Raw genomic sequence first — 66,581 nt, 5'->3', positions numbered from 1 at the left:
CTAGTTTCTCCAGTACAGAAGACTGACTTCTTGAGTACTGATTGATGTTTTTATTTTTTATTTTGTGGTATATCATCAGTGCAGCGTAGTATATTATGAGTATCAGTCAACCCATGTTTGAAGTATTATTTGAATTGACATTTTAATCCGCAGGGAAGTAGATTATTGACATATGCCTTTGTCTTTGGCACATGTTTATTGTGTGTGCGTTGGCTGCATTTGGTCAAGTCACTTTATTGGCATTTAGTCCTTTATTTCTTGCTCTGAGTCTTATTATAGATCATTTCATTTCCTTGGATGCATTTGGCATGCAAAAGCCAGGTATATCATGTGCATGTTATTAGTCAAACCACATTTGATATACTATTGAGCTGATATTTTAATCCTTGGTGAGAATCACTGTCAACTCCGTAAAACATTGATTTATGTAAAGTGTGTACGTGGAGTTGCTATATTATATGGAGTTGAATGCTAGGTTATGACTCGAACACATGAGGTGAAGATCAGAGTCGAAGATATGAGGATGTTAAGGTGGATGTGCGGATAAAAGAGAATGGACAAGATAAGAAATGAGAATATTAGAGAAAAAGTCGGATTGAACCTATTAAGAGAAAATTCCAAAAGACACATTTTGGATGATATTGACATGTATTTAGACAACCAATAAATACTTCAGTTAGGCAGTGTAAAATTATGACAAATAGATACATCAAACGAGGAAGAGAAATAACCTTGATTAGCAACAATAAAACAAGATAAAATTTATGTAAATATAGATGATGGTATAGTAAGAGATAGAGCCCAACAGTATAGAAGGATCCATGTAGCCGACCTCACATAGTGGAATAAGACTTGGTTGTTATTGTATAGTGTCTACATTTAGTTGCATTTGATGTTTCTAAGTCACTATCCCTTAGTATCATATATCATCAACACTTCTTTGCATGGAAAAAGGCACTCTGTAGTCCTGTTTTGAATGCTAGGTTGCAAATTCTTGCACAAATGTATTTTTTTTAAAAAAAAAAAAATCACTGCTAGTATATAGACAAAATCGCTCAATGAGTTCTATTGGTTGTTCAAACTTCTTTGTGCTCTCTTTCTTGTGCACGTAATTTGTCAGTCTTCAAAAGGTGAAATTGACCATCTTTATCCCAAAGTAAAGTTAACACTTGGGTATGATCTTCACAACAAACACAAGTACCACAATATCAGTTCCATCCCAAATTGTTTATCCGAGGGTGTTCCCACTGATTTTTTGCTAGATCAAAACCAGTTCAAGATCTCAAAACTCAACCTAATCAAATTATGAGCATCAATAACTTAGGGTATTTTCGTTTAGCTTAGCTTGGGATATATCATGTTTATTATCTCTTTGACCTGTTAGTTTAATGAGCTTTTACTGTCAACTAATTCAATTGATTTCAATGCCAAAATTAATCTTTCACTAGGAATTGAATGGCTGCTATGTTCTTTAAATCATACTTCATTCTCTTTTGAACTCACTTATTGCCTCACTTAAGGGGACCATACAATAAAACCGCAACCAAATTCAGAAACAGGTTTTAAAAAAATCCATCAACAACTAGAAAACATGTAATTTAATATAAAACTCTGCGTCATCATCCCTTGTAAACTTTTGCCTCTCTTGACAAGAATCCAACGATGTCAGAATGACCTTTTCCCCATCAACAGTAAAATTCAAGAATTGGGCACTCCATCATCAAGTTCATATGCATAGATGAAGGATGAAGTTGAACAGTTTTTAAACTGAGTCACTGGTGGTAAAAACGCATATAAGCATGTAACTGAGGTAACATGAATACACTGATAAACATGTGTAAGCATGCAACCATGATAACATGCATAGACTGATAAACATGTGTAAGCATGCATAAATGCTTCATTAAAAAATTACAAGTGATGTGGTTTTTTAACATAACATGGTTTTTCCTGTACTTCGGTTTAGCTCTGTTTTATATTTATGTATTGATTGTCACATGATTTTTTACAGTCACTTATAATAAAAAAAAAAACAATTTCTTATAATAAATTAATTATGATGATTTTTGTGTATAGTCATGAGAGCTGGAGGATGCTAAATACTTTGCTGTGTGTAGTCATGTGATTTTAAACCATGCTTTATTATTGTTTTTAAAGTACTTTGTTGCACAAGAACTTGCATTTTCTATTCTTGTTTAATATAATTGTTTATGCTGACTGTCTACCTGATTGTTCACAAACTTGTAGGCATCTCCAATCATGATTGGTGGTCGTCATGTCATCATTGAGGAGAAGAGAACAACAACACGAGGCAAGAATTGCACTTGATTTTTCTTGTTGATTAACCTATGATATTCTAATTCTTGTTTTATAATCAACTTTTGGCTTTGCATCTGAGTGTGATTGCTTGTACTGTTATCTTTCTCAAAACTCATTCCTGCAAATTCTCTTGTTTCCCCTAGTGTTTTGAGTTGAATTGAAATGCGCTTTTCAATTGTTTTATATTTTTGCTTAAAATAACACCTGTTTTATGATCTTTATACAAGATGTTCTAGGAATGATGAAGGCCATTCCTTTAGGCTCTTTACAATACAATTCCAGAGTTTACCATTCTAGCCACCACAAATCTTTGTTCGCATTATCACATATGTTTGAGACTAACCCGATGTACTAGGTCCATCGAAATGCTACAACTGATAAACTACTCTTGAAGTTATGCAAAATCATACTTAGCATGTACACGTTTTTATTTTATACAAGATTTCTAAAATAATTCTTTATGAAACCATTTAAGAGTTATGTAGACACCAGAACTTCCTGTGTCTGTGAACATGATGCACAATAAATGGCTGCATTATTATGTCATTCCTTAGGCTTATTTCTGCTGTCATACAATTTGTTGCAGAAACTTTAAAGACAGTATGTAAATCATCATCCTATGTGTTTAATGAATGCATTTAAGGTTTAGTTGTGTCTTCTGCCTGCAAATTAATCTGGTGATGTTGCATTTATTTGATGCTTGCATTATGAAATCACTCACATGTTATATTTTTCAAAATTTTCAACTTTATTATTTATTTTATCAGGCTAAATCTTTGTGTAAAGACCACATGGTCAAATAATATCTTTTGAAATACCAAATATATGCATCCTTAGCGTTATTAACACATTGATGAAAATAGCCTTGTTGTATCACTGTAACAAAGCCATCAGCCATATTTGATTCAGTGGTATACTATATTCAGGGGCCTATCATATGCAACTGTATCCAATATATGTTTTATGATCAGAATGCAGAAATATTTCATATGGGGACATGCTATTTTCATAGGGCAGGTGACCTGACAATGCCAATCTTGTTGTGGAATATTTAAACAATACTTCCATTTTCCAGAAAATATCATATCAAAGCATATTTAAAAGAAACAATCTAACTTTATCCTCTTTGATCAAAACAATGTTGCTTAAAAATCATATACAACATTGTCTTGTCTTAAATAATCATATATGATTATTTCTTAATGAAATGTGAATAAGTACCCTTAGTCTAGTCTGGCAATTGGCATTTTTCAGGTCATACTTCATAGTGCATTTTGTAATGACAAGGATTCAATCGTTTTATCCAACTGCAATAAAGCAATTATATGTTTTTCATAATTTTCTTCAAAAGATAAGTTTTTGGCTGAAATTGGAATAATACCAATCAAAACATATTTTCAAGCCCTGTTTGCTACTGGTGGCCTGGAGTAGGAATGTTGTATTAACTCCTAACCAATATAAACCTCGTAATCGGACAACCTTTTTCAAATTACTTCTTCTATAAGTAATTATAAAGAATTTATTAGATAATCAACAGTAAAGATGTGGTAAATATGTTTTTGATATTTGAAACCTTTTTGCCAATGACAATCTTCCTCATGGTGTTCCATCTTGTTTGATTTACCTTCTTTGTTGGATGGGTTGCTTCACTTCTATAAGTTGATACTGATTTATATCATTTTTCCTTTTTCTGTATCTTTGTTGCTCAATAACTTGCTTCAGTTTTTTTCTTATTTGTTCTCCAGCTGGCTTAAGCTTTTAAAAACATTGATTATGATGCTAAATGCTATTATTATTATTTTTGTTTAGTTGTTAATGGCGTGGTCACCAATATCGGTAATGGCAATAGTGGAAGAGGACGCTTCCAGCCGGGAAGAGGGGCTTTCAGAAATGACAACTTCCGAGGGCGTGGCGCAGGAGGCTTCGGCCCCAATCTGGGCTACAGGAGGAATGACTTTAGAAACCGGGTTGAGTATTCTGGTCGCGGTCGGGGGCCATCTCGCCGGACTGAAGACTATCAGCAGCGTGCTTTTTACAACAATGGAAATGGCACGATGGGAGGCGTCAAAAGCCCCAAGCCATCTGCTGTCATGGCATAGAGTTTCATGTTTCTTCTTTTTCTATCTGAGTAGGCATTCTCATCTATTATGATTAGGCAAACCTTACTGAAGATATCCATTTCTTTTCTTTTTTTTTTTTTTTTTTGTCTTGGCAAACCTGTTTTTTGCTCGACAAAATGCCACCATTTTTTTAGCTCAGAAACTAGGTCAGTCTGTTATGGTCAGGGAAACGTCAAACATCTGTTAATTTCCAAATCATTATCCATCCATCCATCCATCGAAATGCTGATGCTGTGCTTGACTTGGGTTTGAATTGAACTGAACTGAACTGGACTGTTATGGATCAACCCAACTGTGTTTTTTCTTTTTCATCTTTAGATTGATGAATATAAACTGGATAGAGATGGGTGATGGAAAGTGTACGATAGCCATGCCAGTGTTCCACCTTAGTCTCTTCAGACAGACGGTTACGCGAGTCAACGCCAAGGTCGACGCCCATGGCATGGCTTGAGGCTGGCTGGCTAGGTGGGTGGCACCCACCACATATAATTGCAATGGCAGCGAGTGATGGGATGTGTGAGAAACGCACGTTGTGGCAGCATGGGACAGTGTCCATGTGAGGCACGGCACGGTGCCGCGGCAGTGGGATCTGATCTCGTGCCGTGATGGCCAGGGCCAGCCAACAAGAGAGCACCTGAGGGCGGCGAGCGACTGTCCCGGTGGAGCCGAGACCGTCAGGCGTGGCGTGTTTGCGCAAGGAAGCTCTACCGACCGCATTCATGAAGGCAAATGGAAGCTCCAGTCCTCGTCAGTTCCAGACATTCAGGTACCAAACTTCCGATTCCCAACCTCCTCCTTTTATTAATTTTTTTTTAATTTTAATTTTATTTCTATTAAAATTATTTTTAGGCTCCTCGAAGTCGAGGAGGATCCGAAGAGAATCGCCTTCCCATGTCAGCCCAACATGAACGCCATCAATGATGGGGCCACAACAAGGTAGGTAGGTGTAAATCTATATATTTGTAACACAATGAAATATTTTTAACTAAATTAATCTATTCGAACTCAAAAATTACATGAACAATCCACATGAATCTTTTAAAAAAATTTAATTTCTTCAGTGACAAGGTAATTTTTCTGGTCGCCCCCACCGACGGCAATTAATGTGCTCGCTTCGATGTCGCTCCCGTTCACTCGGAGCAACGCGTGGATCAGACACGCTCATGTTGTCGAAGATTTTCGGTTGGTCTAGAAGAAGACCGACTTAGTATTTATTTATTAAATTTTAATTTCTACTAAAAGAATTGTGGAAATAAATAAAGCAAAGATTCTCGACCAACGAATTTGTACCGAAAAGGAAAACACGTTAAATTAAATCACGGACGGCCGGTCGGAGGTTAATCAGCCGACAACTAAATCTTGCCAGAGTCAACGCGATTTCGTCAACGGCGAACCCGGCGGCGGAAAGACATAGATTTCGCAGGCGCCGACCAATCTTACCGCTTCGTAAACTTAAATCTAAACAATATATATGAAAAAAAATGGTCGATCGTGATCGAATCTCGATGATTGAGATATGAAACGCAGCCATTTTCATTAATGAGGCATGGATGCTCATGATGGGCCGGTTCCAGGCAGTTATTTCCAATCATGTGATGGGCCCATTTACTTGTAACTGCACGCTCCATTGAAGATTATATGAACGTTTAGTTTAGTGACAATTATATAGTGATTAATAAATATAGATAGATGAAATCTATTTTGGTTCCTAGAGAATAAATTCGAGTAGTTATAATATTATGTTTTGAACTTGAAGGTAAATGCACATTTCGATTCAATTTAAAGTATTTGTGGATATCTTAATAAGAACACAATTAATGTTTACGTCTCAATGATTTGTTGATCTTGGACCACCAATATGATTTTTTTTCTTCTTCTTCTCTTTATTTAGATTGAATAATTGTAGAGAGTGTCCTCATAGCAATTAATGTGTCACTAACCCCATCCATCAAGTTTGACTAGTAACTATTCTTTTGTCAAAAGTCAAAGAGAGATTAGAAAAGGAAACTATGTCACAAAGTCAATTTTTTCTTCATTTTCAAGTATATAGAAACCATCTTTTAGTTGGAAACAAAAATTACAAATTGGGGGAAAAAAATGCATTGTGATCTTACAATATCCAGCAATGCTAAAGTTTAGATTTGCTATAATTTTTTGAAAGATTTGAGTTCCTATACAATTAAGAGTATCCATCTTGATGTTAATGTATGAGTATTAATATGGATGAGCATTATAGCACTCACACAATGATATTCAATTCGTTGAACGCAGTTGATGTGAATAACACTCTATTTGGATGGGGTGAGAGAAGGTTCACTAACGAAAGGGGAAAGGAGGAGAAGGGAGGGAAAGGAAGGGAAGGAAAATATTTATGCTCTCCTTGTTTGGGAGGAAGGGAAGGTTTATTAACGTAATATGTATTACCTTGTTTAGGAGGAAAAGAAAGGAAATGAAAGTTAAATATATAAAATATAAAAATACCCTTACTTTTTATAATAAATCTACATGTGAAAAAAATATGTATAGCTCATTAAACCTATGGATGTAAGATTTTTCTTGTCAAAATCACTTTGTGAGACCAACTAAAATTAATATTTATGACTTAAATAAATAAAAATTTAAAAAATAATGAGTAGACATACAATAAGCATACGAAATATAAAATCTGTATACTTTGGTATAACAAAGGATAAATCATTATTTTTACATGTATTTCTATAAAAATTTAATGATATAAGAAAGGAGCAAAAATATCATGCTCAGTGAGAAAAATTAAAAAAATTTAGATTAAATAAGTTAATAATTAATATTTTAAAATACAGATAAAATTGGAACAAACAATATTTAGAGTTTCTTTCCTTTCCTTACACCTCAAATTGGAGTGTAAGAAAATCTTCCTTTTCATGGGTATAGAAGGTTAAAACTTACCCTTCCCTCCTCTTCCCTCACTCCTTTCTAGACAAGGTTCTAAATTACCTTCCACTTATTTACCTTTCCTTCTCCTTCCCTCACCTGCTCCCAAATAAAGCATATATAAGTGTATTAATAATAAGTGTTAATATTAAAATGAATATAAATGTGTATTAATAAAAGGAAAGTGCTGATATAATTAATGATATGTGAGAGGTGGATTTACACTTTTTGAAGAGCAAACTAATAAGGATGCCCTAAGAGATAATTATTATGCATGCATCTCTAAGAAAGATCAACTATTTTATTATGATTTGATTTTTTTTTAGAAAAAAATTAGGACATATATAAATTAAGCAAATAGTTATAAAGATGTTTAATTGTTTATATCAATAGTGATCTACATAAATTAGATAACGAAGTCAAATACATGAAATTAAATAACTCTCCATTTGAAAGACAACAAGCTTCTTCTCTCCATACTCAACAAACAAAGATACTCAAAACCAAGTCCTCACATGAAAGTGAAACCTTGGGCACTTCCAAATCAATAATGCTCCAAGGAAAAAAAAGAAAAGAAAAGAAAAGAAATTCTAAAATAAATTAAAAAAGAAGAAGTGTTCTATATCTTTTGTGGAGAAGAAACAGGGAACAAAAGATAATGGACATATTTATAATCACATGCGCATTCCCACTACTGCGATAATTAACTAATTAATATCCTCTCTCGCATCTGCGATCGCAGGACGACGATAGCCCAATCATCCACCTTGCGAGGCGAATCGGCCCCCTCGGTCGGCCGTCGGTTGCGGAGTGGACGCCGCCGCCTCGGCCGGAGGAGGAGACGAAGTCCTCGAGGCGGCGGAGAGCGACGTCGAGGGTCTCGGCAGTCATGTTGGCGAAGCAGACGCGGAACCAGCCCGGCTCGCCGCAGTGGCAGGAGGAGCCCGGCGAGATGTTGAGCCCCACCTCGTAGACCACCTTCCGCCACAGATCCATCTCCGCCTCGAAGGTGTCGGCGAGCAGCAGGTGGCGCATGTCCACCCAGCAGAAGAGGCCCGCGTCGCTCTCCAGGCACTCCACGCCGGCGCGGCGGAGCCCCTCCACGAGCCGGCCGTGCCGCTCGGCGATCCTCTTCTTGTTCTCCGCCACGTAGCGCGCGGTGAAGTCCCGGTCGGAGAGCAGAGCCGCCAGGAGGTACTGCGTCTGCGAGGAGACGAGGCCGAAGCTGGACATCTTGGTGGCGGCGGCCACCACCGCCGGGTTGGAGGAGTAGAGCGCGCCGACGCGGAAGCCCGGGAGGCCGAGGTCCTTGGACAGGCTGTAGACTACGTGGACGCGGTCGGCGAGGTCGGAGTGCAGGGGATGCCCCTGCATGACCTCGAGGACGCTGACGAAGCCGCTGGGGGATCCGGCGAAGGCGGTGCCGGCGTAGATCTCGTCGCTGATGAGGTGGATGTCCTTAGCGAGGGCGAAGTCGAGCAGCGTGCGGAGCTCGGCGCGGGTGAGGGAGGTGCCGAGTGGGTTGGAAGGGTTGGTGACCAGAACTCCCTTCACGCGCAGGCTCTGCTTTCGAGCTTGTCGGTAGGCCTTCTCCACGGCGCGCTTGGTGATGCGGAAGCCATTGGAGCTCGAGCAATGGATGGGGACGATCTCGGCGCCGGTCCGCCATTTCAGATCCCTGTCAAACCTGTCCAAATGCACGCACGTAGGTCGAATGCTTAGTCAGCGATTAGGCTAATGACCGATAATTAATTATGCTCCATAAAAGTGATTAAACTACGATTAATCAAATCGATTAACTTACCCCGGGTAGTAAGGAGTAGGGAGGAGGAATGCTTCGCCGGGCTCAGCGAGACAGAAGATGAGAGTCTCGTTGGCGGAGGTGGAGCCGGCGGTGAGGACGAGGTTGCGCCACTCCAGCTCCACCGTGTTTCCTCTCAACTGGCCCATGAAATCAGCCAACGCCTGCATTAATTTCACGAAGCAATATTTATATTCACATGCAAGAATCGATAGTTAACTATATATCGACTCGATCGTTCGATCGCGCGCGTATGTATATACGTACGTACCTTCTTGAATTGTGGTAGGCCGTGATAGTCCTGGAAAAGAGCGAGCTCGCGGAACACGAGAGCGCCGTCTCGCCTAAGGCCGGCGGCGTCGGGGTGGCGCTCGAGCCACGACTCGATGAGATCGAAAGAGAGCTGCGACGACGGGAAGAAGAATTAATATAGTAAATTATTGAGACTGACATCAGAATTTGGTCGAATGCATGGCGTGCATGGCAGCTAGCTGGCGTAGGAACATAACACAGACCTGGTTCTCTGCGAGACCCATTTGGATGATTCCGGTAGGGTTCGTGTTGGGGTCATAAGGGTTCTTCTCGTACTCCTGCCATCCCAGGAAGTAGGAGGAGTCCTGGCCATGGGCGTTGCATGCAGCTTTCCTCGAGAGCAACATTTGGGCCATTATATTCCTATCAAAGACGCTGCTGCTTTGCTGCAACTGCTACTGCTGCTATACTGTCGAAGATTTCTCTCCGAGCTTGGTCGGGGAGGGAGATAAGGAAAGAAGAGAATTAAGCCTTTGTTTTCTCTGTGTCGTTGTTTGTAGTAGTAGTAGTAGTAGTAGACTAGTAGTAGAATGCTGTGGCTGGGGGTTAGCAGGAGCTTCAATATATAAAGAGCCATGGGTAGCAGTTTTCATGGCAGAATTAATGCGCTGACGATTAAACCCCACACCAATGTGATCAGCAGAGGGAGGGAGGAATCCAGTATCGACTGACATCAAATTAAATAACTTCGATTCCGAATCTACTTATGATCCAGCAGTAAATTCCCGAGGACTGATACTGTAGTGATTTTACCCCAGCCATTTTTTTCTTCATTATAATCAGAGAGAGAGAGAAACAGAGAGATTGTTGGTTTCATTACAATAATTGGCAAGAAGAGGATATAGCTGCCATTGCCAAATGACTAGATATATGTCACTTTCCATTGCTAAATCTAACACGAACATAATTCTGCTATCTGATCGTGTTTGTAAAAGAGGCAGTAGTTTGAAAGAGATCATGATTATATAAGGTGATCCACAGTAGTGAGCTAGCTATATACAAACGCAAGAGAAGTAGTGGTCTAATCATGATTAAGCTGCCTATTTAACTGTATATCTTCACTGCACTTTACTTGAGTTTGTCAAGTGAAGGAGAAGCAGAAAAGATTTGGTGGTGGGCTAGCTAGCTCTATACCCATCCCCCACCCCTGCGTGTTGGGCCTCCAATGACTAGCTAGTAAAAGAGAAGAATCGCCATGAATGCATATTAAGGAAGGGGACCATGACTGAGGATTAAGGTTGCTCTGGGGCTTAACCAATATGACAAGAAGTTCTCATTCAATCTTTATCTCTAAATATCATATTCATATAACTCACACTTAACCAAAGAAAATTTATTCATCGATCACTTTAAGGTTCAGGAGAAAGTGAAACTGAGAGAGACCCATCTAGCTAGCTAGCTAGCAAGAGTAGATTGTGAGGAGGGTAGAGTTCTGTGTGGCTTGTTCACGTAGTGACTTTACTACTGTGCACGGCCTCCACATGAAGCCAACAATATCAGGTGCTATTTGAAGTTGTTGTCGAGCCATATCGATAATTTTATAGATGATAGATAGATCGTGTGTAGAAGTATGGAAGCTTAAGTTATAACCATATGACCATCCTGCAATTGACATGGTCGTCATGACATTCTAACCTGCAAATTCAATGCGACACGACCGGTTGGATCTTCTCGATCGCAGGAGTTTTCTCGTACACAGGCAGGCGCCGGCCGGTTCATCAACGCCCCAACATCTGGATGTTGAAGTGTCTCATCGATCGATCATTCATGTGAATTGAGATCTATCTTCTGTTTCGGTGTTCGTAGATCATCAAGTTGCAGTCCACCTATTATGTCAACCATTGCAATCAATGTTCGCCAATAATTCTCTCCACCACCACGTTGATCCCCTTGTCATTTACTGCCTAGCTCTCTGAGCCACTACTCTGCCATGCCATCGTCGTCGTCTACAGGCTCGTCGCATGCATGCAGTAATTTAAACTATACTAAACTAAACTAAACCTTTCAGTGGGTCAAGCACGTTGGATCACGTAGTACGTCCCCAGATTCGACTTCGAGGACGTTGGGACTCGATCGATCGGTGTGAAACCTAGAAAAAGTTCTGCATGGACTCGTTCCGTGCTTACCTTATAAATGGCGACAGCGTGTCGTAATGTGCCAAAACCAACGAGTCCCTGCCCCCAAACCCCTCGCAGCATCAGTGCATGGCCTGCAGCACGCAGCCCTGACCGGTCGCACTTCTCCTGTCAAACTGGACCCTTTGTCAAATTGGGTTCCTCGCCTCTCCACTACAGCATGCCACGCAGCTCTGTTAGCATCTGGGTGGCAATGCCATGGATTTGTGTGGCTGCACGACACATGGTGCTGCAGAAGGAGGAGGGGAGGGAGGGGAGGGGAGGGGGGGCCTGTACAGGGTTAGGGACCCATTTTGTACCCCTCGTTGAAAAACCGGCATGTTATCGCACATCTTCCGTTGCTTTCCTCTTCAATGGAGTAGGCCCTGCTTCTCATTCCTTTCAGTACCGTTCCTCTAAGGGAGCTAGCTAGCTAGCTTTTCTTATCCTCTCCCACTAACTCTATCATGATCGATCCAGCCCCATCATTCTTCTAGGACTTACCTCTGTTTAGACATCAAAGTAGTGTCGATGATGATAGCAATGCTTGCTGAGCTATACATGCACACACTTAAGCCTGGACCAGTACTACTCATGAATAAGAGAACGCTAGCTACCTGGATGGGTATGCTCTGCTATATGCGATCGACACGAATAGAAGTCATGAGAGCAACGTAATTTGCTGTCCCAAACCAACCTGGAGGAGTCGTCCTTTTACGATGGCCTCGTCCCCCCAGGGCCAGCAAGTGTGACCTGGATATTTGTACTCGAACAAGGAAAGAAGAGTAGGCCACTGTAGGCTTCAACTTGTCTGAGGGAAGGCATGCATATGAGCTTGTCTCTAGCTAGTCTCATCTTGAAAGATCAGCCTAGCTCTTCCATTCTAAAGTGTGTTATAGTTTCTTTTGACTCAACATATATACAAAACATGTACAGATCGATCGATTGACAGAAGAAGCCACGAGATAGCTAGGGGGGCTCCATAATGCTTCATATGCAGGAGCTCCTTGAAAGAAGTGGTCGGCTGTAGATAGATCGCCATGGGACACTCGATCGGCTTACTTGTCGACTACCAACCATTTGAAGGGCTAATTGTCATAGCCCCTCTCGCGTCCCCACTAATTACTATCGATAATTAATTGGTTGCACAGGCATGCAACTCACACAAGCCAAACTTCATATGCATGCCTTAGTTAGCAGGCACAATATGATCATGAAGATGTATTTCCAAAGGTTAAATTAACGTTCCAATTGTTAATAATTGCACCTACGAGAGTATCTATCATGCTAGTCAGCGTTATGTGAATCGAACTGGATTGGCCTGCAGCTCAGCTGGTAGATTTCAGTAGAAAAATCCAGTTGAGTCGAGCTGGCAGATAATTAATGGCGATCCAGAGGTGACGCTGGGTCACCGTCTTGTCCACTCTGCATGCACACTGATTGGTTTTGCCGATCTTGGAATTGAAGGAAGTCCAAATAGTTAGAACTCTCTTTTGGCTCTGTCATTTTTCGTTCTGGAACAGAGATTTGAGTGGCCGGGGTCACTGCCCTTTTTTTATCAAGAACAAAAGGCCCAAAATACAGATCATTGAGGGTCAAAGGCCAGTGCCAAGGCTAGCTACCACACCAGAAACATGAGCCCCTCGACAGGACAAGAAAGGATGAAGCCTCATGTGTGCAGCTTTTATCTTGTCGAGCGCTGACAGACGCCTGCCTTCCTTGCCTTGACCAGAGAACTCGATCGATCGATCGAATTCGAAAGCCATGGCCATAGCAAACTATGAAGAAGGGATTAAAGGAGGGGTAGCTAGCGTGAGCAGCTAGCTAGCTAGCACATGCCAGAGTTTCTCTGAGATCAAGTTTATTCTATCAATTATTTAAAGTGGTGTCCATTAGATGAGCAAACACGCAAGTAGCAAGCTCCCCTCCCCACAAGCCACGCATCATTGTTTCTTTGAACCAAGAAACCAGAAGCAAAATCATGCTTTAATTTCATTATTTCAGGAAGAACATGCACCATGAGTACTTGTTCATGGTTATATTCGAGAGATAAGATGTAGATATCAGAAATCTTGTTTGTTTCAGTCAAACTACGTAGTAAAATTACAGTAAATGAAAGCCCAGCCTAATGGTTGACAAACTATGGTCGCACATTAGTGCAGGCATCAGAAAGTACAGTTACTACATCAATGGCCTGTGCAGATGAAAAGTCAAAAAAGCTGCAGGTATTTCAACTGGTTCGCTCGTTTTCTCTTTTAAGTGGCGTCTGAGTCGCGGAGCAGAATGCCTCAATTATCTACATGCTCATCGAGTGGTGGCGCAATGCTTTCAAAGAGAACATTCAAACGTGCGTATGATCAAATGAGCAGAAAGTCGATCGTCTGAATTCTTTCAAGAGAAAGTGAACTTATCATGACCTTTCTAAGTACCAATCAGGTTGTTTGAAAAGAATAGCAACCATGAACAAGTGAAATAGATTATCCAGGAAGATGAAAGGGACTTCAATGGTTCTCCAATAATATGAATCACATGCCTGACAGACAGGAGCTCATGTTGCTGCAGAAAACAGAATTGTTTGTGTGATTTATGAGGAACTGCATGCAGGAATACAGGCCGGACAATGGACTGGAGCATGGACCAAATGGCGTCGAGTATCAGGAATATAGTTAGCAAATGGATTGGCACAGAGGCCCATTTGAGCCTTCAATTTTGAGTTTTTTGCTCATCATCTCTCTAATCTTTCTTAGTTTCTCACTAGTCTTTCAAATGTATTGTAGTAGTAGCTAGCATCAGAAGTTCATGTTGCTGATCCTACTCACTGGAGTTTTTGTCATTTGGAGAATTAAGTTTGATGGGCAAATTAAATCCCTCTATCTGTTAGTCCAATATGCATACATTTTCATAGACCACTTCTTCTCTTCAACAACTTAAAATACCCTCAAACAGTTAGATGTCAAGTAAACCTCTTGATTAATGATTAATGGTCAAATTCCTAATTATATCTCTTGCACTTTAACTTTAAAATTTCAAATCAAAAGAGTCCATTAGTTTATTTAGGTACCTCTTTTATAGCAACTACCAATGTTGGATCATGAATGCATCAAATATATAGTTTGATGTGTTTCCCATCTCTTTTCGAGAAACAAGTGAGGTATTTCTTTATAAAATTGTGCTCAATTTCATATGTGATAATTCCGCCAAGATCTCTTCATTAGTTGGAGGAAGAATGAGCATGAGTCAGATTTTTTGTGGAACGTATCGAAAGAGAATTTGATTTGGTTAGACAATGTGTGGTTGGTAAATTAACAAGGATCGATTTTTTAGCTCACAAGTAGAGTTATAAGAGGTTGAATACACATTGATGTGGTGGAGATAGCATGAGTCATGTGACAAGCGTAGGACTGAGTTAACAGAGAGTCATGTCGGTCTAACCCAACACATCTACAAACCTAAGGGCGGAGTCATATAGCTGCAAGCACCAAGAGGTGAGTGGGGCTCGAGAGGATGGATGAGCGAGTGAGAGAAGTGGGGCGGAGACACATTTAGAGGACGTGGGTTGATGTACAAGAAGTGCGGAGAGTGCATGGTAACATTCTCTTTCACTCTCTCTTAGATTGTACATTTCTTCACGTTCGACACATCTAAAAGGCATCTGATTTCTTGATCAAAGGTCTTTTAGTCTATAATTAACTAATAGCAGAAGTTTATGCCCACATAAAATATAAGCTTATTTTTTCTGCAAGATTGAGATTTTTTAAATGGTAAATTCCTTGTCTTAATTAGCATTCTCCATTAAAGTGGGAGAAAAGGAAGAATCTTCTCTCCTCTCTTCTCTCTTACAGTAACAGTACCATTTAATTAATACGATTTTCCACTACCTTTTATATTTACATAAGCAAAAAAGAAATTAATACGATTAACAGTGATTAATTGTTCCCGCCACGTTTTTAATTAGAAATGAAAAAGGATCCCGCCGTCAGCGACGCCAACATCGGATCATTTCCAGCTGCCGCCATCGACGACAGCGGGGCTGGCGGCGGACGAGGAATCCAGGTAACACGACCGCGCAAAAGGTAATCGTAAATCCGGCTGGCCTCAGCCAACCTCCGGCGGAGGACGGCGGACTCAAAGCGGAGCCGCCCGTTGTCGCGGCGCAACAGGGTGGAGTAGTAGCTCATCGCCTCGAGTCGCTCGGAGAGGCCTCGGTTCTGTGTCTCGAGGCGCTCCGCCTCGAGCCGGAGGCCCTCCAGGCGGCGCTGCCGCCGCATGCGGGACCGCCGCGCGGACTCCCGGTTCGAGATCATGCGACGGAGGCGGCGCTCCTCGTCGGGAGATGGAGGCGGCGCCTCATTGGCCCGGCCCGGCGGGGAAGGGACGAACCCGAGCTCGAACGCGTCGACGGCGAACTCAAGGACGGCCATAGCGGCGACAGGCGGAGCGCGGCGGTGGAAGGAAGGGAAGAGCAGAGGAAAGACAGGGAGCAGCATTTAAGCTGCGACGGCGGACCCACCAAGCGGGGACCCGACTCCACGTGTCATGACGACCGTATCTCTGGATGGATACGAGTGGGCGCGGTCTAGTCAGGGAGCACTGTGGATTCGGCCGGCTAATGACGGATCTAGGATTGGCTGTTTTGTCGGACACACAAAACATATATCGATTCCATCTCATCCGTTAACATTTTCTACTTTCCTGATGCACGGACAAGATCAGTAGTTCAGGAACGCGGCTGATGCGGTTCGATCATAAGATTTGTGAATATTAGCTTAACTGCGAAGGAATAAACTGGGAGAGCTCGATTGCTGGCTGGACCAGACCACAATCGAGGCAAAGGGATTAATCAAAGCTTTCCAAGCTTTTGGCAAAGCTTCATTCTTCGTTTCGATCGATGAGCATCGATGGCAGATTACAGTTTCTCAATTTGGTTCGTTTTTTGTTTTGTTCGAGCAACTGCTTCTTCTTCTTCACAAACGAACGCTAGCTAGCTAGCTCGATCTCCAGCAAGCAAAGTTTAAAACTGAATTGAAGTTCTTTCTCATCCAAAGATCAAGAAAGTGGAGAACAGGACGAACATTATCTTCACAGTGGTCCATATATACTTCCCTCCCTCTGATCGACGTAGACTGAAAGGTTCATATTCTTCCTCGTCCGTAGTCCCCCTTTATTTCTTTTCTGTTTGTTCTACACAAAGTATATATGATTGGTTGCCCTCGAATACTTTACGATCTACTGTGGCTACGGTAGAACCCTAGATAAGCTAACACTTTTGGACCATTTTATTCCTCTTGCCTGCCTTTTGTGCATTACTTAACAGCAGCAACTTCGTGGATTCCAACAAGAATGGCCATGCTGTCAGGCAGAGGTGAGACAACGATGTATGCAATCATCAGTACCCTTAACTTTAAATAACTTCAAAGTTAGTTTCGAGAGAATTCATGATGTTCTTGCCACTCTCAATGTGATTAAGAATTAACCTAACTAATTAATGAAGATCTTTCTGAAACCTCAAACATAATTGGCTCAACCTGTAGGTTGCTATGAAGGATATACTGTCATCTTAAAACTTTCCTACGTAGCTTGCACATGGTTTGTTGGGTGACGCAAGGGAAATAAAGGTATTTCAAGTGGAAAAGTGATCAGTAATATTGTTCATGGGAAAATAAAGGTAGCTTCTTCATCATGTTAATCTTCTTTAATTAGTTCTTGGCCTTATAATGAACTCTACCAGGCTGATCAGACTAATTAACTTGGCTGATGAATCTGCATACATAAGGGCTGATGTGAATGATAGAAGTCAAAGTCAACGATAATGGTAATTCATCCTTCAGAACAGCCATAACCATCGCAATAATTAGCACACAGTTATTCGCCAGAAGCTTGATCTAGTAAAATAATCAGAGAACAAGCTGGTGCATCAGTGCATGCATTGTAAACGATCTTGGCATTGTTTGTGTATTTTTCTCGTTTCCTACTTAAAATAAAGAAAATATAAATAAAAAAGATGAGATGATAGAAGGATTTCTGCAATGTGTTTTCTATTTGAATAGTATATGCTGACAATATCTTTCTAGTTTCTTGCTACCATTTGTATAAACAGACAAGTTCTTCAATCTTTAATTATACTTGACTTGGACCTACACAAGGTTGACTTTTCACCCTTCACTGCACAGTTTTGTATTAATACTTGATGTATATCTTCCAATGACCAGCTTGACTATGACATTTTTGAATATCTGGACAAGTGGCGAAAACATCGGGACAAATATGCCTATTTTTCTATCATTTATGGATCATGGAATCCAACATAGGAGGGCCCCCTGAATTTGGAACGTTCTTTAAATAGTAGACTTTGACCAAATCTGAACGCTCACCTTTCAAATCCAACCACCACGCCTCCGAACCTAACTTCAACCCGAAAAGTCAACGCAAATCCACGGCTGACAGACATCAGGAGAAATTTTTGAAATGGTCCCTGTAGTTTTAAAATATTATTTTGAAATGTTGGCGAAGGAGTAAGGAGTAGAGAAGAATGGCAACTCAAAGTTTGGATGGTATTTCTAAAAAATAACTAAACTGTCAGAGGCAAAACAAAATTTTCTCTTAATTTAGTCATCAACTCCCGTCCAAGTGACTGTATTTAATCGTCTCCCACTTCTTCCTCTTGCTTTCCTGACTCAAACCGCACATGATGTCAAAGTTTGCAGCTTTCTTTGTTCTGTCCCTTCTCCTGCTCAATGGCTCCCTCAGGCAGGCAGCGGAGGCGGCGCTGGAGCCAGCAGATGATCCAAGGCGAAGCGATGAACGGCAAACAGAGGTGTGCGTGTGTGGGCGTTGTGATTTCTGAGAAATTTCTCTGCTTTTTATAATTACTGTGGCTTTGATCTTGTTCTGTGGATCAGGCACTGGATGAAGAGTGTGGGGGAGAAGGAGAGGAAGAGTGCCTGATGAGGAGAACTCTCGTAGCGCACACAGACTACATCTACACCCAGAACAAGCAGCCTTGATCATCTGTAGCTGATTTACTCTCTGGTAGCTTGTACAGTTTGCTTTTTTTTGTTCAGATCTTTTTGGAGATCTGATTGTGAATTTGGTTGTTCCTTTTGGTTTGGGGCTAAAATATGAAAAGAAAGAAACAGATCGATCTTGTTGCAGAAGATGAAATTTATTAAACTATATTGAATTGCACGTGTGCAGTTGCAGAATAAATTAAATACTCAACAAACCGCAGCTAGCTTTCGAATTGCCATTCCAACCAAATCCAAAAGCTTAGAATGAAAAGTAGCAGTTGAAACTTGAAAGCTCTTTCAACCAAAAGAGATAGGTTGGTTGTTGTTTTACGTTGACTATTACAACACAATTCTCCATTAAAGCAAAGATCTTGTTGTATATTTAGGTAGCTAGAATGTTTTGACTATCACTTATATCTGAATAATTTACTTAAAGTCAGACTTGATCGAGCATTTTCGTCTGTTGTTCTTATAAAATGCTCTAGAGCAACGGCCAGAAAAGAAGAAAAAAAAGTTATTTAGTATTTTTCACTTGGCCATCTCCATTCTTCTCAAGGAAATATATGCCAAGAATCTGTAAGCAAACACCATGGCGATCATCGCTGCGACTTCCTTAACGCCATTGTCAAGTTTGGGGACATCTAGAGAGGGAGGTACGTGGTCGTACTGAACCTTGAGTAGTAGTCTGTAGGAGTGATAGTTAAATGACAGGAAACGGAGCCATGAAATGAACGCAGGAACTCTCTGCAGAAAAGAAAGAAAGAAAGAAAGAAAGGAATTAAGATCGGTAGCAGAATCTTAATTAGCAATTTTGTGAAACACCCAGACAAAGACTGCTTACCTTCACAAAGAATCCCCCGGCCAGCATGAATGTCATCACTGTTACTGAAGCTAGAGTCGTCGCCTTCTTGATGTTCATTATTGAGGCACCAATGGCCAGCCCTAGGCCCTGTCAAGTTGGTCAGCATGAGCGTTTGGCACTGGCACTGGAAAAATGAGAATTGTCGTCCTCAAAATTAGTACCTGAGCAGCAATGATGGTGAGGAACACCACGAGCATATTGAGAAAGAAGTGAGGAATGCTGAGCCTCAGTCCTGCCATGAAGTAGACGATCAGCAGAAAGATTACAGGAAGGAAGAGGTCGAGCGGAAGATCGCTTGTCGTCCTCGCCATGAAGTATGCGCTTAGCCTGTACATGTCAACTGCTCTTTCTTTGTTCAACATCACTCTTTCTTGAGGGAACGTGAAGATTGCTGTGAACACCGGAAAGAAGCCCCAGAAGACAGAGATGAAGAACAGCAAGCCTGCCTGAAACAGCTCAATTGGAGCGGCAAATTAACTGTCAATTTTTTTTTTCTTCTCTTGGACGATCAAATGAAGATTTAGAAAATACCTGATCTTCTAAATCTCTGAGAGTTCTAGTGTTTGACTGCCACCAGAGCAGTCCAAGGATCACCGCGATGGTAAGAACTTGAGTGATCCTCATCCAACTCAAATAATCATGTCTTCGTTCCTTCAATCCTCTCCAGAAGAGAATGGTGTATTGCTGCCACCAGTTTGCTCCCCAATCTCTTCTCCGCGACGACGAAACTGTGGCCTTCAAATCTTCACTTATCGGAAGAGGAGTCAGAATTTTCTTCTTCTTCTTCTCGGCAACTCTTGTTTCATAAGCCTCCACCAGATACTGTTCCATTAATTGTTTGATGGAGTCCTTCTCATTAGTTTGTCTATTCTATAAAGTGGATGCAAAATCAAGTTTTTAATTACCTTATGCACATCTTCTGGAGATAGATTGCCACTTCTTTTGTGCCATTCTGAATCTCTTGGCTGCCCTTTGCCCTCCAACTCTGCTGGTATTGTGACATCATCGGTGCAGCCGTTTGCTAGATCTACTATGAACTCTGCTGGGCTCATTGCTATCAGAGGAGAAAATCCAATGGACGAAAAGTAAGACATGGCTTTCGACGCCCTCCCGAAGTAGAGCAAGCTACCCTTTCCGAGCAGAATCAGCTTATCGAAGCTATGAAAGAGCCTACTAGATGGTTGATGAATCGTCGTCACCACTGTTTTGCCCGACTGCAACATGTTCATGAGAGGCTCAGATCAGATGCATCATGCATTAGCAAAATGGGGGGCGATCATAAGGGAGATCAAAACTACAAAATCACCTCAGCTATCTCAGTCAACACTCGAACAATTCTTAGGGCTGTTGTTGAATCGAGACCAGATGTAGGCTCATCAAGGAAGAGCAAGGAAGGATTAACAAGGATCTCATTCCCAATGCAAACTCTCTTCCTCTCACCACCTGAAACTCCTCTAGTAAAGGATCCACCAATGAGAGTATCTTGGCACCTGTCCATTGCTCTATTTTACTGCTGAGCGAGACATTTTAAATCATATATAATTAGGAAATTGAAGATTACCTCTGAAGCCCCAGCTCAGTGATAACATTCATTGCCCTTTCTTCCTTCTGCTGTCTCGTCATTGTCTTCGGAAGCCTTAGTAAAGCAGCGTACGTTAATGTTTCTCTTACAGTTAGATGCGCAAATATAACATCATCCTGCGTTACGAACCCAATCCTGAAAAAGAGATTTTAGCTAGCCAAGATAAGAGGTGAAACCATACCATACAAGAAGAGAATCAAGAAAGCATGTTCTTTTCTGTTTACCTGCCCTTCAGGGACTTGGAATATGGTTCATCATTGTAAGTGATGGATCCTTGAACAATATTACCAGTAATTCTTCCACCAAGGAGGCTAATGAGTGAAGTTTTCCCACTTCCTGAAGGCCCCATTAGGGCCAAGAGTTCTCCAGGCCTAGCTGAACCTGTAATTCCTTGGAGAATATCTTTCTCAGTGCTACTTGTTATTCTTTTCTGAAGTACTTTGTATCTAACATCCGTAAACTGCAGAACAACACAACGTAAAAGTTGGCTCCATATCAAACCTGCACACTTCTTTTAACTAGAGAATGAATGATTATTCAGCATCACCTTCAGATATATTGGATAAGTTGGCTCTGCCATCATCTTTCTCCTCCTTGTTTTTCCGGCCTCCAGATCAGTTCCTGCAAGCCAAGTATGATCAACAGAGGAAAGCCGAGCACTAGTCTATCGCCGTCGTCGATGAATATAATTACCGTTTTCTACGTCACGGAAAGCTCTCATGTCAGAGACTATGTCTTCAGGAAGGGCAGTGAAGCCGGTGAATGAGAAGGAGAAGCTCAAGCTTGCGCTGGAGGCTCGGCTCAGGCTTGCTCCGCTGCTAACCTCGTCTGAGTCCATCTTCACCTGCCCACTCCTCGTCTGCCTAAGGTGGCACCCGTCCTTCTTCCCCGGCGAAGACCCGACTGACTTCTTCCCGAAGATCAGGCCGTCAGCAACCGGCACAGCCTCGGATGATGCTCTGGGGCTCAGAGCTTGTGGTGCCATCTCCGGCGAGCTGGCCCTGTTAATTCTGGCGTCTGCTACTGAATCCATCTGGAGGCACCTCGAAGGTGGACTTATAACTGTATTTAATTTTTACAGTAGTGCGCATTCAATGCAGAAACAAGAAAAGAAGTGAAAGGAAATCTTTCTAGCCGATGAAGAACACATTAAAGCAGATATTATTGGTACCAGGATATGGAAAAGGAGTGGAGTAAGAGAAACGGAAATCCAACTAATTAGTTCTTCATCATCTCCTTTATACACATGCCACCTGCATCCAAAAGCTTCGCGATGTCGTGTGAAAGAGGGAATTGGAGAGACTATTCACAGTAGCTAGCTGTTCTTTAACCATATATATAAAAAGGACGAACAAAACAACAAATGTCATCCCTGTCTTTTGATTCAGACAATGGGATTTCGATGGACTGAAAATTCCCAAGAAATTTGGAATTAATTCGCGTCACTCGTTGATGCAAAACTTGTCGGACACCTGTTCGGCGCCAAGGATTGAAGATGCATGACACGGCTGGTCGTCCTCCTTGTTGTGCCCCACTGCATTCGTGCTGTGATTGCGAATCGAGCAGCACTATGTTGCGTGCAACTTCGCCTTCTGCAATCTCGTACGCACACATGGACTAATCAGTTCAAAAGCTCTCGATAGTTTCCCCCAGTTCATGAGTGCATCCAGCTGTTGATTTTTCACGTCGATCGATAGACAGCGATTCCTCCATTTTCCATGAGGAAGACGTAAAGGGAGATGCTGAAATTGTCTCTGTTATTTCTCGAGCCAACGCCAAATGCAGAGACCATTCGTGAAAGAGATGGACGCGATCACGAGGCACACGGTGATATTGTTGGACGTGAATAAAGGATAGTTTGAGGTGTTTTTTATAAAAAAGAAATTAAAGGATGTAATTGATAAATAAAAAATAATGAGGGTGTTTTAGAAATGCTCATGATTAATAGTGGGCGGATAGTGTGGGATAAGCACCGTCTCCATCAGCTCGTCTCGTCGTGTGCGTTAATGGCGTAGCGTTGTTTGGAGGCGACCTTCACGTCTCCCCACTCACAGATCGTCGTCTTACTCGGCTTCGTCTCTTTCCTTTGCTTGGATCAAAAACCTTCATCGACGATCCAGAAAGGAGGGATCTTTTGGATGTCCGTCACTATGGTGCCCTCGGTGGACGATCGATTCCCCGTATCCTTCTACTTCAGAATCGCCGACCAACTGTTGAAGCAGGTACGATTACGCTATCCTCCTTTGGGTTTCTCTTCTGCTTGCGAGAATTCATATTTTTGTTTGCTGGGATTTAGGCTGATGTTTATCGGAAAGAAGGGAATTTAGACTGTCTTCACCTTACTCTTAACCGATACGTCAGGTATCTTCTTTCCTTTATTTTTTTAGTGGATGTTCGAATTTTTCTACTCTTGTGATACTGTGGTGAGATTCTGGTTGTATTGTTTTCTTTGTAGAATGAAACTACGCTTGATGCAAATTGCTCTTTTATATTGGTTTAAGTTGTCTGCTATGCAGGCTGGTGTCCCAGGTGATTCCTCAGCATCGGAATTACTCCAAGCACTCGTCAAAGGAAAAACTTCGTCATACGAAGGTTAGTTATTTGTACGGTTGGCATACACAAAAAGTTTACCTTGTTTTTCTTATTGCAAACCCATTGCTTTATAGATTCTACAAGAGTCGTCCAAAGAGGTTGAAAAGTTGAAATTATTAGCTACGACTAACATCAATTCAAGTGGTTCTCAGCTAGGTAGGAGATCTAAGAATAACATCAATAACTTCAGATCAACATCTCAAAGGTGGACCAAGAAGATTTTGAACTTTTCTAGCTTCAAGGAAGGGAAGGTATCACTTGGAAATAAGTTTCTATGAGTTGAATTTCCCCCCTTTTGTTTGGTCATACATTTTAACTTCTTGCAAAATTGATAAATTTGCTGTCACGATGCCATTTAGACAAGAAATTTCCATTTGACTTTGTACTAAACTTGCGCATGCTTTATGTCCTTATAATTTTAATGGTGGAAAGAAAAGGAACTGGGAGTTGCTGCTGGGAGATCATGATCTTGTTTGTAAAATCGTAGATGTATGAATTGGGTCCTTTTGTTAGAAGTTGAAGTTTTCTGATATAGGTGGTTGTCTAATCAAATTTTAATATGCTATTGAAGGCGTTGAGACCAAGGACATGTATTTTGAAGCTTACCATGTTCTTTGTGTTGTTTTTTTACTTGTGATTTGTATTGACCTGTTCTCTTGGGTCCACTATGTTGCTTTATGTGATTTTGTTATGATCTAAACTCTAAAGCAAAGGGTTATTGTCTTATGGTTAATCATGAGTTTATATTTGGGTCCTTGTTGTGACTAGTCTGATGAGGGAAGGGAGTGATCGTCGGGGACAAGCGCTCAGACAAGGTATGGCTCCTAGAAGGCCTCTAGAATGATAGAGTCAAGAAGGAATCAAAACACACATCAAAGCAGGATAAGCTTGATCTGGCATTGTTGTAAAGTGTAGATTAAGTATGGATTCTACATAAGTAGGTGATTATTGGTAGAATTAACTGAGTTACACAAGGTGTGGCTACTAGCAGGTTTCTAGGACGCTAGAGGCAGAAATGGATCGGAACACATTCGAAGTGGAAAAAGCGTGATTAGTCCATTGTTGTAAAATGTCTTTAAAGGATCAAGTATATACTCTAAATAACGAGTTGCTTTTGGTGGAATTAACTAAGTTCTCTATAAAAACTCTATGGTTAAGTATGCTGCATGTGGAGCAATTTCAGGATGGATGACCTCCTGAGAAACTCCTCAACTTTGAGTTATATTTTACCATGGATAAGATCATGTCTAATAGTATGAGATATTGGTCAAAGTGGTGTATTACATATTGGTACCATTGTAGGATCCTATTGAAATATTCAACAATTTTTTATTATGTTTTTAGAAAGTCTAAGAAAATATAATACCATAGACGTCTTTATTATTTTTGAAATAAATAAATAAATTAGTTTAACTTTTAGATAAGATTGTGTGGTTTTATTAAAAAAAGTTTGCTAGGAAAATAAGTTGCGTCATTATTAATATATAAAAGGGCTTTATTATCCCATATATTAGAACTACCAATGATTTGAGAGGTAATACAATTTTAATTTCCAATATGGGCATGCTGTTCGAGGATGAACCTAACAGAAGTCTTGTTATGACCTGTTCTATCAATAGTGGGGAGCGATTGCTGGGGCAGAGAGCTTAGACAAGGTGTAGCTCATGGCAGGCTTCTAAGGCACTAGGCCATCAATGTAAAATTTCTCAAATGGATTCAGCATGTATTCTTAATAATGAGACATCTTTTGATGGAATTAGCTAAGATCTTTATAACAATTATGTGGTTAAGCATGCTGAGTGTAGAGCAATTCCAGGACAGTTGACCTCCCAGGAAGCTCCTGAATTTAGTGTTATATTTCTCTATGGGACAAAATCGTGATGCTAATAGTATGAGATGGTCAAATGGATAGCACTGTTGTATCAGGGAATAGGCCTTCCCTATAAAGGTTTTGGGAGAACAGTAAATCAATATCATTTAAGAGTCTGGTTGCTTTGTTGCTGCCAAATCTCAACCTTCTGTATAAGAGGTAAATTTGTTTGTCTAGCTTACAATGATCCAGGATTACAGGATGCCCATATAGTGTCTTTTGATTATACGGACTAGGAATACTTTGATGCCACTAGCTTTGGTGGATGCACACAATACACTATGGATTTCATAATTGATGCCCACAATGCACTAAAAATTTCATAATTGATGCACACAATGCACTAAAGGATGTTAAGATGATTGTTAGTTAATCTTTGAATAACAAGGATAATCTGGATTGTTTTGAACACAATGCACCAGCTTCCTTAGCATCAATATAACATGGATAATCTGGAAAAGCATGTCAAGATGATTATTAGTTAATCTTTGAATTATTTCATAATTTCAATGTGATATGTGATGACTGGAGAGAAAGCTTGAAATTTTCTTGGCATGTTCTTCCATGTTTAAGCACATGGAACTTTATTGTCATTTCCAGTTTCTATCTATGATTAGATGTGAATGGAACTCTTAGTTTAGGAATATGCTTAAAATTTGCACATCTAATGATGCGTTCTTAATTTGGGGAATGTTAAGGTTTTCTTCGAATTGGATCTGGTAACTGAAGCATTTATATATAGTTTTTACCCTATGTTTTTGAAATTTTGGTGTCCTAAAGGTGACTGTTTTGCAGTTATTTGTTTTACTTTATATTTGCTCATTTAATGATGTCATCATAATTCAGAGGATTTTCAGGTTTGCTTAAAATTGAATTTAGTAACTGAAGCATTTATATATCGTTCTTTCTCTATGATTTTGAAATTTTGATGTCCTTATTTGTTTTACTTTATTTTAATTTCTTGTCGCCACCTGTGAAATAAATGAATATTCAGCTTTGGTGGTCAATGTATTTCCTGATTGCCTCACACTTCCTTCACATAGTTCATTCTGTGAATCTTGATATTGTATCTGCAGATTGGGCATTACGATTCAAGAACATGTCAAAGGTATTTACTCTGTTACTTTAAATATATACATGCCACTCACCATATGTTGTCTTGTTGTGCATCACACCTAATTAACATGTCAAAACCAATGAATGAACAACTTGAAACTTCTTTGAAGAAAAAGAAGATAAATAGTAAGAGAGTAGTAGAATAAGTTCAGAACATACCTACATTAAGGGTTCAAATGCAGATAAGTGCAGGAAACAAAAGCTAACAAAGCTGACCTGAAGAAATTGAAACAGTTGCATAGCAGATTATGACAACAAAATAGAATAGTTGAATAACAGATTATGTTTATTGCAATATATAATGTTGCTCTATATTCTAGCTTCAGATTACTTATTTTTTTTCTATTATCTCTTGAAAATGTAAGAGGTGATGGCAATGAAGTTCATGTTGTGAAGCACTACTTTCCTTCTTCTGTTGTTTCTTGGGTAGAAGAGGGAGGCTCTTCTGGGCAAGTTTCTCATGTTATTTTTCCCGGTTCAAACGATGACAATTCAAAATGTATATCTGAAGGATCTTCAACTTCAGACTCTACCAAGGATATGCATATAGTAAGCATCAACTTTCTCTTATATATATATATATATATATATATATATATATATATATATATATATATATATATATATATATATATATATATATATTTCCTGCTTTAGTGCTTTCTGTAGGCATATTTTCTGTTCTGCAGGTGTGTGGGAGTTTGGGATATGCAATGGCACTGATCTTTTATGTTGTTTTGATGTTTCATCTATTCTAGTATCATACTAAAATTATGTCTATGTGCTTTCTCATTGCAGTCAGTGAAATTGACTGAAGAATTTTTGGATCTTGCTAAAGAAAACACAGATAGGGACTTAGAGACTTGTGGCATTCTTGGTGCTTTTCTTGTAAGCCTAAATCTTTGTTCTTTACTAATATCTTTTAGGATAAACGGTACCATAATCCTTTTTATTGGAATTTAAAATGTATGTTGACTACTTGATTTGTTCTGGAACAGAAGAATCACACTTTCTACATTACAACACTAATAATACCGAAGCAGGAGTCAACTTCCAATTCAGTATGTCAGTAACTATATTCGTTCGATAATCTATTGTCAAGTTGTTTGCACAGTGATACATGATTTATTTGGGGATATTATAACTTTATTCTTAACAATTGTGCCCTCTATGAATGCAGTGTCAGGCATTAAATGAGGAAGAAATTTATGCCGTATTGGATGAGAGGTCGCTTTATCCTGCAGGATGGATTCATGTAAATATCTTATAATTCCCTTACATGTCCTATACTCTTCTATTATTCTTTTTCTGTGCTCCAACTATACTAATACACTATGTTCTTCCACTTTGCTTTTGTGGATCATTTATTATTTTGGTCAGAAAAAGCGAACAATTTTTAATGCCGCTATTTCTGTGTTCGAAGTCTACGAGTACACTATAGTCACAAATGTTTTTTCCCCTTTTTCCTTATTGTTTCTTTCATAAAACTGTTTTGGCCACATCTGCGATCTATATCTATATGATGAATCTGTATAGTTCTAATTTCTCACTGTTTCTAGTGATCGGCTGTAATCTAACAATATTGTTCAATGAAAAGAGGACTAATTGTACTCAGATATTTAAGAGTCTAGGACATAGGGACCATAAAATGATTACTAAGAGATAAATATCCCATGTGTAGATATCAATTGATGGTCAACTTGCCTCACAGTAGAAAAGTGTTAAAGAAATAGGGCTAATTACTAAATTTATCACAAGATTTTATGATTTTAACAAATCTATCGTGAGGTTTCAGTTTTAACAATACAAATAGAGATAATTTTGTGGTAAATCTAGCACATTCCTAATTTAACATAGCATTTTTTTTTTAATTTCTGAATTCTACATCACATCATATAGTCACTCGAAAGCTTTTAACATAATTTGTTACAAGAAGTTTTAAAATGAGTAAATTTATTATAATTTGGATAGTTCTTTTATCGGGTATATTCTGATACAAAGTTGCCAATGGTAGAGCATTATTATTCACAGAAAATAGGACTAATTGCTCTCATATATATAGCACCATAATATGTAGATACATATCTCATATAGAACTAAAATGGATATTCCAACACTAATGTTTAGACAAAGGATGCTCTTTTTTGCTATGCTCTAAAATGAATTACACGTTAGCCTTTTGACTGGTACACCGTTACTTCCTTACTGGTTGGAATCGTAGATGAACCAAAACCATGTTATGTTTGTTATCTTAATCAAATCTTCATCCTCGTTTAACTTTCCAATTTTGTGTTGGAATCGAAACCATTTTTCAATCACTCATCGAGAGAAATCCGTAATGGTTTTGTCATTATGCCTGTAGCTGCTCTGAATTTACATTTTCTGAAACATAACATTCTGGACTCATGCAATTTCTTTTTTGGCAGACACACCCTTCTCAAACTTGCTTTCTGTCATCAATAGATTTGCATACTCAGTACTCATACCAGGTACTCAGTGGTATATTTATTTTCTGTTTTTGATACAATTATAATACTGCGCACCTGAAAAATTCAACTCTGCCTATCCTGATATCTGTCTGCAATAATATATTTGCCTTTAATGATCATGTTTGATTAACAAGTGACTGAAATTCCTCTAGCTGAGAATTTTTTTTTCCTGAGTTCATCTACTCTTTAAAGTTGTTATCAGTTATCTAGCCTGTTGAATAGAGCTCTGGTTACATGGAAATTATTGTCTCGTATGTCAAGCACATGCATACATATGAATTCTTAAGTATGATAACTGCACCACAGCTCAATTGCTTTGTTTCGATGTGTTTATGGTTAGATGATTTCACCATGTCTTAAGCTGTGATTCACTGAAGATGTGACTACACATGTTTCCTTCTAAGGAAACTGCTTTCTTGCCTCAGTATCATTTGCATCAACTTACAGCCATTCTTATAGTGAACAAACAAATTGGTATTTTCCCTACAGGTCATGCTACCCGAGGCAATAGCAATCGTCTTGGCACCAACAGATCCTACAAAGTATGGTTATTTATAGCCATCTCCGTTCTCATTTTTTTTCTTTCACGAAATGCATAATGACTATCCGCACGGCGGCGACTTGTTTCTTTCAGGGGATGCGGAATATTTCGGCTAACAGATCCCGGAGGAATCAGTGTTCTGAAAGAATGCAATGAGAGGGATTTTCATCCCCACTCTACCACTGCTGATGGTAGTCCGATCTACGAGATCTGCTCCAATATTTATACAAATTCAAACCTGAGGTTTGAGATCATCGACCTCCGAATTTCGCCTGGATAGATCATCTTTCAGCTGATAATATGATGTGTGTGTATATACAACATGTAAAGACTGCAAATCTATGTATAGGATTGAGTTCTCAGCTAAGTTAATCGTTGCCATCTAGTTGAAGAACACAGTTGTGAGAAGTTCTTGTAAAAGTAAGTTGTAAAAACAATTTTCTTTTGACTAACTTTCAGTGCTAAACAATTTGCAAAGAGGGATTTTGGTCTTTGGCAGAAAGGTTTGAAGTACTTGTTTGAGGAAACCTGATGAATTGTATTTTGGACACAAAAGAAAATTCTACTAATTTTTTAAAGTATAAAGTATTTATGTATTATAATTTTTAAAATAATTTTATTGTACTAGAAGTTCCGGTTCGACCGGTTCGAGCCGCAAACCGGTCGCATTCGTCCGGCGCCACAATCTGTAGATCTATATAAAGGGAAATGTGAAAAATCAATAGCTGGGCAAATCGTCGAACAGGAAGGAAGCGAAATGGCCGCGCGGCTCTCAGCGTCGCCCGTCCTCTCCTACGCCGCTCTCCTCTCTCGCCGCGTCGCCGCCACCTGCTTCCGCCGCCCCTTCTTCCCTTTTCCATCCTCAGGGATATCTCTTCGTGGCTTCTCCTCTCAACCACTAGCCCTTGTTCGCGATTCCCCTTTCACGGACGTCTCCGTCCAAGCCCGGCGCGGTCGCTCTTCTCAGGTCGAAGACTTAGCCTCCTGTAAGTATTTTTCACTTTATTAAATTAGTTATATTGATTCGCTATTACACAAAAAATGTATTCTTTCTTCGGCATAATTGATGGGAAATTGGATCGATTTAGCTGCCGATCTGTGCTTTGAGTCGCCTTTGAAGATTGTGGAGTACCCTGACCCGATCCTGAGGGCGAGGAATAAACGTATTAGTGCGTTTGACGAGAATTTGAGGAAACTGGTTGATGAGATGTTCGATATCATGTACAAGTATGCCACTTTTCTAATGTTTTGAATTGTTGTGGTTATTTTTCACTTCAACAATGCAGGGAAAGCTGAAACATTTATGTCATCCAACGTAAAAAATGGGAGTTCTTTCGTTGTTGTATGGTCATGGTCAGGAATGCGTTAGGTTTGCTGGTGATTTATTTCGTTGACGTTTTTGTTTTTAATTTGAGATAGAAAGACCTTTAGGTGAAAAATTGACGTCAACAACTGGAAGCCTCATGTTTATTGAAGGGAAGAAGAAGTACCAGGGTACACCTCAAGCTCTCAAAGTGGTGATGGGTGGTCTTTGACTACTGCTTTGGTGTTAGTTGAAACACTAGCAATCCTATTAAGCACTTCATAGTTGCTGCTGATCAATCCGGCATTCTTACTAGTGTCTCTGTCTTGTCAATGGTGCATGCCCTTTGACATTCTTCTCCTAAGCTCATAGTAGTATTTGGCTTAGAAAGCATGAAAGGAAGCTATCAACTTTAGATAGTGCTTCATATCATCTCCACACCGCCTTTGAATTTGTCTTGGGTTGTTGAGATGCTCACCGATTGATTCCTAGTGCTCTTGGCTTTTGTTTGATCACATATTCAGCATTATGCACATTTGATTTCTTGTGGAATGATAGGGGATATTTGCTAGCAATATGCTACTTTGGCATGTGATTCCTGTGTTGTAACCCATGTATTCAGCATATGCTTTGCCTATGGTGGTCATTAACCATAATCATGAATGATGGCGAGTAATTATTGACTAATCTTTTTGGTGCCATTTGTCTACTTTGATTTAATTATTTAATGCCTTTGATTAAACTTAGTTATAACAATATTAAATAAAAAAACAAAAGAGAAGTGAATCAAAGTATATGTAGCTGCAAAAATCATCTACGAGATAAAAATTATCTTGCAAGTTCCAACAAACAAGCCCTCAAGAAGATTTAAGAGGGTTGAGAGCAGCCCAAGAGAGTATTTAGAAAGATTATAGATGTGTGGAGAAGAGGCAGGCTGATAGGAGTATAATAGAACTGGAAATGGGTGAGAACAACTAAATTAACTTTTGGAGATGGAATATAGCCAATGCTGACATCTTACAGTTGTAGTGGTCGTTGACAATGATCTTGAGCAGTGCCAGGCCGCATAACCAACTCCTATAGACGGCCTTGGTCAAAACACTCAACACCGACGCAATTTCAATGATTGTGATCACATTGAGTCGTTCTGTGTGCTGACTTGCACTAGGACTGGTATATGCCCACCGATATTAGCAAGCACAGATCTAAAGGCAAAGCTTGACACAATTTATTTCAGTATCAAAAGCTCGAAAGATGGAACTACTAGAAGGTCATCAACCACTTGCAGTTTCAGGGTAATCTGTGATCATTTTTTTTTTTCAATTCAAAGTTTCATTGTTTGGTAAGGAGGAGAGAAGTCACAAGATTGCAATACAAGAAACTCTCAAACATCGTGGAAGTTTTCTAGAGATTAATCTTTTAGTTTCCCGAAGACATTACCATGAAGTGGTTAAAAAATCAGAGTTAGATTCTCACAACGTATCCATTTTGGACTTAACTCATTGATATTACTCCTATTCAACTAGAGCTGATAAACTTGCACATTTATTGACAAGTTTTTTGGACTTACCTCTTTTATATTACACCTATTCAACTAAAGCTGATAAAGCTATACATTTGTTGGCTAGCTTGTAGCAAGAGACTTATTACTCTCCTTGTTGACTTAGCTGGTCTGTATGAACACAGTTTCTATAGTAACAGGTGCTATAGATTGTCACATGCATATATTAGATCAAGTAGACTCACTTATATATATATATGTCTTTAGCATATAATTTTTCCCTATGAAAGGACTGCTCAGATGATTCTATTGTAATAATTTTGTTGTTTGGTAGGATTTCCTTATATAATTTGAAGAGTTTCCAATAAATTTAACTTGGAAAATCTGTCTTATGGGCAGAACTGATGGTATAGGCCTCTCAGCACCACAAGTTGGAGTGAATGTTCAACTTATGGTATTTAATCCTGCTGGTGAACGAGGTGAAGGAGAGGAAATTGTTCTTGTGAACCCCAAAATGTATAAAGCCTCAACACGCACTTTATTTTACAATGAGGGATGCTTATCTTTTCCAGGAATTTATGCAGATGTAGAGGTAATACATCTTTTACCTTCAGCATTATATTAGCTAGCACATTTATTTGTCTTTTAGGAACCAAACCTGTAGTTTGAGTGTTTGACAGTATAAGTCATGATCTGATAGGTAATTTTTCTCCTTTTGAGCTTCATATCTTTTTTATATGTCCAATGACTGAGTTTGCCAAATGTAGTTATTTCTCTTTTTATTAATTCTCTAGATATATTGATCACAAAAGCAGTTTTGCAGTTGCATAAATTGTGTAATTATATTTTTCATGGTTAGGTTAGAATCAGTTAGGATGATACTAGATGGTGAACTATCAGAATTTTGTATAACAAAGCTAAATGAGTCACCCAAAAATATTCAATTGAAAATTCAGGCATGCATTTTTATTCATAGGAAAATACATCCAGGGAAACCATAATTTCTGTAATTATATTTTCATGTTTGGGTTGGAATCAGTCAGGATGAAGATGGTGAACTATCACAAATTTGTATAACAAAGCCAAATGAGTCGACCAAAAATCTATGTAGAGCTCTATGCTGCTATATTGCTTGTAATATTCAAATCAATTAAATTATATTTTTAGTCTCCTTCTACGCTTACGCCTTCTCTATTCAACTCCTCTAATTGATTAGTGATCTTTGAACATCTCAACCTATTTTCTTTCATTTATCATCTATTGGTGCTGCACTTGATTGCACTTGGATATTTGTATTTCTTACCTTATCCAGCATTTCAACACTAACCTATATTGAATACCAGTCTACTATGGGATCAATGTAAGTATTTGGTTGTAATACACTGCATGTTAATATACAAATACCACTGTTTACCCTTTTTGTTTCAATCTGCGTTTCTGTAGTTATTATGATTTAAGTTCAGATGTTTTAGAAGCTATTTTGTTCACTGTTTTATGGCCCTGCCTCTTAACTGTTTGTGTCCTACCTGCTAAATGCTAGACCTACAACTAAGATATAATATCTTACCCTTTTGATTATCATGGTTTATCTCACGTTCATATCAAGACACTTTTTCTTTAGTTAATCTTTCTGCGTTCTGTTTAGTCTTGTTATTAAAAGATCCTACAATATCTTGTTACCCTTACAGAGACCAGCATCTATAAAGGTTGATGCTCGAGATATAAACGGTGCAAGGTTTAGAGTCAATCTTTCTGGACTTCCTGCTCGGATTTTTCAGCATGAATTTGATCATTTACAGGTTTGGACTCTGTCAAATATTTCTACCGTGTATATATCTGCTGCTCTGTTTCCAAATGTGCTAAGGAAAAAAGAATTAGAGCCAAAGCTTGACAGAATGCATCTTTGAAGTTTATAAAAATTGTTTCATTGACAATACTGTCATAAGATAAGTATCTACCATATGCATACCAGCCAAACAAACCATTTTGTTAAATGCAACCTATGACCCAATTAATGCATAAAAGTACTAATGAGGCAACATATTTGGATATAGTTTGATTTCATAGTATCAAACACATGGATGGAGGATAATAATAATAATTTTCTCAAATTATATGGTAATGTCCATTCTGTTGAGAAACCAACTTGTAGCTATGTAAATATATAATCATCTACATGTAACATGTTGAATCTAATATATCATTTGAGGAATCTATGTGAGGTATTGTTTTTTTTTTTTACTTCCCCCCCCCCCCCCCCCCCCAAATTCAAATGGTATTAGGGGAGTCAACCACATAAATCTTATCCCTCTATTGAGCTTTATGCAATTATAATGATAAATGAATATTAAATTCTTACAAGTTTGAGATATGTTGGAGATTTCATTTGTAGAACAAAGAGTCAATGGCTATTGGAGAGAGTAGCTTTTGAAGTCTAGTGTGAGCACCTTGTGACCCATGAGATAAAAAGAAATGATTTATATGATTGTGTGCTGTCTATCATTGTTTATGAGCCAGGGTGTTGGGTACTTTGGAGATAACATGTTTAAAAATTAGGGTAACAAAGATGAAAATGCTCAGAGTTATGGTCAGTGGTGTTATTGGGAAAGAGAATTTCAAAAATATTTTTGATCACAAACAATTAGGTGTAGCTCTAATAGGTGATGTAATGAGAGAAAATATGTCAGGACAACATATACATATTCATATACAAAAACAACCAATAAATTATTTTCTTCAACGAGTCAAATCAATTAGAATTAAAGGTATGAGAGGTAGAGGGAACCAAAAGTCTAGTTAACGTAATCACAAGTGATTTAAGAGATTTGAATATTTTTAGTGATATTACCTTGAATAGAAATCAATGGAGAGATGTAAATGACTTGAATAGTTTGGATTAACACATTCTTGTTTACTTTGATGAACATAAGGCTAAGTTGTTTCATGTCTAGATATATTTCACTTGATTTACTTACCAACTGTAGCTTGATTTGCTATTTCTTTGCTTTTGATTTACTCCCCAACTTGTAGATTTACTTGTAATTTCCTTGCTTATTAACTTACTAGAATAGATACCTTATGTCAACCTTTCAGGGTATTCTTTTCTTTGATCGGATGACCGAAGATGTTCTTGAAACTATTCGTTCACAGCTGAAGGTTAGTAGTACGAATTTATCTTTAAGTTGATGTGCAAAATTCAATTGTGATGTTGCTTTATTTTCTAGTTCATCAAGAAATTTATGATTATGATTCCACTCTACCAACCACAGTAAAACATGGACAATACAATGACTCATTGAGATTATAAGTTTACATGTGTTTACCTTATAAGAAAGTCCTGTTTATGTTTCTACATTTTAGTTGGATATATATGAGCAGAACTGTAAATTTAGATGTGAACAAGTGGCCTATTGCTGTTATGCTTGCATTCTAACAAATTTATTACTTATAGTCTGCAAGTTTCCTTTTAATTCCTGCAGTTATTGGAAAAGAAGTATGAAAACGCGACAGGACTTGAAAGTCCTGAAAGCATTGACAAGAACATCACTGGCCAAAGAAAGGAAATTGCTGGTTTTGCTCAAAGAAAGGAGATTACTGGTTTTGCTCGAAGATGATCAAGTTTGTGATTTAGTGCTTTACTCATCTAATTATATCACTCTACTATCTTGTAGAATACTGATGCTGCTGAATGTCTCAATCTGCAGGAAGTGAATATATGCTGCAAAGTTTTTTTTTTTAAATCTGGTGTAACTTTCTTGAGATGTGCACTGGCCTACTTTACAGTTCAAAGAAGCCCCTGCTACCCTGCGTGAAATACATATAGTTTATGCTGTTTTCATGTTAGGACTTATATCTTAGTTATTGAAAAGATTATGTTAATTTTCTAAGTTCTTAATGGCTTATGCTCTATACCTCTCGTTACCCAACTTGATTGATTGTTTATCCTGGAATACACAAATGTAAAGTTCAATTTAAAATGCTGGTGAAAACTTGAGAATTGTTCTTGACAATACTATTCAGCTTTTAAGTTATCGAGCTTGATGAGTAGTTAGTTGACATGCAACTTTTAAGTGATAGAATGGTGAACAAAGAACGAGATGGATGATAAGCCTGATGCTTTTGTATTTCTTTTGGCTTTCTTAAGAGACACGTCATGCAACTTAATTTAATCAACCAATTAATTAATTTAATATGGATGAAATTTGAATATTAAATCTCTTATTCTAATATCATTGATTATGAACTGTGTTTACAATTTCAACCTCAAGAATTCCTTGCACTCGCCAATTCTGCGATCAAGAACTGATAATGTTCATCATTCAATTATAAGTTTGTGAACCCACATTACTGTTCATTTGTCTTCACATATCGAAAGAATAATTCAATCTATGACACCTTCGATCTAGCAAAATTGCAAATGAAGTTCCACTGTTGGATGCTAGATTGAGTGGACTTGCTAAACAAGCAAGATACAAAAATATGTGTGATACAAGAGAAAACAGGTACAAGCAATAGGTGGCCATGGCTGAACAAGCTCGAGAACTCAAGAGGTCTCGAGTCATAGATATAAAGAGCACACTTGATGAATGTTTACAGAACTCATCTAAAAGACCATTGTATTTCTTCAAGAGATCTTCCCTTGGTCTCAGGAATCCATATTATGACAAACAATAGGGTGAGAGCACTCACAACTGCATAAATCAAAAAGGTACCTGGCAAAGATGAAGAGAGAAAAAAAATCCTATGTTAATGCAACAAAAATAGATGCCAATTTTCAGAGAGAAGCATATAGTAACAGAATTTCGACCTCCAGAGCTCCAACTCAAAAGTAAATTTGCAGTCATTGTTACCGCAAACGATGTCAACCAGTTGGCGAGTGTTGCTACACTGCCCGCAAGACTTTTTATGTTTACAGGAAGTATCTGCAATAAGCATAAAATGATACAGGAGGGAGGATGAAAACATATTAGCTAAGTAATATCGTCGTTCTAAGAAATTGATAGCAACTTGAATGTTAAACGTTAACTTCTGAAATTGATGCGGTAAGGGAATGGCTTTGAAGCTATGATTTGTATGGAATCAGGTATCAGGGAATTCAATATGATGTAAGTTATTGTCACATTCCAAACCATCAGTATCGTGAATGAAGACTAAGCTTTCTCTGTACCACATTACTAGAATTACATTGATATAGACATATACAAAATATCGTATATGAAAAATCTCATAAAAAGATATAATTTCATACAGCAACGCTTATTGAGACTCACTTCCCTAAGTGAACGCACATGTGTAAGACTCACATAGAACTAATAATGCTTATCACTTTCTAAGTGTGAACTTAGCATGCAACATAAAATCAAAAAAAAATTCTTTGAATCCAAAAGTCAACCGAGCAGAAAATTCATAAAACAGTAAAATCTCTTACTTTTCACAATCAAAATAGTTGCTATAAAATTCATAATCGGACACCTCAATGACTCTATTCTATAGTAAAACTTCAATAATTTCAGTAAGGTCAATAATTTACAAATAAATGAACAACAATAAAACACAATAAGATCCATGAAGGAAAAAGAGACATTACTAAGACAAATATGCTAAATTATAACCCATATAAAATCTCAATTTTATTTTTTTACTCTTAATTTTCTATACTTGTAGGAAACTCTTTATTAAAATAAAATTTGCAGTGACTTGTCTCAATCACATAACCTACTTGTAGCTCTATCCTAAGTATTGTGACAATTGTCATATGAGATCCTCTATAAATAACACAATTAACATAAGCACAAGGACATTCAAGGAAGATGCTGTTGGTGGAATACTTGGAAAATAATATGTACGCACATGTTGTGTAGATTGTAAATTGGGCTTCTTCCTCAGTATCTATATTTCTATATTGAAATAATTAAATATGACAAAATACAGGAGGAACATACATGGTCATACCCATTACTAAAGCATTCTTGAGAGATCAAAGTCGTTATGTATATTACTGAAATTGTGGATAATTGATGAATCATCGTTGATTTTGTTAATAAGCTTTTCTTAAACTTTCAGAGAAATGCACTAACCCACTATACATTCAACAAGAACACCAGTACCGTACAGCGATCTTTCCAAAGAGAGTAAAAAAATTAGCTTTAACTCACATACCTCAGACATAATAATCCACGGAATTGCTCCCAACCCAAGAGAGAAGGACACTACAAAAGCCTATGAGAAGACAACTAGATTAGGGATTACAAAACAATGACTTCTGTTACATAAAATGACAAACTCACGGCTGACATATACATACCACAAGTCCAACCAAAGAAAGGATGCTCATTACATGGTATGGATAAGATTCTTGCGAAAATACTCCCTGCTATCGTCAAATTGCAAAAATGTAGAAAATTATTGAAATAAACTTGAGCAAAGAATGCCTTGATAAGTATAAAGGATGCTTGATCACATTAAAAAGGAAGATCAAGTTGTGCCACAAAACAATCATTGTACTAGAATTAATTTAGTAAACTGACTATTGCCAGACTGACCTCCAGAAAAAAAACAACAGAAACTAGGAGAAGGCTTAGTGTCATTCCTGCAGTGGAGATCTGCAACCAGATAAGATTTTCCACGTACATTATTACTACTTATAAAACAGATGCATAAAAAAGGAAATTTATGTTGCATAAGCTTACTATAAGAAGAATTCTTCGGCCAGCTCTGTCTGTTAACCATGTGGTAACTCCAGTAGCAACCACCTGAAAGAGAGTTGATGTCCCTTTGGTAAGAAGATGAGGACACTGAACTTTCGAATATTATATTAAAATCCTGAAATGAGATTCAAAATGCCTACCTGAATAGCTCCAAGACCGCATGTGGCAAGGTCACTATTTGTAATCCCTGTTCAAGTATACAAATCCAGACAAAGTTGGACATGTTTGAATTGTTTGACACAAATGAAGGTTTAGAGGTTTACCATTATGTGGGCACATATATACAGATTGACATCAATTAATCCACATATATTAACAAGTGGAAACCCCCCATTTCTTAACAGTTCAAAGTGTATAAAATTCCAATTAAAAAAAAAATCTAGAGTAATTCAACAGGATGAAAAATATAATAAGATGATTGTTGATTAGTGAAATAAAACAATTCAGATTTAAGTTTCTCAAGAAATTTACCAGCAGCTTTGAAAATGTTGCTGGCATAAAACAGGATGCCGTTGATTCCACTTATCTGCTGCAGTACAAGCAGACCGATACCTATCTGTGTTTTGCATAGTTCATAATGAGAACAATGTGATTTTCTCCTAACAACAAAAGAACAAATAAGTCTTTGTAGTGTATCACCATAAGAGGAAGTTTGTATCTTCTTTGTCCAAGTTGCGAAAATCGTATAGCTGTTCTTCTTGTTGACGATGCCACAGATCTCTGCAGAAAGGAATTTCAATTTAGTCAACGGGAGGAAAGCTGCATTCAAATAAGAACCATTTATGTATCTGATTTAGTTCTGCATTTAGTAAAACTTTTGCACTTCACAGATTAGAGATAGGCAGTCCATACCTTGATTTCATTCACTTCAACAGTGATGTCAGTATCAAAACCTCTCAAAACTTGTAAAGAAGCTTCAAAATCTTCCATCATGCCCATTTTTGCCTGCACAAATAAGGAAAAGATAAATCTAAATAAGTAACTTTAGATTCTTCTTGATATAGATAATTATCTGATGAAACCTTACCAGCCACCTTGGCGACTCCGGAATGAAGAAAAGACTGGGAATGAGGATGGTACATGGCAATATTCCTAAAAACCGTATGTAAAAAATGGTTCAATCTACACCAATGCCAGATCCATGATTTAATTTAGAAATGATGCCAGATGCTGGATGCGCAGTCAATTGAGATTAATTTGGCAAAGACAAAAGTTCATATGAAATCAAATACAAGAATAAATTTAACTGTGCAAAACATCTCAGAAATTCATGCTGGTCTTAAAAAGAATATTATGGAGAAGTGCATATTTTTAGCAGTTGCAAATGGCAAACAAAATGAAAGCAAGATTCTGGGATCAAGCTGCCCAAAATTATTACCTATAACTGCAAGCAATCTCCAATGAACAAACATACCCAGTAGATAAGCTAGAAAAATGCCGAGAGTCACAGAAAGCTACACAAGAGAGAGGCCAAAATTAGGTCTCTATGTGATGCAGAATAAACTTGTTGCAATAAGGAACGTGTTTAGCTCAGGACACTAACTTACCTGATTCACAGAGCCAAGTGCCCCTCTTAAATTCTGTGGAGCTATCTCTGCTATATATACAGGCACCTAATAGACAGTTAGGAAGTCAAGAGACTCGAATGCACAAATTCCAAATAGTTCGCAGAAATTTTTTCCATAAGAACTATAACAAACTGTATAGGAGATCACTCCAACGCCGAATCCTTCCAATAACCGACCCATATACAAAAACGAAGAGTCCTTCAAAAATACATCCCAAAAGCCTAAATTAATTGGCGAAGAATAACAAAATGAGGCTTCTAATAGTAGGTGAAATTAAGCAGACAAACAGCAAAAAGAACTAACTCTGGCGAAGGAAATAGCCAGCCATCCAATGATGTTAGGAATGGAAGCAATCATCAGCGACTACGACACCAAGAATGAAGATTGATCAGTCATCAAAATGGGACATCTAGGTTCACTTTAAAAAAGGAAGTCAAAAAAAGGTTTTAGATTTGTCTCACCCCCTTGCGCCCAATATATTCGGCAATTTGGCCGCTGGCGATGGCACCCACCATGGCACCGACGTTTGATAGGGAGCCAAATATTGAGAACTGAAAGCATCGAGCTACATCAATCGCGCGAAAGAGAGAATTCTAAGAAGAATAAGAAACCGAGATGGAAGAGAGAAGTAGTAGGCGACCTCGGATAGCGAGAGACCGAGGTCGGAAATGATGTCGTCCTGCGTCGGGGACGAGTAGCCGCCCGTGAAGCCGAACTGGACGGGGCCGAGGGCGACGATGAGGGTACAGAGAACGACAGAGATGGAGGAGTCGCGGAGGACGGAAGCGGAGGAGGTCATCAGGCTGGACTGCCGCGACCCCATACCGGCCATGCCCATCCGGTACCAGCTGCCGGTGTGGAGGAACGGCTTCCGAAGGTCGCCGCGACCTTCATCACCGCCGCTCCCACTCTCCTCGCCTCTGAAGCTCATCGTGGCGTAGCCGCCTCCCCTGCTCCTCCGACGAGAACGGGCTCGAGAGGATTCAACCGAGTGAGAGACGGAAGAAGAGACGTATTGGTAGAATTTTGATCGCGCTCGCATAGACTTCCTCCTGCATTTTCTAATTTTTAATGGAATATTTTAAAAACATCCTCCGACGTTTAGTATATTTCATATATTCAGTCCGTCAAGAACCATCACTAACAAAATACCTTTCATTCGACCATCCGGCGAGTCTAAATTCGAGGGGTAAACGGAAATTTAGAAATTATGGAGGGCATTTAAGAAAAAGAAGGAAGTATGAGGGCAACATGCAAAATTCAAAAAAAAAATTATGCGGGGGGAAGTTTGACTAGCCGGTGAAGGCGCATAATTGTAGTCTCTGCAGATCGGCTTCACTTCTGCTGCCCCTTCTTCTTCTTCCAGAACATTCGAATACCAGCTCCCTTCCTCCTCCTCCAGTCGCCCTCCTCCATCGCCAGGGGCGATGCCCAGGCTGCGATGTGCTTGTCCACCTCGTCGTCGTCGTCGTCCGCCAGCACCGCTGCCGCAGCGGCCTCCGCGGCCTTCCGCCACTGCTCCGTCTGCACCCTCAGCCGCTTCATCTCCTCCTCCAGCGCCGTTTTTGCGCCCTCAGCCGCCTCCAGCTGCTCCGCCATCCGCCTCGCCCTCGCCTTGCTCTCTTCCATCTCTTCCTTCATCGAACTCAGCTTCGCCCGCAGCTCCGTCTCCGCCTCCTCCGCGGCGCTGGCGATCCTCTTCGCCTCTTCCGCGGCGTGCGTCTTGAAGATCATGTTCTCTTCGAGCAGGATCTCCACTTCCTTCTCCTTCTCGAGCAGTTTGGTCTTGAGATCCTCCACCAATGCATCTCCCTTCTTTTCCTCTTTCTCCTTTCCGTCCTCGTCTACGGCTTCCTTCGCGACCATCGTCTTCATCTCCTCCGGTACGGACTCAGCTGGGATTACGACTTCGAATACATCCATCGTCTCTGGCGAAGTGGCTGCTTCTCCTTCGGATTTGCTCTCTTGCCCTCGGTTATCCTCTTCTGCAGCATCTCGCGGAGGGGGAGGACGCTCATCTTCTTCGCCTAATTCTTTGGGGGCCGATGAGGCTGCCGGGATTCGCTTCTTGGCCGTGACGAGAGCTTGCTCGGCTTCGATCTTGGCGACCTCCGCCGAGGCCAGTCGATTCCTCAGCTTCTTGAGCTCCTCCTGCACCTTACTCAGCCTGGTTTCCAGATCAACCAGCTTCGTGCCCCTTTTCCCCTAATTCAGTCAATCCCTCACAAAATCACATCAGTTCCCATCGACGGAGGACAACGTGGAGGAGATCGAAGATACACTACCTCTTGCGAGACACCACCACGGGGGGACACCTTGGGGCTGCGTTCCTTGCCGGTGGGCCGCCGCACGGCGTTGGCCTCCGAGCTGGCGGTGCTCTTAAGGTGGAGCGGCACCCGCGGCGACTGCCGCTGCGACGCATCTGATCCCCTGGACGCCATGGAAAGGAAACAAACGCTCTGATCTAAACAAAAGCCTCACCAGACAAACAAACAAAGAAACAAACAAAAATCCCTACCTCGACCTCGGCATCAGATTGAAGAGCAAAGCGCAAGCAGCTGCTGCAGTTTGAAATTCAAACGCTCGGCTAGAAGGAAATCAAAAGAGACAAACGAGCCGCAGCATTTAAATATTGTGCAAGGCAGAGGACTCTGTGCCTTCTCCGTTCATCTCTCCACCTCCACGAGCAGTGAAAATATTCCACCTGTATTTTTGCTCTCTGACATGGATGAGGAAGTGGAGCTCTCGACCCTCTAGAACTCAAAATCTTGTGTTATTTTGGTCACCTTCGATTTAACTTCTACTACGTCCTTCTTTTCCTGTTTATTAAGACAGCAGTCTCGAGGAAGGTGAAAGCATGTGAAGCTCAAGGCATGGCTAGCTTCTTGCTTTTCAGATGGACATTGCATGTGATCTCCCTGCAAATAAAGCAGCAATAACAGCAGCAATATTGCCATGGTCTTTTTTTTGATTTTTTTCATTTTACAGAAGAAAGAATAAAAGAAAGAAAGAAAGATCGAATTCATTTGATTCATTTTAGGGATGCATGATAAAAAAGATAAGAGAGGCTTTACTCTTTTTCCTACCGTTTGCATCTGCCATACTAAAAGCTGCCGTAGAGCCAGTGAAAATCCGTAAAAAGATAAAAGGTCCATTTTCTTTTATTTTTGATAAGAGCTTCCAATGCTAAGTTTCTGGTTAGTCTTCAACTACAAATGAAGATCAAATCAAAGGATGTTGAGTATTAGCTTTTTACTTGATAGTGTAGTTCCGTGGGTGACAATTAAGTCAATGCAACTTAAATTATCATTTTTTTTGTTAGCTAAATTAAAAAATCAGATGTTTTAGAGATCGTGTATGTTCTGGTCTAAAAAAAAATGAGTCAAATGTTATGGAATTTGATATTGTTGACTTTTGTGATGACTCAACAAGAATTTGATAAAGGAGAGTCGACTCGAGAAGTTGATTGAAGGAATCTATAAGAGAACTTGACTGAATGAGTCAATAGGGGGCTCGATTGAAGGAGTTGATTTCTTTAAATCAATTTAGATTGATAAGTGATCTATTTCTGAAGAAAATAACTATATTATAGGATTCCTGATGCCTAACCATCAAGGAGCCTAAATAATAATATAAAATGATAAATTTTAAAAATATAGTAAAGTAAATGATATAAAATAGTAGAAAATAACATACTAGAAGAGAAGAGAGAAATCAAGGGATGCATCTCAATAATAACCATAATGTCTTTTTACTTTCTAATAACTGTCAAGCCTCTTTAAATTGAGAGTCGAGCGATCGAGAACTCGAAAAATTTACACTCGAACCTTGCCACACGGCTCGATCACATGACTTCTATATTGATCCAGTTCACAACCTACCACACGGATCTTTACCTGACCTCAAGATCAATGTATAAATTATATTTTAATTTCACTCAATAAATAAATTCGAGAAAAGGTTATCTATATCTCTAGGCCGACAAAGATCGCGAGGTACCAGTTGAAATGGGTAACTATGAATTATTGCCGACTCACTCAAATCCAATCGGATGGGATTTGAAATGTGAAAGTCTCATTATCGTATCCATAATCCATCTAAGCCCACGATCTCATTATCGTATCCATCTAAGCCCACGATCTCATTATCGTATCCATCTTAGATTCTAATTCCACTATCAGAAGTGCACCGTTCGCCACGATGCCTATAGGCGCTAGCCCATTAAAAGTAAGCTAGTTAACGACCCAACGCCCACACAACACGTGCTCAAACACTAGGTAGTACCCCACCTACACTCTCCCTGTCAGGCCTTGGACCTTATCAAAAGCAAAAGTAAAAAACGAACGCTCTTAATTTTTTTTAAAATCATAAAAGCATTCTTTTTTATTTTTTTATAAAAAATATCTCATTTCATCCGTAATTCACATATAATATATATATATATATATATATATAATTATTTTCTATCTAAGTCTTAACTAATCATGCGCGTTATATAAAATCATAATTAGTACATATATTATAATAATTATAATTTTATAACTATTACAATACATACTTAATCTAATTAAAAATATTTATATTGTAAGAGCATCCACAATCCATCCTCGTTATAACACCCTCCACTTCACCATGTCACATACTTATTATAACAACATACCTCTTTCAGTCACATTCTTTTGAACATTAATACTCATTATTTATGAGTCCCACCGTTAAAAAATTAACTATTTTATTTAATTTTTAATTTTAAAATTTATATTTTTTTAATAAAAATTAAAACTAATCAGTTAATAGTCGTTAAAACTAACCGTTTAATAAATATAATTAAAAAAATTACATGTGAGGTGGGCCAGCTAGAGGGCTAGCCCATCCCACTGTCACTTAAATGCGAGGGGTGTTATAACACCCCTCCACATTGGTGTTTAACACTAAAGAGTATTATAATACCCGCATTAACAACTGCATTGGAGATGCTCTAATAATTACAATTTATAATTATTATAATACAGATTCAATTTTAACCACTATAATTTCGTAATTGCTTATAGATTCGAATTGTTCATTTGATATTATATGATAATAATTATGAAAAATAAATATGAAAATTTTTAATCTATTTGTTACTTTAAAAACTGAAATGTCTGGATTTTTTAAATATAAAGGTAAATAGGTTCAAATACCATATATTGGAATCCCATTATTTTTGAAAATTCAAATTATAAGATTTTCTTTATAGAAAAAACAAGTTGTTCTAGGTCAAAACTGAATTTTTTTTTAAAAAAACTATTTTAGTAGTTTAGAGAAATTTCATATTCTTTTCGCCATGCTTTAGCGAGAAAGGATACACAAAGTCAAATCTGATTTGTGCTACAGAGCTAAATACAACTTCATTAGTAGATGTGCCAACCCATCTCCTAAAAATTTAAAACTCTCTGTTTCTGTGTGAGTTGACTTCCACCGGATATTTTTTGTTGCGAGCTGACGCCGGATTGCTTGTGCAGCCTTAGATCGTCTTAAAGCTTGTGAGAATAGTTATCCTTAAAATTGCTCGACGGCGACATCAAATCAAGTAATGGAACTCGATGAGTGACCGTCTGCCGGCGCCGTCGAATGATGGAAATGGTCGTCAAAGTTCCTGCTCTCGTCCAAAAAGTGCATGTCGCGGCCGCTTGCTGGTTCCTGGCCGGGTGGGATCGTCGACGGAAAGATTTGCTTCCGGCGAGCGGTTCCGGCGAGTGAGTTCCGATGGGCGGGGGCGGGGTGGTTGTGCTCCGCCGTGTAACTGATCAAGCAACATCTCCGGATCCGCCCTGCTCCGCTCCACCTGTTTCTTTGCCTCACACGCCTTCGAGCTGCTGCACCTGTAGTATCCCCTGTTTCCGCCCACAAAATCTAAGTTTCGATCGAACCAAAGATAGCAAAAACTAATTAACAGATCATCAATTTCAAATAATTCAATACCGAGGATAAGGGGAGCCCTTGATGGGCTTCTGCCCGTACTTCCGCCACGCCCACAGGTCCGGCTGGGCGCCATTCGCCGGCACTTGGCAAGTCACCTTGTTCTGCTGATTCTTCCTGCGATCGAGTTCCATGACGTCCACAGAGATCGAATGGTAGGCGAGGGAAAGAGTTATGTACCTTAGTTTGGAACGGGGAGTTTGGGGGGTCAACCTGGGGGCTCGCCTGCTCTGCTGACGATTGGAGAGCAGAGGAGCGGTGAGGGAGAGGACCGGCACTTGCTGCTGTTTCAGTGCTTGTCGATGGAATTCTATGGGCTTGCAGAAGCTGAAAAGGTCGTCGTTTTTTGAAACTCGTACATCCTCCTCCTCCTCCTTGGAGTTGGATAAGGAGTCGCCGCCGCTAATGGCGAAGGAGCTGGCGGCTCTGACCACGGCGTATAGATCCCAGTTGTTGTCGTCGTCCATGAGATCGAGAAGCATGCATGAAAACTGAGTTAGCCAAAAGAGCTTTAATCGGATGGAGAGAAGTGAGGGAAGGGTAGGGTTTATAATGGGTAAGGTGGTGGTGGTGGCGGTGATAAATTCTAACGGCCATGTTGAACAAATCGGAGAAGTGGCCAGGGAATGGATTCACACAATCTAAGGATGGCGTTGACTCGAGGTAAAAGTCAAAAAGCACGTGTTTCAATCTAACTGCCCTTTTTTTTTCTTTCTTCAATCAAAGGCAAAGGTGATTACAAGTAGTTGGATGTCCCACTAACCAGTAGCATTCTCAAATCTCAGAGATTCTCTCAGGCACTGAATAATCTTGCTTTATTTTGAAGTTGGGTTGACTTCGACCAGAAATTTACTAAATTAGTTCAAACGTTCCTAAAGCTATTAATAAGATATCAAGATGCCGACTTACAGGCCCTCTGTGTGCTTCTGTTCGACAAGCTAAAACTTTCCTGGATGATGAATCCTCCAAGTCCACCACCATCTCTTCGTTAGCCAACTTACAAATAACTGTCTGCAGAAAGGGCAAGCACATTCACGAATGATGCATTCAAGAGAAGGAATTAAAAATTAAATGCCATCACTGATACATCTAACAACAAAAATAAATTTCCAGTTATGCTGACTGACAACATTAGCAATTCCAGGATTAGCTCTGTAATCAAAGTTTGTATCTAACAAGGGTCACAGCTACACAGAATTAGGGATTATAGATCTTGCAAACAATAAAATAGTTAATTTCTGAGTGGGGTAATCATTTTGAGTATGGTCATTAATCTCATCACCCAGGATCATTGCCACCCAATTGGAATGGTGATATGATTGCTGCAAGAATAAGTCCAATATGACAGATTCATTACCTTCCTCACCGCAATAGAAGACATAGGAGGAGACACAGATGATTCTGAGCTTTATCTAGAGCACCAAGAACACAACAATGCTCAAAACCAACATGACAAGCTCTTTAAATTGCATCAAGGGAGTGAGAGGGAACTGGGTGAAATAAGTTCATTACCAGGATCATGATTCACATGGGATGAAGTTGAAGAACAAAAGCAATTGAGGAAGTACACAAGAAGTAGCAACAAATTCTGACCCACTAACACGCACAACCAAAAAACAAGGAAAACACAACTGAAGGAGAAAAATCTTATGTAATCACTCGATCAAGAATCAATAGCACAGGAAGTTTCACTAACTTGTTGCCCGTTATACTTAAGTTGGATTGACTAAGGATATAATGTCCTTCATTTCTCTTGAACATAACCCTAACAAGGCTGTAGATCTCAAGAAACACAAACCCTTCAACCAAACACTATCCTTCAAAGATGCATATACAGAAGGTAGGAACCTCTAGAGTGTCTTTTTATTCAAGTCATATAATTATTGGGTAGAAACAAGAAATTCTACGAAGGAATAGATAATTTGAAAATCAAAATTTGCATCTCCTATTTGACTAGGATATGGATGACCAACATTATCAAATCAAATTTAAATTTGGTGAATTTTTTTTTCATTTAGGAAATGCTTGGAAAATTTAAAGCAAGAGGACTTATCATGGACCACTTAATCAATGAAACAACCAAACCTCGGTAAATCAATCCTAATCAGATAAAAATTGAGTGAATCTTAACCTTCAACAACAGTGCATCAAAACCTCATAGAATCCTTGATGCTAATGATGTTATCTGTGCAAATCAACTTAGCCATTATCCATTGGTTTTTTGTAGCTAGATATACCAACAAAAACACAATAAAATTTCACATATACCTAGTTCATAATTCTAGCAATAATTGTGCCAAAGATTAAAAAAGAAGAAAAGAAAAGTAAAGGAAAATTCAGACAGAATTCATGGCATGAATACAAATTACAGTTCCAATTCACATTAGGAAAAGATGATTCAGTACCTCAATGTGTGAGCATATGTATATAAGTAGGCATTGACCAAGAAGAATATCTAACCTACAAATGGGCTCGGGTAGGGTGGAGTGAAAGACCAACTCTCTTACCAGTATCAGATCGCTTCCAACGCTTAATTTTGGCAAGCTGCATCTGCGAATCCACGATGATCTGCATCTTCTGGAACATCAACGCCTTAGCAAACTCCATCCGCTGCTTTTCCAGCTCAAGCATCTGTTTTTGCTTTGACTCCTCCACTCTCTCATATATCTCAGCAAACTTCATGATTGCCTTAGCCAGTTCACGAACGCCCTGCCCTCTTCTTCCCTCTCCCTTTTCAATCCTCTACCAGACCTTGACGACGACCTTGATAACGAATCTGATCCCTCATCTTCCTCCTCCTGCTCATCGTCGTCGTCATCATCTGCAGCTGTTGCAGCTGCCGCCGCCGCCGCAGCACGCCTGAAGAAAGCGTTGTCTACAGCTGTGGAAACAGCGGCCGCACGCTTTCCGCTGGTCGCACGGCGGAGGCAACGGGCAAGGCAGAGCCTTTTCGATGCGAAGGCGTTGGAAAAGCGAGAGGTGGCGGCGACACGGATTGCTTCTTGGAGTTCGGAGGTAGGGCAAATCCAATGAGGTCATCAAGGCGGGAGAAGAAGGGCCACTGGCTCTCGCCGCCGTCAGCAACCTTGGACTTCTCGACCTTGTATTTCTTCTTGAGCGTGTCGATCCGATTCTTGCACTGGACATCGGTGCGTAACGGTCGGCGTCCGGCTCCGCGTCGGTAGTTAACGGCGTCGGCGACTTCTTGCCACTGCTTCTGCCGGAGGTTCCCTCGGTTGAATTCGATGTAGCGATCACCCCAGGCGTCGAAAAGCACGGAGGTTTCCCCTTCGCTCCAGAAGTCCTCTCGGTAAGGCATCCCCGGTTTCGGCGGCCTCGTCGGCGCAGCATCCCGCTTCTCCATCTGCAGGATCAAACTCTACTCCCCCGTTCCCTCCTTATCTCTCTTGCTCGCCGTGTTTCCCTTCTCCGCGTCGGCGCCTCGTTAGACCGCGTCGTTATTTAATGACCGCCGACGACATTAGGGTTCCGTTCGACGGAGAGCGACGGAGAAGAAATCGGCGATGAAGGAATCCACCGGATAAAAGGGCAGGCCCACTGCGACACGTGTTAATTTGTAGGCAGATCAAGTGGATGGGCCCGACAGCTGCTGGCCGTCGATTCTGGGAGTCCTCGGTATTCTTAAGATGAGAAGCACCTGGATTTTGTTGACTCTGGGCATTGACTTTGACTCCGTGGTTGACTGGATATCAGCCATACGTGCACGTTTTCTCAAGGCATTATCTCCCACGCTCCGGCTCGACGACGCCAGTTCGAGACTTAAATAATTTGCTGGTTCTGACATCCTCCTCAGCAAGGAACCTTTCTTTCCTCCTCCTTTTGCTACTGCAATTTACCGAGTACAATTCGTTGCTCATTCATTGATCGTTTCTTTTGAAAGCTATCGATCGACAAGGATCGATCGATCGGCAGCAGAGTTTCTCACTGTTTATGAATTGAATTGGTGTGTAAATAAGAAACACGTGACGTGGAAAATTGGAAGAACAGAACGCGATTGATTCCACATTCTTCCTTGGGAAAAAAGAAACAAGAATCTTTGACCAATCCAACCTAATCATCGATCTCCTTGCAACCGGCAGTCAAATGTAAGCCAATTCAGAAACTTTGACCTTCGCCGATGCCACACAAGATCTGTCATCCTCACTCACCACAACCCCTTCTCCAAGGAAACTTGCAGTTCTATATCAATGGCAGCCAGGCAACCGAGGAGAGCAAATTATACTCGGAGATTTACGAGCCCACCGTACGTCTTCTCCTGCATCCATGCTGGCGAGGAAAGAAGAGGTTGGGTCAAGCAAAGCACGGGGAGTAGCTCGAGAGACCATCGACGTCGTCGCCGGCGCCGCATCCTCAGCCACCGTCATCGCCGAGACCGGCCATGATATCGCCGTCTCCGAGTTCGTCGCCCGCTTTGGTACTCGCTCGATCTCGAGACTTCCTCCTTTGCTTAAATCAAAATAAATTGTGTCGAGACTTTTAGGAAAATGGAATTCGCACCAAAGCTTCTGCAGATGAGGCGGCGAGGAAGCGACTGAACCGAATGAACGAGAAGCTGAAGAAGTTGGAGACGCAGATGGAAGCGCTGGAGGCGGAGATGAGCAAAGCAAGTGAGTTATCCCGATGGAACTGACGACGAGATACCATTTTCCGGCCCCTTCGGGATGCGAATAAGTCAGCGCGCGTCAGAGGTCAACGGCGGCGGCATCAGACGCCGGAGAACGATGTCCGGTGCGGGTTTGAAGATACACGACGACGATCGACCTGTGCGCTATGCATCTCCATTTTTCTTGTCCTATATATTTTATTATTAATCAATAATATTTTATAGACAAAAAGAAAGGTTTTTAATAATAATAATAATAATAATGACAAAGGTGCGCTGTCATTCTATAATTAATTAATGAGCACGTGCCCACTCCTATTATTTTCAGTGACAATAAATTAAACAAAAGGATTTGAAATAATTAAGAAATTTATTGTTGTAATAACTGATAATTAAGGTGATGCAGTAGTGATTATAGTACGATATTGTTTACTTTAACTTACGTTTTCATAATTTTATTTTTAAATTTTATTTATTTCAATCACATATATATCTCCATCTTATCATTTTAGAATCTTGTTTACCATTTCCAATATACATATGGTCCTATCAACTGATCGATCCCCTTTTTAAAAATTCAACCGTGCACTACGTGGGACACACTCGTACGGTTCCAATGGATCTCTTAACAGGAACTTCCCAATCATTCCTTTGTGAGAGTCCCCCACAGAACATCTGATGAAATTCACATATATATCCAAAACGGTATGATATTGTCACTCTTCCACGTCCTTTCCTTTTTTGAATTCCACATCACCCTAATATAGATATCTCTATCTTATAACTCATAATTTTCTTTTATGTATTGATTATATATAAATAATTCCCAACCTACATAGCATAATGATTCATAACAAAATTGCAAATAAAAGTAAATCCTTTTGAGTTAATTACCAACTTAATGTCAAGAAAAATAGCATGCAAATAGTAAAGTGATCGAGGAGATTGTAATTTGGAAGGAATGTCACATAGTAATAGAGCAACATGAAAGAAAATTCTAGCTTTTGGCTGATAGAGCTGAACCTAGTTAATTAGCTGTTCTACGCAGAGAAGACAGAAGATAATTAAAATATATCATACAAGTACCAGAGACATGAGGTTTGTACTGGTATCGTTATATATAAGTTCTGTGAGTGTACGTATTTGTGTTGTATGTGTGTTCGTATGCATTCGCAGGAAGAACTTAACAAGAAAGAGGTTAGTTTTTCACATTCTCTCCAGAATGATTGATTAAATATATAACTGAGTACTCACTGCTCACATCATCATCCATTCTTCACAATAAATATATAGTAATCGAAGGTAATGTACGTGAAAAAGTATCATTATCATATATTATCTGGATTGGATTCTGAAAGAAGATATTCAATTTATATATATATAAAGAACAAGCACAGCTTGTCTTTTCTTCTTTTTTTTTCATAACTGAGTAATAATTACAAACGCAGCAGTACACTGAACGACTTAACACGATATATAATATCTGTTGTTTTCTGACATTGCCACTTGTTTTCTTTCTATATCATATATATTTTGCTCAGGAATTAATGTTGCGATCGAGAAGATTTATCAGAATATGAAGGGCTTTTTAATTACCTCAGCCGCATTTAAAGTTGGGTTATGCATCAATATTTGATATTTTTTAAAGGGCGTATATAGTTTTTTCTTATTATATCCCTCACATCTTTTAAATATTGAATTAAAAAATAATAATTTTTTTATTTATCGAATTGAGTCAAATTCAATCAAACTAAATTAAATAAAAAATAGAAATAAAAATAATTATTTTATCAAGAAGTTTCATATAAAAGTCGTCATTGATGATCTAAAAAAAATTATTTTTTAATTTACACCTTTAAACTCATGATAATCTCTTAAGTTTATTTATATGTTTTTTATTTTTTTAGAGTTTTAATAAAAAATTATAAAATTATAAAATATATTAATAAAAAATAAAAAATTAAAGGAACATTAATAAAAATAAAAACTATTATTATTATTATTTTCTTAATCGTTTTTAATGGCTAATTACAAGAGAGAGAAATAAAATTAAATAAAAAAGAAAAAGTAAAAATTAAATAACTAAAAAAATTATTTTGGTAAAAAGCAACATCACTGTGATGCTCGTATTTGAAAAATAAAATGACAATGTTCTATTGATTTCACATAACAACGGTATTGATTTTCAAGGATTAGTATCACTGTGATGTTATTATTTGAAGAATACAACTACTATGTGTTAAAATTTTAAAAACCTTTTGGAATGCCCTTAGGGCGTAGCATAGACAATGGGTGCATGGTATTATTGACGTAATAGTCAACGGTCGATTCTAAGAGATGACCACCTAGGGTCGATCTCATTATGCGCCTAACGCCTATGTACCTGAATGAACCTCCCTCTATATCCATTGGACCGACTCTAAGGAGGCTATTAAGGTAGTGAATCTACCTTTTTTCTAAAACCTTTTGAACATTATTGGGAATGACTCCAAATTTGATAACTTAGGGATGATAGGACTCAAGGTCACTACAAAAACTTATCAGAATTTGAGATTGTTAAGTACATCAATAAATTCTAACCGAAACTCATTGATGGACTAGAAGAATTCGAATTCTAAAAAAACAAACATGTAATAGACGAGAAGAGTGTATAGAAGGTAGGTATGGTGTGCATAATTGATTCTGAACCTCCTAAGTTAAGTTATGGGTTTAAGCCAATTAATAGAAAATCTAGTGCTAGTTTTAAAGAGGAGCACAACTGTGGTGCTATTATTTGAAGAACAAAACCATAACGTTATGTTAATTTCATAGAACGACGACGGTGCTAGTTTCCAAGGATTAGCACCACTGTTATAATGTTAATTTAAAAACCTTTTGAACATTATCAGAAATGATTTCAAACTGATAACTTAGGGCATGATAGGACTTAGGGTCACTGTAAAAGTCTATCAGATATGAAATGGATTTAATCAAAGTTTGCTAATTCTATCGATGAGTTTTGATATAAAATCATTGATGGACATAAAGGAATTGAAATTCTAAAAAATAGACATGTAATGAACGAGAAGAGTGTATAGAAGATATATATGGCGTGCATAATTGGTTATGAGCATTCTAAGCTAAGTTATCAGTCCAAGTCAATAAACATAAAGTCTAAATTTTATAAACCATTCTAAGCACGGCTAGGTACGTATGACTCCAAGTTGATAACTTAGGCTATGATAAGACTTAGGATCACTATAAAACCTACCGGATTTAGAATGAGTCTAATCAAATTTGCTAAGTCTATTAATAAGTTTTAACGGAACCTATTAATGGACTTAAAAGAATTGGAATTGAAAAATAAACATGAACGAGAGTGTAAAGAATTTTCCAAGAAAGAGGTTAGTTATTCACATTCTCTCCAGAATGATTGATTAAATATATAATTGAGATCGGTGAGTTCTCTCAGTGGTTTAATGAGCTCACTGCTCACATCATCCATTCTTCACAATAAATATATAGTAATCGAAGGTAATGTACGTGAAAAAGTATCATTATCATATATTATCTGGATTGGATTCTCAAAGAAGATATTCAATTTATATATATATAAAGAACAAGCACAGCTTGTCTTTTCTTCTTTTTTTCATAACTGAGTAATAATTACAAACGCAGCAGTACACTGAACGACTTAACACGATATATAATAATATCTGTTGCTTTCTGACATTGCCACGTGTTTTCTTTCTATATCATATATATTTTGCTCAGGAATTAATGTTGCGATCGAGAAGATTTATCAGAATATGAAGGGCTTTTTAATTCCCTCAGCCGCATTTAAAGTTGAGTAATGCATCAATATTTTATATTTTTTAAAGGGCGTAGTTTTTTCTGATTATATCCCTCTCATCTTTTAAATCTTGAATTAAAAAATAGTTAAAATTTTTATTTAAATCGATTGAATCAAATAAAATTAAATAAAAATAATTATTTGATCAAAAAATTTCATATAAAAGTGATTGATGATCTAAAAAATTTATTTTTTTATTTACACCTTTAAACTCCTGATAATCTCTTAAATTTATTTACAGCTTCTCCTTCGGATTTATTTTATCTCTCTTAATTAGTTATTAAAAAATTGAGAAAATAGTAATTTATTTTATTAATCTTCCTTCAATTTTATAAGTTTTTTTATTAATCTTCTTTTTGTATTTTAAATTTTTTATTAAAATTCTCAAATTAAAAAAAATACGTATATAAATAAATTTAGTAGATTATCTTGACTTTAATGACGTAAATTAAAAAATAAATAAATTTTTAAGATCATCAATAACTTTTATACAAAATTCGATGAAATAATTAAGTTCTTATTTTTATTTTTTTAATTTAGTACGGTTCAGTTTAATTATTTAGGAGATTATCAAATTTTGATGCGCCTTTTAGGCATTACCCAATCATAAGTGTGCCTTTGGGTAAAAAAACAGCAAATATAAATGAAGTTACATCGGAATATATAGATTGGAGATCATCAAATTAAAGGTGAAGCAGAAGAGTGTTTTTTTCTTTGCGCACGGCACAGTGATCGAAATTCCAAAAGGAGCTATAGTCGAACAGTAGCAGAAGAGTTCCATCAGGAATTCAGAAATGAAGCTAAGGTGCATCCTTATCATAAACCATGCATATAATCACACTTGTTGCAGCTTAAGACAATCTCCCACTAGCTAGCCAGCTACTTTAGACATGAATGCTTTTCCTACTTTCTCCACCAAGGTCAAGAAAGAGCTGATGTGAAATAAACAAGACGAGAAATATGTCTTGGAATCTTCACCCCAATCCACATCACTTTCACTATCTAATTCTTTAGCCTTATATTTATCTGGTGCACCTCAATCAATGGTACTTTACCTAAATGAGAATCATGTGCCATCTCTGTGTTTCCAAGAGGAGGATGTCAAAGCATGCATGTCATAACAAAGATAACTACAAAATGCTTTAGGTTTTTAGTTTCTTTAAAGTCGTTGAAACTTCTATACAGATTTAAAGTTGAAGGTGATATTAAATAACCAAAAAATGATTTAGATTAGATGCTAATGAAAGTAATCCATCCAAATCATTAAGATATTCAAGCACTTCAGAAAGCGGATAATTAAGCAAATTAAAGGCAAAATGTTTCAGATGGAACTTCCTCAGTTGCATCCAGCCACACTCTCAAAGATTCTAAAATGTTATGTAGTGATGGTGTGAGAACTAGTGGGGTATGTGCATTATATATATACCAAGCAATAGCTTCAGTAATCTGTAGTATCTAGTTGAGTGTTAGATTTGATTTCAGAAAACCATGGAAATATGATGGAAATAGGAAATAGTTTGTTTAGAGATCTCCTGAGGTGTTGTGTCAACTTCAAACAATCTTTAATTTTCACTGGTTACTAATTAATGACTAGTGACTGGAAGCAACTTATGGTATTTTCTGAATAAATATACAACATGATACATAGGAGATATTTGCATTAAAGAACTCACAGTGATGATTCTTCTTCATTATTCAACTAAGAAAGGACTTCTGATTGCATCAGAGAACGCATAAGATACTTGCCATGCACTCCTTCAAGTTGCAATGATCTATTTATACACGTTTTGTCGAGTAAAATACACATCCAATTGTGTGTCCATTATGGTGACACCTTACTACAAGCCTGCCCACCAATGAGACCTGAACTTTATTTCCACTAACGTTGAGATCCAGCATTCAGTCAGTTCTTATATATAGCCTTGTGAGAGAGAGGATTGTAGGGATTTAGTTTGTGGAGGTTGAGAATGGTGAGGAAATGTTCTCATTGTGGCAATTATGGTCACAATTCTAGGACTTGTATCATCACAAGAGGCATGGTTGGAGGAGTTGGAGTGAAGCTATTTGGGGTAGAGCTGCATATGGCTTCAGTGATGAAGAAGAGCTTTAGCGTGGAGTGCCTCTCCCACAATTATCCTTCTGCTGCTACTTCTCCTTCTTCATCGACATCTTCCCTTGGCTCAGTTAATGAAGCCACCGAGAGGATTTCTAATGGCTATCTCTCTGATGGTCTTGGTGGCAGAACACAGGAGAGGAAGAAGGGTGAGCCATCATATTCTGTCTTCTTGATTCTTATCATTATTTAATTTGCTTGAGCTTGAATTGCTATATATATATTATCGATAGGTGTTCCATGGACTGAGGAAGAACACAGACAATTTCTGATGGGACTTGAGAGGCTTGGAAAAGGAGATTGGAGAGGCATCTCCAGGACCTTTGTTATCACAAGAACCCCAACACAAGTAGCTAGTCATGCTCAAAAGTATTTCCTCAGACAAAACAGCCTCAGCAAAAAGAAGCGTCGATCGACTCTCTTGGATGTGGTAGTTTCATTGATCTCGTGCAATCAATCTTCCTGATCATTTGATATATGCTTGTTTTCTTGATCTCTTTTGAACCTCAGGCTGCAATGATAGATCTGAATTCACCAATAGAAGAAGAACAAGAAATGATTAATCATCTGGATTCTTGCCCTTGTCAGATGCCCAATTCATCCGGTGAAGTCCCACATGCACTAGATCTGGAGCTCAGAATTTCAAGCACAAGGTTGAACAAGAATAGTTCATCACCTAAAATTTATGCCTTGGGGCCATAAGAGTCACTTAACTGTTTCTTTGTGGAATTCTGCAAGCACAGATGTAATTGAAGCTAAACAAGAAGTGCTATCAACACAAGTTAATTTCTTTTTCCTCTTTTCGATTAATTCATCAATTTCAGATAACGTGATCATCATCCTGTAGCTTCTATTAAAGTAGTAGCAGTAGTTTTTTTTTTTTCTGCAATGATTAGTACAGTTGATAGCTGATGGTAGAAGAGACTCTCAATAGAACTTATTTTTGCCATTCATTATGAACTTTAAAAGAAAATAGACTAAAGGTTATATTCATCAAAAATAGTTTAGACAACTATGTTAAAGCACCTCAATGGCAACTTTAAATTTAAAATACTTTAAAGTTTGAACTCTCCACTAGAGGCCTGTAAGAAATCTCAGCAATATCTAAAATGGATAATTAAATATTTATAATAATAATAAACTTCAAAGTCATAACACGACGTTGCTGTGGTGTAGTGGTTATCACGTTAGTCTTACACACTAAAGGTCCCCAGTTCGATCCTGGGCAGCAACAATTATTTTCCATTTTTGAAACATTCTCATTTCTTTTCTTTTAAACAATTTATAAATAAAACCTCAATAGGATAAATTCCGCCCCATAATATGAAGTTGCTGTGGTGTAGTGGTTATCACGTTAGTTTTACACACTAAAGGCCCCCAGTTCGATCCTGGGCAGCAACATTAACAGCCGTTTTTTTAATTTAAGTTATTCTTTCATTTTTTTTTTTTGAAACATTCTCATTTTCTTTTCTTTTAAACAATTTCTAAAGGAAACCTCGACGTGCTAAATTCGGTTGCATTGTTTTAAAAATATTATGATTCAAATAACAAACAAAAGAAACTATTTGCCATTTATTAATTTCTCATAAATAAATAAAAAAGAACTAATATTTTTCTTGGCTATCTATTTTTTTAACCAAAATTTTCATTTTTAGAAAGTGTAAAATTGATCACAGTTTTAGAAAAATTAAATATAACATTAAATTATATTAATTATTTGAAGTAAACTTTCAGAGAAGTTTGTATTGCATCGCTAATCAATTTGGATTATTCACCAAATAAAATCCTATGTAATATCATATTAATAATCCAAATATTAGTTTCCATACAAATTGTGTACTTTTTGAATGAGAAATTGACTTGATTTGTTTCACAATGATTATCATGTATTTTTATTTTAAGTAGCATTCTCATGTTCATTCCAACATATTAATTCCAATAGACAATCGTATTAAACATTAAACATGTAGATGCTTAATTAATTATCACCTATTAATTTATTTTACACATTTATTTTAACACTCTATAGTATATCAAATCTACATAGACAATTTTTCAGTAAAAGATAGAATCTATCACCTAACAGTCTCATACGATTGATCCTATGACCACCTGTGAGGAGGTAAATTATAAAGTTGCAGTTGACTACTACGGAAAGAACATTATCTCGACTTCGTCAAGATTCGACCCTTATCAATTTTAATAAATCTGTTCCGTAGTAACCAATTCAATCATGCCCCTAGGGCTTATATAGACAACTCAACCCAGATGAGTTAGTAAGTTTACTTGGTATCAAATAAAATTAGATTTATCATGTACTTAAATGAAAAGTTTGAAAAATGAAAGGAGGTAATGGAACATTAGTAAACTATATTATTAATTTATATTATATTGGGCCGGCCCAGTTCAGCCCAATATAATCAGCTCAAAAAGGCTGTTGAAAATCCATAAATATCCAACTATTTTCAAACTTAGAATAGATCCGTTGGGGAAGTCTCGCGACACGATTCTGTTCTTGCTCGTAGAAACCCTAGATTCTCGTCCCTTTGGATCCGATCGACTCGCTGGGAAGGAGAAGGCTGAGGTGCGAGGGACGATGAAGAGCATTCGAGCGAAATCGGCGGCGAGGAGACCTCTCGGGGACATATCGAACGGCGGGCGCAACACCCTCCTCCGTTCGCGCAAGAAGAGCAACAGTTCGGAGGAAGCGAACGAGCACGACTGTGGCGTCGATCGCCTCCTGCTTGCTCGCGCCGACCTAGCCAGTGTCGTCGCCCAGGTTCGCCTCTATAAACCCTAGATTTATCACCATCTCGCAAAGCAACGGTGAGTGCATTTTTTTCATGAAATAATGCGTTTTTTTTCCTAACTTTCTTTGACTGAGTGGTTGGATCTGTACAATCATCTACTAGGACTATTGTTTATGCATATTAAGTTGTCATATATGGTTTATATTTAACTTTGTTAATACTATCCAGACGAATTGCCTAAAACATAGTGAATGATTCAATCTAAATGGCGTTTTTCCCCTTCTCTTCTGTGTCATACTGCCTCCTACCTACAATGCGATAAGGATCCCCTGCTCTTCCCATGCAAAAAGTTGATAATTGGTTTTCTTGGTTCTGTATCGTATTGAATGGATTATTATTATGATGATCGTACAGATAATGGTTGCTTGCTGTTTGTTGATGTAATATTTGATATCTTAACATTTGAAAGTTTGTAGCTTCTATTCCGACTTTTTAGCTTCTAATCTTTTAATTAACTTTTTAGCTGTTTTGCAGGTTGATGAAATAATTGCTCAAGCCATTGAGAATAAAGGAAAAGGCATCAAGGCAAACCAAGATATTGATTCCTTGTGGAAAGTGTTATCAGATATGCATGCATCTTTGAAGGTTACTAGTTTTTTTAAAGCTATTAAGCATCTCTGGTATTACATTCATTGGTGTTGTGTTTTGTAGAAAATTATCATTTTGATAATGTCCACTATGTTTTTTAAGATTGGATTGAGCAGGAGCCATTCTTGAATGGTAATGTATGATTTTATTTTTTAAAATCTTATTCAGCCATGGCTCCCGAGACTACAACAATCCCTTGATGCTGCTCCAACAGATGGTGGCATGCAAGATGAAGATGTTGTCAAGATCAACAGAAATGAACCTAAATCAGAACCTGGATTTGAACTTGCAGTTTCACCTTCACCACTAGTCTCTTGGCGTGCTGACACCTGTATGGTCGATTGCGGAAAACAATTATTTCTGCTCACACCACTACCCAAAAACAGAACATGCACCTCAAAGTGCCCAGGGCAATCCAAATCTGCACTCAAGATATTCATTGATAGAGCTCATCCAAAGCCTCATGAGTTACCTCCATCTTCATTTAGCCCTGCTACTGCCCAACATTATCTCGCTAGAGTGGAAGAAAAGCCAGCACCAATTGTTTTATCAGAGTCTTGCTCTTTTGGAGAAACAAGTGATCTTCAGCTTTCAACTCCATGCTTACCAAGGAGCTCTGGGTTTCTTAATCCAATCATTGAGTCGCATCCTGATGTAGAGATTTCTGAGCTTCCTGAGAGTAACAATGTCGCCGAGCTATTTGTTGACCTCGAAGATGAACATTCCAACAGATCCATTACCAAGAACCTAAATCTATTTGGCGTGCAGCTTCTTCCTGGGGTTGCTAACAGAAGAAAGGAAGTTTGTGAGACACTTGATTGGTTCTTATCACCCCCAAAGACTTGTAAACTGCTGGAAACATCAGATGAAAAGCCGCTTCCAACAACTCCCAACAATTCACTCTCGCTTTCCACTCCTTTCTGGAAGGATTTAGAGAGTACCCAAAAAGGAAAACTGCCTGGTGAAACCACACTGAAGAGAGAGCTCTGGACTAAGTTTGAGGCTGCTTCCTCAAATCATCTGAGTTTCAATGCTTCTATCTTTCACAAGGAAGAAAATGAAGGATTTCTTCACAAGCTCGATCAAGTAGCTAAATGACAGTTCTTAAGCCAACTGCTTAAAAGAATTTTGGCTGCTTCTCCATCTTCATTGATTTTGCTTCCATTCAGCACCATGTGGAACATTGCAGCGTATCCTCAAATTGCCAACTACTTTCAAACATGTAAAGAGCAAGCATAAGAGAAGCAGCCAACCCACAATTCAGACTTTATGAGAATCAGCTGACTTGTACAAGTCCTTGTACAGGTTGTAGTGATCCTTGAGCTGATTAATTGTACTTGCATTTCCAATTGGCAGACCTGGATCTTTTTATCATGATGTAAGAACTGTTCAAATCTCTCTATTGCTAATTAAATAGGAGATCACAAATTCTCGCACCACGCGATCAGTGTCTCCTTAAACATTAGACTATTAGTGAAATAGTAGTCTTACTTGATCAACAACGAAGCTTTTTTTTTTTAAAGATACTTGCTCAATTTATTTTGCTCAAATGTCAAAAGTTGACCTTTTTGTTCTTCAACTCCAGTCTACAGTAGTAAATGACCAGTATAAATAAAAATAAATTAGTCGCTGTTGCCTACCTACTCCAGGCCTGAATGCATACACCGTGCATTTTCCTGTCAAGATCGACAAGGATTTGTAATTCAAAATTGGCACCTTGAGGAAGCTTCATGGGACTAAATTATCTAACATTTTTTTTCTTAAAAAAAGAATGGTCAAACAAAAAGAATTGGCAGTCTTTTATATTTGATTGTGTACTGTTCTTGTTGATTATCGTTTTATTAGTAATACAGGTATCCAATATTTGGCCTTTTTAAAAATACCTCTAAATTTTCGCTTATATTAAAATTTTGTTTTAGGTTTCTTGTTTTCATATAAAAATGGGTCTAGAGTTGTTTTAAAAATTATCCTATTAATAATTGAGGAGGTTGAGATGTTGATATCAATATCAATATCAATTTTCGAAATGATAAATGGATAATGAAAATTTATGTTCAAAATCTTATTTTATTTTTATTACTTGCCTAATTTGAAAATTAAAAAAGCATGCACCTAGTCCTTTTATATATATATATATATTAATCGCTTATATATATATATAAATATAATTTGGATACCCTATATGTCTTATCCTATGTGATTCGTCTGCGATAGAAGATTTATGTGATTCGTGTGCGATAGAAGATTTCAGACGTCTAAAAGTGTTTCGGGAGCTCGAAATAGTAACAATATTATTTTTCTTTTATTTTTTATTATGGTTAAGCTTAAGCTATTTAAGATTTTCTCTTTAGGGTTTAGAGATTGGATTATAGTATCAAGTACAAAAAAAAATTAGTTGCTCACAAGGTGTACTTGGTTGTTATTCCACACTTCTTAATCGATACACTCCATGAGCAACTAATTTTTTTATTTAATACTATAACTCAACCCCTAAACCCTAAAGAAAAAATTTTAAATGGCTTAATCATAAGTAAAATAATAAATAAATAATATAAATAAATAAATAATAGCACTATTCTTATTTTGAGCGTCTGAAATCTTTTGTCGCGTACCGCGTGCGTAGGATCAGACATGCAGATTATCAGAACTATATATATATATACACGAGTTTGATATCCTGCGCGAACGAAAAAACGCGCCCCGTGCGCACGCGATCCCGGCCGTTCATCGCGAAAAATCCAGGCCGTTTATAAAAAAAAATCACTGTAGCTTCTCTGCGTCGTCGGCGTTCTCGCCGCTGCCGCTCCCCCGTCCGGCCACCGCCGGCCACCGGACCGGCGGCGATGGATGCGCAACTCACCGGCGCCGGACTGGTGGCCGGATTCCGGCCGAATCACGACCGGAGACCGGCCGCGATCGACGCGCCCAGCGCCGGCGCGTCGACCGCAGTCGGTCTCCGGCTGTGATTCGGCCGGAATCGGCCAACAGCGTCTGTTAGCCGATTCCGGCCAAAATCGATCTGAATCCGACTGATTTCCGGCCGACAATGGTCGTTGGGCACTGTCCTGTTTCCGGCCGGATTCCGACCGTAATCCGGCCGGAATCCGATGCCGGAATGTGCGCCGGCGAGTTGCGCATCCAACGGTCCGGGTCCGGTGGCCGGCGGTGATCGGACGGCGGCGGAAGTGGGCGGGGGTCGGCGGTCGCGCACGGATCGCGTAGGGATGAGTCGCGCGGGATATCAAACCTATATATATATATATATATATATATATATATATATATATATATATATATATATATATATATATATATATATATATACGAGATTGATCTGCTGGGCGACAGTTTGGTGGGCGACTCGTGGGCGACAGAGCTTAATCGATCAGACGATCGATTAAGCTCCCATATATCCATATATTCGATCGGCCACTGCTAGCCACGATTTCGGTCGAATCACGGCCGGTTTTCGGCCAGTCTCTGGCCGAGATTTAGCCGAAAACCGATTACGATTCGATCGAAATCGTGACTGACAGTGGCTTAATCGATCAGCTGATCGATTAAGCCTCCATTTGATGGAGGTTTAATCAATCATGTAATCGATTAAGATTAAATGGAGGCTCTAATCGATTAAGCCTCCAGTTGATCGATTAAGCCACTGCCAGTCGCGATTTCGATCGAATCGCGGTCGGTTTCTGGTCAAATCTCGGCCGGAGAGAAGCCGAGAAAGGACCGTCGGCGGCCGGCGGTCCTTCCTCGGTCGGTCTCCGATCGTGATTTGGCCGAAAATCGATCGCGATTCGGTCGGAATCGCGACTGACAGTGGCCGCACGCGATTCAGGCCAAATTGCGTCGGATTCCGGCCACAATCCGACCGGAAACCGGCATCGGTCGACGCGCCGACGAGTGGCGCGTCGATCGGGCCTGGTCCGGCGGCCGGCGGGTGGTCGGACGGCGGCGCGATGGCGGCCGGAAGCGGCGGAGGTCAGAGAAGAAACACTGTGCAGTGGACGGTCGGATTTCACGTGATCGGCGTGAATGGACGGTAGATCTGCGGCGCCCACGGGTGCCCACGAAATAGGCGCCCAGCAAATGAGTTCTCTCTCTCTCTCTATATATATATATATATAAATAAAATTGATTAAAATATTATTATCAAAACTCTAGAAAGTCTTTAGGATAATTTTCAAAGCCAAAGATAAGTTATTTTCAAGCGTCTAAGAGTTTTGAACAATTCAAGTCAAAGGAACAACTCATTTAAGTATAATATTCAAAGCTCATTTTCATGTGTCTTAAATGTTTCGAACAATCCATGTGAAAGAGTTATCTTGATGTTAAAGTTTATGTGCCCTTGCCCTGTTTTAATTAGTTAAATGAAATATTTGGTGTCAAAATATATATATTTTTAAAAATATTTAGAAGTCACTAAATATTTTACACAGCAGAAAAATATGTTCTCAGTAAAACATGCTTCTATTATGTCAATAAAATATTTATTAACTTCCATTCTATAATTTAGATAGCTATATTTCTAGTATTTATACATAGTTTGTTATTTGTATATAACTAATTTCAAATGTTATTTTTTAAATAGAAGTTTTACCTCTTTTGGAAAAAAATACTACTGCGCTGACTCTTAATTTGGAATGCTGTCTTCGTTGACTATATCATTTGAACAGTTGCGTGAGCGAGGTGAAGGATCAAAAATATCACCCAAAAAATAATTAAAAATAAGATAAACCCAAGTTGCGGCGCAAGACATCAATGTCAACTGTTAGCCGGCAGCATTAAATAATTCTCGTCAAAGAGCGAGCTGCTGGTTTTATCACTCGAGGGTTCATGCAGATAGCAAAAGATTTCTAGTTTTCACACTAGGAACTTCGAATGCTGCTCTGCTTCCTACTTAAGGAGGAGAAAATTGGCAGTTCTTCCAAGATTTAAGCCCTCGTGAGGAATCAGGAAAGCCCAATGATGAAGCAGAGATCTTTCACATTTTTTTCATGCGGCTGCTGCAGCAGCGATTTTAATCTTATCATCCTCTCTCTGCTTCTCTTCTTGAGCTTGATTCAAGAACATGGATGCCAAGCCCAGCAACTAGATCCAGGAGAAGGTATTCTGTTCCCTTTTAGTCTGAATTCTACTGTTTTCTACCTCACAGACTGCATAATTTTCTTGTTCTATGAGAGAAACAAAATCTATTTCAGCAAGTATATTGTCTGTAAAAACTAGTTAAGTTTCAATCTCAGGAAGTGTTAATTGGAAGAACCGATTTAACAATATATATATAGTAATTCATAAGAATTTTGGTAAACGTGCAAAATGGATTTTATCATGTAAAAACATAATTGACTTTGTCTGGCTCTTTTTCTTGAAAAAAAAATCTCATAGCGGACTGTTCCTCCTTGATTACCTTTTTAAGCAGCAAGAAAGTAGCAGCAAGAAAGTAGATGCATTACATGATATGATTTAGTTAGATTGTCTCTCCTCCTTAGTAATCAATCGCTCTCGTACTATTTGTCTATTCAACAACACTTCAAACTCCAAGTAGTTTGACACTTTTTGATGTGCCATGAATATGAACTGCATATGTTCTGATAAGTTTAACTAATCCAGTTAGGTTTTTTCGTTTCTTGAAATTTCTTTTGTTTATCTTGAAACACAAAACATAAATTGTTTTGGTTTACAGTTCGTGCATTGAGGGTGATAGCCTCGAAATTGAAAAAAGAGTGGAACTTCTCGGTAGATCCATGCAGCGGAAGTGCTGGATGGGTAGAACCAAGCACTTCTAAGCACATTGTGAACAATCTCACATGCAACTACTGCAACTCCTCCACGAGTGTTTGCCATGTGACTAGCATGTACACCTTGTTTTCCTGCAACTTCTCTGCCTTTTATTAATGCATTTCATCTAACTTAACCTCGTTCTTGCATGTTTG

At 38.7% G+C, this 66,581-nt stretch overlaps 14 protein-coding genes, 2 non-coding genes and 1 pseudogene across 21 annotated transcripts in view; 10 read left to right on the top strand and 7 right to left on the bottom strand.

The window, feature by feature from the left end:
* The window catches only part of LOC141829341 (nuclear transport factor 2-like), a 14,227-nt gene extending 9,565 nt beyond the window's left edge, over positions 1-4,662 (top strand). The window contains exons 9-10 of the mRNA XM_074716792.1: positions 2,248-2,311; positions 4,129-4,662. Coding sequence (XP_074572893.1) covers positions 2,248-2,311; positions 4,129-4,418 — 354 coding nt within the window. The 3' untranslated portion in view covers positions 4,419-4,662. The remainder of the gene's footprint in view (positions 1-2,247; positions 2,312-4,128) is intronic.
* Positions 4,663-8,063: 3,401 nt separating this feature from the next.
* LOC141829978 (1-aminocyclopropane-1-carboxylate synthase 1-like) lies at positions 8,064-9,821 on the bottom strand. Its single transcript, XM_074717440.1, has 4 exons — positions 9,669-9,821; positions 9,425-9,556; positions 9,157-9,317; positions 8,064-9,039 (listed from the first exon to the last, which is right to left on the bottom strand). Exons 1-4 carry the CDS (start codon positions 9,819-9,821, stop codon positions 8,064-8,066), a joined length of 1,422 nt encoding a protein of 473 aa, XP_074573541.1.
* Positions 9,822-15,364: 5,543 nt separating this feature from the next.
* On the bottom strand, positions 15,365-16,025 carry LOC141828789 (basic leucine zipper 4-like). Its single transcript, XM_074716182.1, has one exon. The coding sequence runs from the start codon at positions 15,998-16,000 to the stop codon at positions 15,527-15,529; it is 474 nt and encodes a 157-aa protein (XP_074572283.1). The 5' UTR covers positions 16,001-16,025; the 3' UTR covers positions 15,365-15,526.
* A 2,238-nt stretch (positions 16,026-18,263) lies between these two features.
* On the top strand, positions 18,264-18,730 carry LOC141828860 (phytosulfokines-like). Its single transcript, XM_074716246.1, has 2 exons — positions 18,264-18,393; positions 18,479-18,730. Exons 1-2 carry the CDS (start codon positions 18,265-18,267, stop codon positions 18,581-18,583), a joined length of 234 nt encoding a protein of 77 aa, XP_074572347.1. The 5' UTR covers position 18,264; the 3' UTR covers positions 18,584-18,730.
* Positions 18,731-18,827: 97 nt separating this feature from the next.
* LOC141829144 (ABC transporter G family member 22-like) lies at positions 18,828-22,220 on the bottom strand. Of its 2 annotated transcripts, XM_074716558.1 has the most exons (11): positions 21,724-22,220; positions 21,578-21,651; positions 21,255-21,490; positions 21,010-21,165; positions 20,755-20,938; positions 20,412-20,662; positions 20,354-20,375; positions 19,980-20,270; positions 19,610-19,894; positions 19,428-19,535; positions 18,828-19,330 (listed from the first exon to the last, which is right to left on the bottom strand). In XM_074716558.1, exons 1-11 carry the CDS (start codon positions 22,061-22,063, stop codon positions 19,115-19,117), a joined length of 2,163 nt encoding a protein of 720 aa, XP_074572659.1. In that variant the 5' UTR covers positions 22,064-22,220; the 3' UTR covers positions 18,828-19,114. The 2 variants fall into 2 exon arrangements, with proteins under 2 accessions (XP_074572659.1, XP_074572658.1); XM_074716557.1 differs by having other exon boundaries at positions 20,354-20,662.
* Positions 22,221-23,019: 799 nt separating this feature from the next.
* On the top strand, positions 23,020-30,086 carry LOC141829582 (AMSH-like ubiquitin thioesterase 2). Of its 3 annotated transcripts, none has more exons than XM_074717091.1 (12): positions 23,020-23,252; positions 23,327-23,391; positions 23,547-23,622; positions 23,697-23,873; positions 26,569-26,600; positions 26,974-27,157; positions 27,407-27,496; positions 27,610-27,669; positions 27,789-27,863; positions 29,035-29,097; positions 29,587-29,639; positions 29,732-30,086. In XM_074717091.1, the coding sequence occupies exons 1-12, from the start codon at positions 23,169-23,171 to the stop codon at positions 29,916-29,918; spliced, it is 1,146 nt and encodes a 381-aa protein (XP_074573192.1). In that variant the 5' UTR covers positions 23,020-23,168; the 3' UTR covers positions 29,919-30,086. The 3 variants fall into 3 exon arrangements, with proteins under 3 accessions (XP_074573192.1, XP_074573191.1, XP_074573193.1); XM_074717090.1 differs by having other exon boundaries at positions 27,607-27,669; XM_074717092.1 differs by lacking the exon at positions 27,610-27,669.
* Positions 30,087-30,380: 294 nt separating this feature from the next.
* LOC141829671 (peptide deformylase 1B, chloroplastic) lies at positions 30,381-36,419 on the top strand. The gene is made up of 7 exons (XM_074717197.1): positions 30,381-30,624; positions 30,727-30,865; positions 32,842-33,034; positions 34,131-34,241; positions 35,536-35,598; positions 35,922-36,060; positions 36,147-36,419. Exons 1-6 carry the CDS (start codon positions 30,396-30,398, stop codon positions 36,054-36,056), a joined length of 870 nt encoding a protein of 289 aa, XP_074573298.1. The 5' UTR covers positions 30,381-30,395; the 3' UTR covers positions 36,057-36,060; positions 36,147-36,419.
* Positions 36,420-36,777: 358 nt separating this feature from the next.
* On the bottom strand, positions 36,778-41,707 carry LOC141829134 (sugar transporter ERD6-like 4). Of its 2 annotated transcripts, none has more exons than XM_074716545.1 (17): positions 41,358-41,707; positions 41,179-41,268; positions 41,021-41,080; positions 40,850-40,915; positions 40,697-40,762; positions 40,528-40,603; positions 40,177-40,241; positions 40,002-40,094; positions 39,789-39,869; positions 39,621-39,705; positions 39,290-39,336; positions 39,132-39,194; positions 38,985-39,044; positions 38,747-38,815; positions 38,602-38,661; positions 37,250-37,364; positions 36,778-37,154 (listed from the first exon to the last, which is right to left on the bottom strand). In XM_074716545.1, the coding sequence occupies exons 1-17, from the start codon at positions 41,646-41,648 to the stop codon at positions 37,042-37,044; spliced, it is 1,500 nt and encodes a 499-aa protein (XP_074572646.1). In that variant the 5' UTR covers positions 41,649-41,707; the 3' UTR covers positions 36,778-37,041. The 2 variants fall into 2 exon arrangements, with proteins under 2 accessions (XP_074572646.1, XP_074572645.1); XM_074716544.1 differs by having other exon boundaries at positions 38,747-38,812; positions 41,358-41,680.
* A 203-nt stretch (positions 41,708-41,910) lies between these two features.
* Positions 41,911-43,272, bottom strand: LOC141829619 (interactor of constitutive active ROPs 4-like). The gene is made up of 3 exons (XM_074717134.1): positions 43,236-43,272; positions 43,003-43,147; positions 41,911-42,922 (listed from the first exon to the last, which is right to left on the bottom strand). The coding sequence occupies exons 1-3, from the start codon at positions 43,247-43,249 to the stop codon at positions 42,053-42,055; spliced, it is 1,029 nt and encodes a 342-aa protein (XP_074573235.1). The 5' UTR covers positions 43,250-43,272; the 3' UTR covers positions 41,911-42,052.
* A 2,811-nt stretch (positions 43,273-46,083) lies between these two features.
* LOC141828803 (disease resistance protein RRS1B-like) lies at positions 46,084-47,191 on the bottom strand. Its single transcript, XM_074716193.1, is given in 4 exon segments — positions 46,084-46,510; positions 46,512-46,593; positions 46,682-46,795; positions 46,859-47,191. Coding segments are annotated over 4 exon segments (723 nt in total). The 5' UTR covers positions 47,161-47,191; the 3' UTR covers positions 46,084-46,285.
* Positions 47,192-47,640: 449 nt separating this feature from the next.
* LOC141829643 (trihelix transcription factor ENAP1-like) lies at positions 47,641-50,174 on the bottom strand (annotated as a pseudogene).
* A 777-nt stretch (positions 50,175-50,951) lies between these two features.
* Positions 50,952-51,487, top strand: LOC141828896 (uncharacterized). The gene is made up of 2 exons (XM_074716285.1): positions 50,952-51,113; positions 51,202-51,487. Exons 1-2 carry the CDS (start codon positions 50,963-50,965, stop codon positions 51,327-51,329), a joined length of 279 nt encoding a protein of 92 aa, XP_074572386.1. The 5' UTR covers positions 50,952-50,962; the 3' UTR covers positions 51,330-51,487.
* Positions 51,488-57,095: 5,608 nt separating this feature from the next.
* Positions 57,096-57,995, top strand: LOC141830024 (transcription factor KUA1-like). 2 transcript variants are annotated; one of them, XM_074717504.1, is made up of 3 exons: positions 57,096-57,396; positions 57,481-57,677; positions 57,836-57,995. In XM_074717504.1, exons 1-3 carry the CDS (start codon positions 57,102-57,104, stop codon positions 57,947-57,949), a joined length of 606 nt encoding a protein of 201 aa, XP_074573605.1. In that variant the 5' UTR covers positions 57,096-57,101; the 3' UTR covers positions 57,950-57,995. The 2 variants fall into 2 exon arrangements, with proteins under 2 accessions (XP_074573605.1, XP_074573604.1); XM_074717503.1 differs by having other exon boundaries at positions 57,758-57,995.
* Positions 57,996-58,408: 413 nt separating this feature from the next.
* On the top strand, positions 58,409-58,481 carry TRNAV-UAC (transfer RNA valine (anticodon UAC)). The gene has a single exon. It is a non-coding gene; the product is annotated as a tRNA-Val (tRNA).
* Positions 58,482-58,575: 94 nt separating this feature from the next.
* On the top strand, positions 58,576-58,648 carry TRNAV-UAC (transfer RNA valine (anticodon UAC)). Its single transcript has one exon. It is a non-coding gene; the product is annotated as a tRNA-Val (tRNA).
* Positions 58,649-59,843: 1,195 nt separating this feature from the next.
* Positions 59,844-61,743, top strand: LOC141828845 (uncharacterized). The gene is made up of 3 exons (XM_074716229.1): positions 59,844-60,026; positions 60,532-60,642; positions 60,814-61,743. The coding sequence occupies exons 1-3, from the start codon at positions 59,844-59,846 to the stop codon at positions 61,741-61,743; spliced, it is 1,224 nt and encodes a 407-aa protein (XP_074572330.1).
* A 3,857-nt stretch (positions 61,744-65,600) lies between these two features.
* Positions 65,601-66,581, top strand: part of LOC141829035 (putative LRR receptor-like serine/threonine-protein kinase At1g53440) — an 8,001-nt gene continuing 7,020 nt past the window's right edge. The window contains exons 1-2 of the mRNA XM_074716448.1: positions 65,601-65,755; positions 66,332-66,503. Coding sequence (XP_074572549.1) covers positions 65,614-65,755; positions 66,332-66,503 — 314 coding nt within the window. The 5' untranslated portion in view covers positions 65,601-65,613. The remainder of the gene's footprint in view (positions 65,756-66,331; positions 66,504-66,581) is intronic.

This window comes from Curcuma longa, chromosome 5 (genome assembly GCF_044706935.1).
Source record: "Curcuma longa cultivar G26 ecotype Majalengka, Jawa Barat chromosome 5, ITB_CL_G26_1.1, whole genome shotgun sequence".
In the NCBI taxonomy this organism is placed as follows: Eukaryota; Viridiplantae; Streptophyta; class Magnoliopsida; order Zingiberales; family Zingiberaceae; genus Curcuma; species Curcuma longa.
Note: the sequence above shows the minus strand (reverse complement) of the source record. Positions and strands in the feature narration are given on the sequence as shown.

Coding starts and splice junctions, on each gene's coding strand:
- LOC141829978 (XM_074717440.1), bottom strand. CDS start 9,821: ATGGCCCAAATGTTGCTCTCGAGGAAAGCTGCATGCAACGCCCATGGC. Junction 9,557..9,668: donor TGGGTCTCGCAGAGAACCAG/GTCTGTGTTATG, acceptor CCGTCGTCGCAG/CTCTCTTTCGATCTCATCGA. Junction 9,040..9,156: donor CCTACTCCTTACTACCCGGG/GTAAGTTAATCG, acceptor GCATTTGGACAG/GTTTGACAGGGATCTGAAAT.
- LOC141828789 (XM_074716182.1), bottom strand. CDS start 16,000: ATGGCCGTCCTTGAGTTCGCCGTCGACGCGTTCGAGCTCGGGTTCGTC.
- LOC141828860 (XM_074716246.1), top strand. CDS start 18,265: ATGATGTCAAAGTTTGCAGCTTTCTTTGTTCTGTCCCTTCTCCTGCTC. Junction 18,394..18,478: donor GCGATGAACGGCAAACAGAG/GTGTGCGTGTGT, acceptor TCTGTGGATCAG/GCACTGGATGAAGAGTGTGG.
- LOC141829144 (XM_074716557.1), bottom strand. CDS start 22,063: ATGGATTCAGTAGCAGACGCCAGAATTAACAGGGCCAGCTCGCCGGAG. Junction 21,652..21,723: donor TTTCCGTGACGTAGAAAACG/GTAATTATATTC, acceptor CTTGGCTTGCAG/GAACTGATCTGGAGGCCGGA. Junction 20,939..21,009: donor ACTGAGCTGGGGCTTCAGAG/GTAATCTTCAAT, acceptor AGCAATGGACAG/GTGCCAAGATACTCTCATTG.
- LOC141829582 (XM_074717090.1), top strand. CDS start 23,169: ATGTCCGTCACTATGGTGCCCTCGGTGGACGATCGATTCCCCGTATCC. Junction 23,874..26,568: donor CTAGCTTCAAGGAAGGGAAG/GTATCACTTGGA, acceptor TTGTATCTGCAG/ATTGGGCATTACGATTCAAG. Junction 26,601..26,973: donor GATTCAAGAACATGTCAAAG/GTATTTACTCTG, acceptor TGAAAATGTAAG/AGGTGATGGCAATGAAGTTC.
- LOC141829671 (XM_074717197.1), top strand. CDS start 30,396: ATGGCCGCGCGGCTCTCAGCGTCGCCCGTCCTCTCCTACGCCGCTCTC. Junction 30,625..30,726: donor GGTCGAAGACTTAGCCTCCT/GTAAGTATTTTT, acceptor GGATCGATTTAG/CTGCCGATCTGTGCTTTGAG. Junction 33,035..34,130: donor GAATTTATGCAGATGTAGAG/GTAATACATCTT, acceptor TTACCCTTACAG/AGACCAGCATCTATAAAGGT.
- LOC141829134 (XM_074716545.1), bottom strand. CDS start 41,648: ATGAGCTTCAGAGGCGAGGAGAGTGGGAGCGGCGGTGATGAAGGTCGC. Junction 39,195..39,289: donor GCGGTCTTGGAGCTATTCAG/GTAGGCATTTTG, acceptor ACTCTCTTTCAG/GTGGTTGCTACTGGAGTTAC. Junction 38,816..38,984: donor CTGTTGTTTTTTTTCTGGAG/GTCAGTCTGGCA, acceptor ATTTGACGATAG/CAGGGAGTATTTTCGCAAGA.
- LOC141829619 (XM_074717134.1), bottom strand. Junction 42,923..43,002: donor GTGGTGGTGTCTCGCAAGAG/GTAGTGTATCTT, acceptor TGACTGAATTAG/GGGAAAAGGGGCACGAAGCT.
- LOC141828896 (XM_074716285.1), top strand. CDS start 50,963: ATGCTGGCGAGGAAAGAAGAGGTTGGGTCAAGCAAAGCACGGGGAGTA. Junction 51,114..51,201: donor CGAGTTCGTCGCCCGCTTTG/GTACTCGCTCGA, acceptor TTCGCACCAAAG/CTTCTGCAGATGAGGCGGCG.
- LOC141830024 (XM_074717503.1), top strand. CDS start 57,102: ATGGTGAGGAAATGTTCTCATTGTGGCAATTATGGTCACAATTCTAGG. Junction 57,397..57,480: donor AACACAGGAGAGGAAGAAGG/GTGAGCCATCAT, acceptor TATTATCGATAG/GTGTTCCATGGACTGAGGAA. Junction 57,678..57,757: donor GATCGACTCTCTTGGATGTG/GTAGTTTCATTG, acceptor TTTGAACCTCAG/GCTGCAATGATAGATCTGAA.
- LOC141828845 (XM_074716229.1), top strand. CDS start 59,844: ATGAAGAGCATTCGAGCGAAATCGGCGGCGAGGAGACCTCTCGGGGAC. Junction 60,027..60,531: donor TAGCCAGTGTCGTCGCCCAG/GTTCGCCTCTAT, acceptor GCTGTTTTGCAG/GTTGATGAAATAATTGCTCA. Junction 60,643..60,813: donor ATATGCATGCATCTTTGAAG/GTTACTAGTTTT, acceptor AATCTTATTCAG/CCATGGCTCCCGAGACTACA.